Below are 70,693 nucleotides of genomic sequence, written 5' to 3' on the forward strand. Positions count from 1 at the left end.
TGTATACCTGACCCACAGCACTTCTTACTATTCCATTCCTCAGAAACCCACCACCCGGCAACACATCATTCCATTATAGTCTTTGGTTCCCACACAGTTCTGCCTTTGTACCTTAATCCAAACTAGCAGCACTTCTTGCTTTTCCAATTCTGCACTCCCTGGCAGCTGTGCCAACGTACGTCAATCCCACCCCTGTAGTACCGAGTGCAATTCCAGCCCTAGACCTCCACATAGAAGCCCTCAGTCTAACCGTAAAACAGAAATATCTAAGTCAAACATAGGGCACTCCGAATATAAGTTGAGGAACATTATTTACTGAATAATCTGACTAATTAGATACAGCAAGGTTATTTAAATTCAGCCAAAAGAGAGACTTGAACCTGCTCTTTTAGAGATATTTAGGCTTATTACTTAAATTAAAAAAAAAATCACACAAATTCAGAGAATTCACTTTCTGCTTTATTTAGTAAAATGTAATGCTATAGGTCATGTAACCTCAGGCAACAAATCAGCTTCTAGACCCAGAGAGATGTGTAAGGGAACCCCAACATGGTACCAGTGCCAGATGAGGGGGAGAGAACCATGTATTAAGGGGGCAGAGACAGAGTTATCAGGGAAACAGAGCTGCCAATCTCTGCATAAACTTTCTGCAAGGCGTGTTTTTGACACGGCAGTTTCATCATATTGCCTCTTGCTCTCATATATGGCAAGAGGCAGTGGGAACCCAGAAGGACCAATGCAGTACAGTGCCATGGTTCCTGGAGCATTAAGATGAGCGAGGGTGGAATTGGCAATTGAGAAGGAGAGAGAGATACCTAGAGAGGAGAAAGAGCATATATGTATATGGAATGGAGAAGGGTTGATCATAGTTGACTTGGCCTCATATTCCTATTGTCTCAGGGTCTCCAGAGATGTTGGGCACAGTGAACTCTTCTTATACTGAGTGCAGATGGCACTGGGCAGAGCCACAGTGTTTTATCTGGTGATTGAGATGGGAGTCAGAGCTCTGTCTTCTCCTCTGGGCTGGGATCTTCTTTCTAAAATACAGTAGGGGCAGGAAAGCTGGGTTGATACCATCATGGTTTTCCGCACAGAGATTAAGGGGGAAAAATATTTAAATTCCTGCTTCAACAGCCTATGTTGCCTAATTTCCCCATCCCATTTCAGTAGCCCCTGAGTTACTTTCATGGGGCATCACAGGCCATGGGACCTCTGGCACACAAGGGCTCTTAGTACAGCAAGCTAAGCCATTATAAAAGCAATAGAAGCTCAGCACTGAATGAAAATGGAGGTTAACTTTCCCCTCCCTCTGCAAAGGGGTGGTGATTAATCTCAGGTAAATTTGGCCCAACTTTGAGTCCTTTGATCTGAAAGGTTCTTGATGAATTTTCATTCTAAAGCCACGTTCTGTCTCCCTGACCCCCATTATAGCTATATTCAGGGTCCAAACACATTCACCCCTGCTCCTAATCCCTGCATGCAGATGCAGCCCTACTCTTCATCTCCCCAGGCACTGCTCTCAGGAAGGGAAATGGCTTCCTTAAATGAGACTCTCACACCAGTCCTGAAGTCAAGGAATATGACACCTTATTGCTCTAGGCTAAAAAGTAAAAGTTGGGGCAGACAGGGGCTCTCCAAACCCAGTCAGCTGTACTATCGCTGAGATCTGATGCCCAAGCGTGGTGGAAGAAATGACACAGGCGAGGTTGCAGAGAGCTAAGAGCGTCCTGCTCAGAAGCGTGTGAGCAGCAATGCTCTCCCACATACTGTACACTCACCCTTTGCTTTCTCTCTAAGAAGCCATTGCAGAAGTCCTGCACACGCTCCACTGTGACCTCACCCAGGGGCAGCACATCCTGCTCCTCATCTGGCATGTGGAATATAGCCAGAGCTGGCAGCTGGGACTTCTTCAAGTTGAAGAATGATATCACACGTTCATTGCCCTTCACCTTGCTGTCCACCAGGATGAAAAGAATCTGCATTGGAGAGAGAGCAAACTAGAGACCCTGAGGGACAGCAGACACACATGTCAGGATACCATTGTAATTAACTGTAGATACTAGACCTCTACAGCCACACTCCTGCCCCTGCGGGGCTTGAGAGAGCTACTACAACCCTGCCTGTGTCTCAGAGAATGCAGCTTTTCCTCCAGTTGCCACAGAAACAACTATCTTGCCTCTTTATCCAGCCCTGCATGAAGCGGACTGATGGCAGCACTACAACTTCAAGACAAACGTGGAGGTAGCATACAGTCTGTTCTCTACACCAGATTTACAGCACCTAGACCCTTCGCAATGTCTATTATGATGCATGTAATAAACCCTCTTTGTCCTTGGTGTTTTCCCGTTTGTTTTCTACAAATGTTTGAGCATTCAAGCTTTACTAGCCCGGCTGCTCTTGAAAAGTGCGTTTTTAGCTCAAATCGTCACTCAAAAGCTAATTTCAAATTGTGGGCCAAACCCTCAGCTGGTATAAATTAACACAGCTCCATTTAAATCAATACCAGTTTATACCAGCTGTATAGTCAATTAGAAAACTCAAAATTAATGCTCTGCTGTTAGTTACAGTATATAACTCCAGGTTTCAGAGTAGCAGCCGTGTTAGTCTGTATCTGCAAAAAGAAAAGGAGGACTTGTGGCACCTTAGAGACTAACCAATTTATTTGAGCATAAGCTTTCATCTGATGAAGTGAGCTGTAGCTCACGAAAGCTTATGCTCAAATAAATTGGTTAGTCTCTAAGGTGCCACAAGTCCTCCTTTTCTTTTTGAGTATATAACTCATGTATTGTTATGCTTCCATTCCCTGAATACCTCTCAACCTTCAAACCTGCTGAGGTGTGACACAAGCCATCACTATTTAAATGGCCAAAATATGTAATGGCTGTGTTTTGTTGAGTGCTGCAGCATAGGTGACACATCATATTTATTATTAATTATTATTATTATTATCATCATAAAATGTGTTTTAAAGATTGTTTTGTCACTGTGTGAATCAAAGGAAGCAGTTTTGCAATTGCGTATAATGTGTTTCCACACACCAGACATGCCAAACCCACGAAAATAATGCAGAAATTGGGCTTCTTTTTGGCTTAATTGGCTTGTGAGTTGCTTGTTGGCTAGTTTTTGGCTTGTAGCTTGTTGCTTCTTTTTTTTGATCAGCTCCCGGCAAGCAGGGGCAAAGGGAGGAGAGAGTCAGGGGTGCACAGTGGGCCCACCACAGTCCCAGACTGCACGCCAGGGAGATCTAGTCACATAGAGTGTTGGGGCTCTTAGGGATTGGCTTGTTTTGGCCTTGTTTTTAAATGGGATTAGCTTGATTTTTGGTTCATTGTGAAAGTTGGAGTGCTTATTTACTGCATGAAAGTTGACAACTGTCATCCTCTTGTGCAATAACTACAGAAATATGTGTTCAAATGAGACCAAGTTATATTGCACGGAAAGAACTTGTCTTTTACACTTAACTCCTTACACCTCTATCTTCGTGGACTGGCAAAGCTGAGTTTTCACTATTCTAACCATAGTGAAACCGCTTTCAGGGTCAACATTTGAATGGAGGAGGCAAAGTAAAATAATGAGATGTCTTCTGAAATGAGGCAGTCTTTCAGATGCACATAGCTACTTCAGCAATTCCCTCCAGTATTTTGACATACAGGAATGTGGTCCACTCACTGGTCCAGTGAATTTGTCAATAACCTCAAACTGATATGCTGTTAAATCATCCAATAATTGGTCACAGTATTTTCAGAAATTACAAACACCTGGGCATCAAACCAAATCTGGTACCAAGGCCCCTAGATCTGAAACTGCCCTTGCATTTTTCAACAAGTTGATCCTCAGGGAAAAAATTCTTCAGCATCTGCACAAGGCAGCCATTTAAAACATCAGTCTGTGTCCATGAAAATTCATCTCCTCACTCTATTTCAAGTGCTTCTTCACATGATGTCCAACTTTGATTTCACAGCTGGGAAAATATGTTGTTAGGGTCATCCAAAACTGAAAGATCATTCTCCTATAGAGCATTATGCTGTCGAGTAGCAGCATGTTTCAGTTTTCCAGCATACTGCTGAAGCAGTCTCTGGATATCCCCATGCAGTGTCACCAGCTGGGTTGGGTATCTATACTTGGAGGTCTGGTATTAAATGCAGAAGTGGATCCAGTGTATAGTTGAGGAAGATGAAGATTAGTTGGATATGGTCCTGTAAGGGTAGAAATCAGCTCCACTTTTTCTGGTCTTTTCTCTAAGGAAAGAAAATAGGAAAAGAGGGCAGACCTCTTATGCAGTGTGTGACTGATTACTTTGTGGAATTTCAGCTCCCTGATGGGAACATGTTTTATGATTATGAGTGGGATTTCATTGGCAAAGAGGGCAAATTCTTTCAGCTTGTGTTGGCTCTGGTAATTTGGAGCAAAATGACAAGACCAAAATCAGCCATCAGCTCTTCAACAAACAGTGAAAAAGCTTAGCTGCAGCTATCTGCCAAGTGAGGTATCTGCAGCCTGTATTTACAATTTTTTGAGTTGCTTCTTTTAGCCATGAATAACACAGAGTTGTGTTTCCCAGTCATAGAGCCATAGAGTCTGATGAGAAAAATAAAAGGGTTGTAGATGGGTATGCTAAACTTCTGAAGTGCTCCCATTAGATAGTCAGATGTGCCAGTTCATGTTCCTGATGTACAGTGTACCATGTCTAGAAATTAAAGGACATTGCAGCCTTTGTTTTCATACAAGAATCCCACAAGGATAACCAGCAGGGTCTCATGTCCCAGGTCTGTATTCCGATCCACGCACACACCAAAAGAGACATTGTGACCAACAGCCACCACATCATTTTGGTACCAAACTCCAAGCTTATCCCTTGCAGTGGGGATATCTTTTGTTGCTCCATGTGTCATCTTCTTGAAAACATCTGCATCCATGCAGTATTTCTTTATGAACTTCACCAGTCGTTCTCCAGCAGTAAATGGCACATTGTATTCACTTAACATGGAAACAAAACCATTGTGCCTCCAAGACATTTATGTTCACTTCAAGTGATGAAAAATCTGACACTGTCACCCGCTTGGCATTTTGGCAGTGCTTCTCCGAATTGACATGGGGTTGACACCTAATGATCATCAAAGCTCATACAGAAGGTATGTTTCGATCCCTGTCTGCTCTCTGTCACCATTCAAAAGTGCTTTTCCGGGTTTGTGGATAAGTAACACACCTCCTCTCTTTTCTCTAGTGACTTATCACTGGTTGAACATCTGGCTTCCTCTTCTAGCATTTTACAATCTTCAGGTTCCACTCTAAAGCAAAAAGAAATATGTATTGGAACAATAGCCCAGCAGCTGCATCATGTATCCGCCTAAAGCAATTCAAGGTATGGACTCAGACTGTCTCCATTGGGTGGGGGGCACTTCAGGCCCTCTCCACTGTGGGATCCCAGCCAACCCCCCCAAATGGGTTCCCCAGCTGAGGCTTGAATTTCCTCTCAGTTGAAGAAAGGACCTCACATTGGAGATGACAGGAATGTTTCTCACACACTGGCAGTGATGGCTGAGTGGCTTCTTCTCTTCCAGTCAGTGGTGTCCTCTTCAGCCTCTGGTAGGTCCAGTCAGCACCAGGGTCGTCTTCTCTTCCTTCTCCAGTCATTCTGGTTGTTGGCAGGATCTTCTTCCTGGACTGTCTGGGCATCAGCAATGGAATGCAGGCTCTCATTTCTTCCTTAGCTGGCAGGCTCAGTCGGCAGTGGTGGATGACAACAGGTGTTGATGCAGTGCTATAGGGGACTGAAATCTGATACCTTTTACAGCGATGGTTCTCTGACTGAATTACTAATGTGACTAACCACCACAGTGCAAAGTATGAATATTTACAACAAATCCTTTGCCACCAATCACAGAACAATATTTATTCATTGATCATCAATGTTCCCTCTAATTTTTAACAGGCTGTGTGCGCAAAAAATTTCTTCTGTGCCACCGCCGAAGCAAAAAAAAAAAAAAAAAAAAAACGTCGCCGAAGCCGGAGTGCGTGCGGTGTTTCGCCATGTGCGCAGGGTTTAAGATCTGTGTGCGCGCGCTCACACACACAGTACTTTTGAGAATCTGGGCTTTAGCCTTTTTGTGCCTCATCTCCCCATCTGTAAAATGGGGATAACAGCACTGTTGTACCTCACGTGATCTCATGTTTGTACATTACAAACATTTGTACGCTGTCATCATGAATGTGTATTCCTCCCTCCGCCTTTGTTGTCTCTGAGCTGACTTACACATAGTTAACCCTTTTAATCTTTCCTCAATGATAATTTCCTCTGGATCCCTAATTTTTGTTAGTTGTCTCTGAATTCCCTTCAGTGTCTCTCTCCTTCTGGTAATGTGGTGCCCAGAAATAAACATCAAATTCCAAGTGTAGTGGCACCAGTCATATAGGGCCCAGTTCTGCCACCCTTGCAGTCAGAAGAACCTTACTCCACAAAGAGTCCCATTGGCTTCAATTGGCAGAGAGACTATGGCTTCCCTGCTTCATTATATGATGTCTTTGAATGTGCAGCCAAGGTTTCTACTGTCCATTTTGGAAAATCATGTCCAATTTGCTGTCAGCTAGCACCTCTACTTCTCCTTCATCGTTATTGCTTTCCAGAATTCTCCCTCCCGTTGTCCACAAATGCTATGGATTCCTTTTCTCCAGATGCGCTAGGATCAAATCCTTTATTATTTTCTGCCCATGTTTCCTGCCCATCTGTCCTGACTAGTGTTTGCAACTTCTTCCAATTTAGTATCCTTCAGGAACCTCATTATATGCTGTTTATTTCTGCTTTTTGATCATGAATGAAGATGCTAATCTGGCCAGAGTTAACACAGTACACTAGAAATCTCCACTCCCACCAGAGGAGTTGTATATCTTCACACTTCCAAATATTCCATTACCTGTTCTCTATCAAAAGTTATTTTTACTGGGTCTTCTTTCCATATTCATTGTTCAAACTTCTTGCTGTATGATTTTCATTTAAGACAGATTTTCAAAAGAAAGTGCTGTATCTCAGCAATTTCTGAGTCATGATTAACTTCATCCCTCTCTTCAGGAAGTTTGCTCAATTCAGTAAAGCTCTTAAATGCAGGCTGAACTTTAAGCATGTATTTAAGTCACACCAAAGTCAATAGGATTTAAGCAGGTGATTAAAGGTAAACATGTGCTTAAGTGCTTTGCTGAATAGGGATGCTTGGTTGAATTAGGGCCTAATGGGCCTACTTTCTCCCTAGTACTTTTCCCTAATACATTTGTAGAAGCCCCTCCTTCTTGCTCTTAACCCTTCTGGCTAGCATTAACTCCTTTTGATTTTTTGCTGCCCTTTTCCCCCCAGTACCCTTACATGACTGTGTATTCCTTTTTTATTTGCTCCCTCTTTTTCCATTTCCAGCCAAACTAATCTAACCCCAGGCTTTCGAGCAGTCCTTTATGAAGCCACATTGGCCACTCCTTATCTATCATACTCTGACATTGCACAGGCATAAATGACTACACGAGGTGCAAGGTAACGGAGATCATCTGTCCTGCCTCCCAAGCTTTCTCTTTCATCTCTCTTCTTTAATACCATTGACATCAGCAGCAGCCTTCCCATTATCAAGGCTCACAGCCTTGGAGTTATCTTTATTTCCCATCAGCAGTCCAGCTATCATGGTGATGGGACATGCTAGAAAGTGGTAGATAAATGAGATCAGATAGACTGGACTCTCCTCAGAGCTAGGCTCTCATCAAAACCTGCCATGACTTCTTGTACACCCAGGTAAAATTCCTCCCTTCCTCTTTCCCAAACTGATAAGACAATCACCTGTGCCCTAGTTAGTGCACTCATGGATTACCGCAACCTCCTTCTGTCTGACCTCCCATTTCTTCCTGCTTTAATCCATTCAAAATGCTGCCAGCAGAACAAGGTTTTTCAGCCATTTTTATCAAATCTCTCCTCCTTCTTGATACCCTTTCTTGGGTTTATGTTTACTTCCACATCAAAGTTATGCTTTTCCTCTTCCCCTTCAGCCCCTGCCTATACCATTACCACCACCCCTTCTTCCTCCCTCTCTTCCTCCTGAGCTTCATTTAAAATCACTTTAATTCTTTGCTCATTCCCATTTTCTGCCATTTTTTGTCCTACCCCATACGTCTGGAACAGCTTCCCAGCTAACATATCCAAAGCTCCCGCACTCTTGAGGCTTTCAGCTAGAACAGCCAGTCACTGCTCTGCTTAAATTGGGTTGGTCTGTGTTCTGCTGAGGTCTGTTTTGTTTTTCTTGGATTGTTCTATTTATTTTGCTTTGTTCCAGATTGTGTTCTTAGGGGTCCATTGTGAGTTCAGATACCCTTCCAAGTCACAGTTGCTTCCCTACTCCCTGCTTGCTACTCAGGGCTTGTACTTTACTGCTGGCCTGTAGCAACAGTAAATAACTTACCCGCCCCCACCCCCATGCTGGCTCAGCTTCTCGGGCAAACAGGTAAGGGGTGGAACCAAGGCTCCACTCATGCTCCCATCCAATCCACCACCACTTCTTGTTCATCTGCTCTGGGAAGAGAGTAGGCAGGCAAGTAGCCCTGCTTACTCCTTTGTGCCCAGACCTAAAGCCCAGGTAGCCCCCGTAGGGATGTAAGCAGTGGTTCTTACTCCCTCTCAGGCCTTTGTGTGGGCGTGTCAGCCAAGTCACCATCTAGCCCTTTGGGGCAGGGAACTTGGTATTGGTCTGGTACAGTCCTAGTGTTATGCAGAATTATGTTACATACATAAAATAAAATAACAATAACAACAATAAATAATGGGTCAGCTCCTGAAATCTTCCCTCTCTTTTCACTCAGGTAAACTCCCATTGAGTTCTGCCTGAGTCAAAACTAACTAAAAACTGAGCGAGGAGTCAGGACTTGGCTGGCTAATAATTTATAAACTATCTGGATCTCAGAACACCATTTGGAAAAGTGCCTTGTGAAGTCTTGCTTGGAAAGTGAATTCATATTAGCTTGGAGCTGGACATGTCACCGGAATGGAAAACTGGCTGTGGAACCCTATTCAAAGGCGTATGATGGTAAAGAGCAGTGCACTGAATTAGACGAGATGTCTAGGGGTGTGCAGCAGGGATCAGTGTTAGGGCCATGCAGTTTGGAGCTGCGTATAAAGAGACATCATATAATTGAGGAAAGAGGGAACAGTCTCTCGTTACAGGACACTGGTGAGACCACACCTACTGCACAGTAGCATTCAGTGAGTGTCTCACTGCTAAACAAATGTAGACATACAAGAGGGGATTCAATGGAAAACGAGTGGGGGGCAGGAGGTTGTTTGAGATCTATGTAAAGTAACTGCAAGGGATGCCTTTATGACTGGAGCTTAACCCTTAAAACACTAAGAAAAGGAGTACTTGTGGCACCTTAGAGACTAACCGATTTATTTGAGCATAAGCTTTCGTGAGCTACAGCTCACTTCATCGGATGCACCCCATGTCCCAGATGACTGGAAAAAGGCTAATGTAGTGCCAATCTTTAAAAAAGGGAAGAAGGAGGATCCTGGGAACTACAGGCCAGTCAGCCTCACCTCAGTCCCCGGAAAAATCATGGAGCAGGTCCTCAAAGAATCAATCCTGAAGCACTTACATGAGAGGAAAGTGATCAGGAACAGTCAGCATGGATTCACCAAGGGAAGGTCATGCCTGACTAATCTAATCGCCTTCTATGATGAGATTACTGGTTCTGTGGATGAAGGGAAACAGTGGATGTATTGTTTCTTGACTTTAGCAAAGCTTTTGACACGGTCTCCCACAGTATTCTTGTCAGCAAGTTAAAGAAGTATGGGCTGGATGAATGCACTCCAAGGTGGGTAGAAAGTTGGCTAGATTGTCGGGCTCAACAGCTGGTGATCAATGGCTCCATGTCTAGTTGGCAGTCGGTGTCAAGTGGAGTGCCCCCGAGGTCGGTCCTGGGGCCGGTTTTGTTCAATATCTTCATAAAAGATCTGGAGGATGGTGTGGATTGCACTCTCAGCAAATTTGCAGATGATACTAAACTAGGAGGAGTGGTAGATATGCTGGAGGGCAGGGATAGGATACAGAGGGACCTAGACAAATTGGAGGATTGGGCCAAAAGAAATCTGATGAGGTTCAATAAGGATAAGTGCAGGGTCCTGCACTTAGGACGGAAGAACCCAATGCACCACTACAGACTAGGGACCGAATGGCTAGGCAGCAGTTCTGCGGAAAAGGACCTAGGGGTGACAGTGGACGAGAAGCTGGATATGAGTCAACAGTGTGCCCTTGTTGCCAAGAAGGCCAATGGCATTTTGGGATGTATAAGTAGGGGCATAGCGAGCAGATCGAGGGACGTGATCGTCCCCCTCTATTCGACATTGGTGAGGCCTCATCTGGAGTACTGTGTCCATTTTTGGGCCCCACACTACAAGAAGGATGTGGATAAATTGGAGAGAGTCCAGCGATGGGCAACAAAAATGATTAGGGGTCTGGAACACATGACTTATGAGGAGAGGCTGAGGGAACTGGGATTGTTTAGTCTGCAGAAGAGAAGAATGAGGGGGGATTTGATAGCTGCTTTCAACTACCTGAGAGGTGGTTCCAGAGAGGATGGTTCTAGACTATTCTCAGTGGTAGAAGAGGACAGGACAAGGAGTGATGGTCTCAAGTTGCAGTAGGGGAGGTTTAGGTTGGATATTAGGAAAAACTTTTTCACTAAGAGGGTGGTGAAACACTGGAATGCGTTACCTAGGGAGGTGGTAGAATCTCCTTCCTTAGAAGTTTTTAAGGTCAGGCTTGACAAAGCCCTGGCTGGGATGATTTAATTAGGGATTGGTCCTGCCTTGAGCAGGGGGTTGGACTAGATGACCTCCTGAGGTCCCTTCCAACCCTGAGATTCTATGATTCTATGATTGATTCTATGAAATTGGTTAGTCTCTAAGGTGCCACAAGTACTCCTTTTCTTTTTGCGAATACAGACTAACACGGCTCTTACTCTGAAACCATAAAACACTGAGGATTAGTATATTTGCTCTTCAACCCACTCTCTCCCCCACTAATAGGTGCTTCAGCCCTCTGCCAGCAGCTGACCCATCCCTGGGCTCTAACGCAACAGCCCCAATTCTTTCCAGCTTCCATACCCTCCCACAAAAACCCCTTCCAAAAGGGCTTCAGCTCAACCCCCTGCCCCACTGTTGGTTTCTTCCCCCAACTTGTCTGCCATGCCCAGGACTTCCTATTGCTGCCAGATCTGCCTCCTAACTAGTTCCGTCCCCATGCGCTCCTGTCCAGCCCAACTGCAAGCTGAGAACCAAGCCTGGGAAGGTGGGCTGTTTGGGGAGTGCTTGTTTGTAGTCAGGGAGAGCAGGTGGCAGCGGGGAGGCAGGGGAAATCTGTCTGTGGAATCCCCACTGTGGGAAATCTGTTCACACGCCCAGGGGACCCACCTGCAAATCCCTTCAAACAGCAAATTCACAGGTCTTTTTTCCTGGGAACTAATGAGAGCTAAAAAATCGTTGTGGCATTCATGCTATCTGGCCATTTCAATAGCACTTTTCAGCATCCAAAACGGAGCTCCAGCTGTATAGCCAGAGATCACTTGGCACACCAGTGGAATGTAACCATTGCTGGGGTGAAAGGCAGCAGCTGTTTGTCATCTCACAACAAAATACATCAGCTATTTAGGACAAGAAGCAAAGAAGAGCACAATATCCAGCTGAAACCACAGGGCAGATTTTAGAGATGCAGCGTGTATTGGGCACCTTCCCTGTTAGATCATGAACCAAAGAGGGTTGAGCAGATTGGCTCCTTTTCTCTTGGACTATCACCTATCTCCACTTGCTTCTCCTCTTCCCCACTCACCTGGCCTCTGTTCTCCCTGGGCATGTGGGGTGACTTCCTCCCTCCCCCTGGGGGAAGTCACTCTTCTTCCCTCTCAAATAATCCTCTCTTATGGCCTCTCCTCCCCTCCTTTTGGCCTCACCTTTCCTCGGAAGAGTTCCGCTGCCTCCCGGTACCTGCGCACTCGCTCCGTATGGTCCTGGGAGGTTTTGTCTGTGAAGAGGAGGAGGTGGGTCTGGACTGTACTGTTGAACAAACCTATTGCCGTCTGCCAAAGACAAACGTGACACCAACAGACAGACACAGCGATTAGGAATAGTAAATCTGCTGCATTATTGGAGTCCTAAATCCCAATGGCACAGATGAATTCGCTCTCTATGAATCACAGCCCAGGCCATGTTCTCAGATTGAAGTCAAACTCTGGAGGAACTGAAGCTGTGTCCCTGAAGACTCCTAAAGTCATGGTTTGGGGGACACCTGAGCCAAGGGTCTGGAGGCCCTGGGGCTAAGGCTTGGAGGAAAGACAGACTGTTCAAGGAGAGGGCAGGAAGACAGAGTCTGGGGACAGCAAGCTGAAGCCCAGAGGGGCAAGAATCTGGAATTCGGAGCTCTTGAGGTGCCTGGATAACAGGGACCACAGGGAACTAGGGGTTGCAAGGGACTCGGGACTGGGATCTGGAGGGGATGGGAGTAAGCAACTTGGGGAGTTCATGGAGTTAACCAGGAAGGCTTCTCCAGCACCTCGTTTTCTTTCTTTAACATTAGCTGTGAGTGGTGGGGATGCGTCTTAAAATAGAAACTGTTGACTAAGCAACGTGTGAGCTGGGTAGGTGGGAGCGCAGAGGGTTAAGTCTCCATCTGCAGCTCTTCAGGAAGAAATGGGTTGGATGCCCCCCCACCCCCCAGGGATGGGGGAAAGCAGGCAGCACACACTGGCCCTCTGTGAAGACACTCTGGGTTGGTACCACCAATGGTGTTTTTTGCACAGTCTCCAGTTGGTGGGTAAATTGTCATCTGACTTTTCCCCCCACCCACTTCCTGAAGTGCCGCAGCCGCTCCCTCAAACCAAACAGAAGTCTGGCCAGGCTGCCTCTGACCCTGTGCCTCTCCATGTGCCAGTCCAGACCACAGAGGCAGCCTGTGTAAATGCCTGCCAGCATTTCTATGAAGGAGAGGAAAGAGTGAGCCGACTAATAGGGATGGGGTCAGGGAGTGCATTTCTGTAACAGCCTTCCATCAGGGAGCACCAGGTCTCAGGTAGTGTGGGAGGGCCTAAGTACCAGAGTTTCACCTTAGCCTAATTGCTAGTGGACTTTCATCCACCCCCATAACACCTCTGCATAATGTTGCCTGAGGGTGGGAGAGGTCAGGACTGGAATAGCAGGGGGCTGCAAGTCAAGCGTGAGGAGAGCTGGAAGACCCTGTGGGAATGGACAGGCCTGGAGAAGCAGGCGGTGAGGTGAGTTGAGTCAGGATTGAGGTGCATTGGAAGTGCTGCTTGAGAGGGCACAGGCATGGGAAAGCAGGAGGTGTTGCAGCAAGCCAGGGTTCAGGGGTCCGGGGGAAGCTGTGAGGGCCCAAAGAATGGAAGGTAGGGAGTTCTGCTGGGCTTGCTTTGACCCATGTGGCCTTATATTGTTTGGGGCCTATAATATACTTAAAAGAAACTAGTTTATTTATACATTTGTGAGCCTAGAATAAATATTAAACTAAAGAAAGGCAGGTATATTAGCAGAGCAGGCTGCGCTCCGGGACTGGACCAGCAGGAGGCCCGCCAGGTAAGAACTGTAGAGCTGTGCTGTGGCCTAACGAATGAAACAACATGGGCGCTCCAAGTCAGACTTGAGATGGGTGGGCTAAGTAGTTTGAGAGGGGGGAGGCAGGAAGAGGGGCTGGGGATTGAATTGAAGGAATAATGCTGCAGGTCAGGACTGAAAGGCTTTTGCAGAGCTGTGAGATGAAGGGCAGGACTCGAATAATAGATAATTAGCTGGCAGAACTCACCACCACAGGATACCTTTGAAGCCAAGAGTTTAGTAGGATTCAAAAAAGGGCTCGACATTTATATGGATAATGAGACTATCCACAGCTACATTAGACTGTATGTGGATGTTTGACGAGGGATAGAAGTCTTCATGCTTCAGGGCTTAAGCCAACCACTAATAGATCAGAGTTAGGAAGAAATTTCCCCTGTGGGAAATCCTCTGCAGGATTTCCTGAGCCTTCTCTGAAGCAGCTGCTACTGTCCACTTTTGGAGACAGCATACTGGTTTAGATGGACCACAGGTCTGATTCAATATGGTGATCCCTTTGCTCCTGTGAATACAAGGGGGCATTGCCCATCAGGAATGAGAGGCAGTGGTAGAGGTGTCTGCACAGACACCTGCATGGCTCCTGCACTGTGCTCTTTGCCCACCAACAGTCGCTGCCAGTCAGGATCCTATCATCCCCCCAGAATGAAAAAACAGCCAACTAGACAGAGCCTAAGAGAAGGTGGGTGTGTGGGAGGGGGTTTTGGGGATCCTTAGTTACCACAGGGTTGTACTCTGTCACCAGTCGCAGCTCATTGATCCGAATGAAACGGCTCATCTTGGTGGCATCCATTTTTTTGCCATCGGTGAGTTCCAAATCTTGACGTTTGTCGTCCACCTACAACGATGCAAGGAAGCCTTAAATCACTGCTGTTCTCCATTCAGTACCCCTTCACTGCCCTCTGTCCAGTGGCACGGGCAGACATACACAAATGCTCCTGTGCACATAGACACCTGTGGATGCCTTCATACACACACCTTTCACCACCGGAAACTCTCTTGGGGACCACTGGGCCTATAAATCTGCCATCTTGCTCTTTCGCCCAGTCTCTTCCTCAAGCTTCCCATGACAGGACAAACTCATGGAATAGGAGGAAACACTAAGGGTGCCAGACATCCCTGTATCGTCAACTCAAACTCCACTGGAGCCAGGGGGGATTAGCTGACAATCTCTCCTGGGCCTTCTGGGGAGACAGCATTAAACAAACCCAACTCCCTCCATCGCTCTCGCCCTCTCCTTTAAAAAAGTTCTGCTTATTTCATTCTTTCTAAAAGTAATAAACATTGGCACAGGCCTGTGTGGATTTCCTGGAAACATTGTGCAAGCAGGAAATCTCTCCAATAAAGAGAGGAATTTTTCCAGTACAGCCAAGAGAAAATCAGGCCTCGCAAAGATCATCTTTAGGGAACAATCCCATCCCATCTCCCCCCTCCAACCCTTCATCACTATCTGGAACTGTTTTATTGAGAGTCTCTTCCGCTCTCTTCCCCATAAACAGGGAGAAAGGGAAAACATCAAACAACAGCTAACCCCCGAAGTATAACAGCTACACATGCAGTTACATTTCAGGAGACGGCTAAATCAAGGGATTGGGCTGTGGAGCTACAAACAGTAGAGTACAGCTGAGCCCTTTGGAATTTAATTGCCTTTTCCAAACATGCTGTGCTAGGCTCATGGAACTTGTGTCCACATAGATGTCCCATATTTTATTCGCTATGTCTGCTCACCCTCTACATGTACGTTAGCTGTGCCAGAGGTGTGCAGGCATGCAACCCTTTTTTCCATCCCATGGTCACTGTCACTGTGTCTTTGATCCAATATGTTCCTATGCTCCTTTAAGCCACTGAACTAGTTGCTCCTGAAATCACAGGGGATGATTCTTCTCTCACTTACACTGATGTAAATCAGGGGTAATGCCACTGAAATCAGTGGAGTCCCACTAGTGCAATCCAAAACCAGCACAAGTAAAATCAAACAGGCCCTTGGGGCTGATCCAAAGTCTATCAACACCAAAGGCAAAGGCTCCCATTTACTTCAGTGGGCTTTGGACTGCAACTATTGATTCCCATTCCTGAGAAATTATATTCAGATATACTCTTGGATTATGCAAAGGATGCATCTCTAAAAAAAAGTGTTGCATTTAACAGTTTAGCTCAGATCCAAATGGCTCTGTCACACCCTACCCTCATAACATATAATTACCTCAATTAATTATGTCCTTTTTCCGTTGATCAAGCCAGATCCTCAGCTGGCAAAGATCAGCATACCTCTACTGACTTCAACAAAGCAACACCAATTTATATCAGCTGAGGATCTGGCCCAGGAGTATAGTCATTGTGGTTTAAGTTTGGTACCCTTTATGGTGTTTCCATGCTATGCAAAAATAAAGGAACATTGTTTTATGTCTTTGATTAATTGCTGTCCTTTTGATTTGTCTGCCTGTCTTCCCAGTGCTTCCTCTGATGAATATTTTATTCCAAGTTCCTGTTCCAATTTCTTTTTTCGAAAAGATCTGATCCTACTCCTACACACTTATTCAGGAAAAAAAAAATCTAATATAAACTAACTTTTGTCAGTGGAAATTTTACAAACAAATTGCCAGTCAAAATTTATTCTGGCTTGGGGATTCGATCTGTTGTTTTTTTCCATTAAATGATGTTTCAGTTGCAAAAGTGGAAGAAGCATGCATTGGGAAGATTGTATTTAATGTGAATTGTTTCAAATGTCATGCAATTGCCTCTATCAGTTTCCTCTATCCTCCCGCCTTAATTATCCTTAATCTCTCCCACATTGCAAAAAACAAAAGATCCTTAAATGTCCTTGGAAGAAAATTATTATGACTAAGAGCCCATCGTAGAGATAAGTGTTTTTGCAGTTTGTAGCACCTGCTGACAGTAAATCCGGTGTCAACTACTAGATCTCATGTGATATTCACTCATTCTCTTTTACACAGAAGGGGGAGAGATCTAGCTACATTATATGAACTAGACTATCCATAAAGCACCTGAACTCAGCTCAGGAAGTGATTAGAGCAGGCAGAAAAGACAAAGGTGGCTTACACCATCTTTGCACCTGAGGCCAGCTGGGGACAGGAATAGTCCCTGGGGCATCTCTAATTTATGTTCTTCTGAAAGAGCCCTCTATGGGCCATTAAAGCAGCCCAGAACAGCCAGAGCAAACCGTACTCTGGCCACTCTCCTGCCTGTCCCAAATATGCCTTGCTCTTTCCCACAGCCACTTTGCTGTCATGCCCCTACATCAGGGACTTCAAGGGGATGGGCACCACAGGGAACTCCCATATGCCACAGGCATTTCTGAGTGAGAAAATCTGCCAGCCCTGAGGGCCCTATACACTGGCAGAGCTGGTGTACAGGGGCAGCAGGGAACCCCAGAATCAGGGCCTTTCTAAAGATGCCTCAGATCAGGACATTCTTTACTAGTGAACATGAACAGTGTTTATACAATAACACTATCCATCTTAGATATTTATAGGACACCCAGGCAACATCTAGGCACAACACTAAAAAACTTATACTTTCAAAACACTGTACAAACATTCACTAATTTATCATCACAGCATCCCTGGCCTTGTCTCCACTAGCCTTTTCTCCTAATTTTTTCCACCACTGCTAACCCCGTTGGAGCTCCACCAATGGAAGAAACAGCTGAAGCTGTAGGGAACAGAAGGCACCAGTGGCTGCCACTGTTGCATTTTTACTACCATGTCATCAACTACATTTGTTCCAACCAGGGCTAGACAATACAATAGTAAAAATGCTGGTGCCATATCCTTACTGGATCTCCTGCTATTGCTACCTCCAATGAATCTGCACCGGAATTAGTAATGGTGGGAAATAGTCAAGTGTAAACACAGTCCATTGTGAGGTAGGTAGCTAGATAATTCTTATTATCTCCACTTTATAGCTCGGGAAACAGCAGTGTAGAGATGTGTGATTTGCCCAGTACCACACAGTGAGTTAGGGAAGGAGCTGGGATTCAAACCCAAATCTCCCGGCTGTGTCTACAGTCAAACTGTTCCCGAACTAAAGTGGCTCAACACTACCCAATCACTTTTGAAAGTTTTTCCACCGCTGTTTTAATTCACCCCTTGAACAGTTAGGATCCTACTCAAAATGCAAAAGTGAATTGTTCTCCAGAAGCCCCCATCCTTCCTCCTTTGGTCTGGCCTTCTCCATGCTAGCAGAAACCTTCATCCATATCACCCTGAACATGTTCTCTGATACCCAGGCAGCGGTGAAGGGGAAACAGTTCTGGATCTCACCATTACAGAACGGTTTTCAGTGCCCCGAGCAACGGGGGCAGACGGGGCAGAGGCATGAGACAGACATACCATGCGAAAGATGGAGATGGTATTGCTCGTGATGTTATAATGAGACAGGACCTCGGGGTTGGTGCTGAGTCCAAATGGCACCTCCTGGATTTTTCCTACAACAGTGTGGAAGTTCGAAACTTCTGGCCTCTCTAATTCCTGAAGGAGTGGGAAAGAGAGTAGAAAAGGAGAAGGAAGATGGAGACATGGAGGGAAGGAGAGATGGACAAGAAGAGAGAGAAAGGGCATAGTAAAAGGAGAGAGAAAGAGAAAAAGAAGGGGCGGGAAGGAGAGGTAAAGAAAGAGAAAATAATATTAGAACCAGCTGAAGTTACTCACCCAGGTTTTCTTCTCCCTCTTGACATTGGCCAGACAGCTGCTTTGGCAGCAGCTGAGATTTGCAGGGACTAACGGTGACATCTTGTGGCCGCTCAGACTAGAGCGGGTGTAAACACTCTGCCACTCTACCCTCCAAGTCTCAGGAGAAGAGGGGCTTCGTTTCCAAGCACAGCTCAAGTCTCCCCACCAGAACATGTGTTCCCAATCCACCTCCCCACACCCCACCCACATCCTGCCCGCTTATTTCTAGCTGTGTGCACATCATTGTGGGGAGGGCGAAAGCTTGGGGGTTAAGAAGGGACTGAGTGTCAGCAGCAGGGAATTGGGGAGGAGTCAGGGAACCTGTACTGAAGGTCAGGTAGGGGCAGGTGAACTGATGGGGTTCAGGGAGAGGGAAGTGGGGGTCATGGAGACTATTGGGTATCAGAAGGAGGTGAAGGGACTGCGGAGGGCTTGAACATGTGTTGTATCTGAATCTAAAATCTGACTGTCTGAGGAGTGGGTACTGGAAGAAAGTTGGGGGGCTGGTTCCTTTAGCGTCATCCATTTCCTCCTCCTTAGTAATCAGCATAATCATTGTCCTTCATGTTTATTCTTTGTTCACCCCCACACACACACACCATCCCCTGCACAGCAATGTGACTGTGTGTGTATGAGTGTAAAAACAGGTCCTGCAAGCTAATCTCTTTTACCCCATACTCTTCCTCCTCATCAGCTTCTTCCTTCCCTTGTTTCCAGGACACTGAAGGGAAAGTCTCCCTCTTTCCCTACCTCAAGCTTCCCGGGCAACAACTCAAAAGATGTACGATCGGGACACCATTTGTCCCGATATTCAAGTGAGGAGGCGGGCGGGAGGTGGGTGGGCAAGAGGGGTGAGGAAGCGAACGGGGAGGCGAGCGGCAGGCAGACGCACGGTGAGGAGGAGAGCGGCAGTCAGGTGAACAGGAGGACGCTGGACGGACAGCGAGGAGACTAGTGGGGAGGCGAGCAGTGGGCAGCAGGCGGGCAGATGGAGAGGAGAGCGGTGGCTGCACGTGGCAGGTGGATAGCGAGGAGACTAGTGGGGAGGCGAGCAGTGGGCAGCAGGCGGGCGGATGGAGAGGAGAGCGGTGGCTGCACGTGCCAGGTGGATAGCGAGGAGACTAGAGGGGAAGCTGATTTGTCCTGGGCCCCGCACCGCTCTAGGGATGGCCCTGGATATAGTATCGAAATGGCTAGCTGAAACAAGGCATGGAACAATCCTCCCTGAGAGTGAGTTTGGGAGGCTTCCAGTGAAAAATTGGGTTTGATTTGGGCCTGTGGCCATCGCATTTCTCACACTTCCAGGGCATGTGCAGTGATAGTACTCTTTTCCCCAGGACAGCATAATGTTCTGAGCCAAGGCAGGGTGTGTGCTGCGTCTGTGTTACGCTAGTTCAGGTCCATGCTCCAAACCAGAGGGAAGGTTTGTAGAGAAGAAATATGCCTTACTGTGTGCAGTGAAGCCCAGCCCCATGCAGGGTGAAATTAACCTCTGTGCAGATGGTCAACGCAAGGCCTAGGCCCCACTTAAGACCGAGTCTGAGAGCTGAGCCAGGACATAAGTGATGATCAGGCCTCCACCTGGCCCTCTGCACAGGAATCACTTTCACCCTGTGTGCCCCCCTTGTACTAGGCGTGCCGAAAGAGAAGACCCAGAGAAAATTCTGTGACTCTATAATCCGAGAAGGTAGCGCTTGTGTGGTAGACACTCAAACAGCAGAAATCATCAGTTCTGTTTAAAACACCCAGCCCTAACTCTGCCCCTTATGAATCACCTTTTGTTACATGGGCATGTATTATTTCTGAAATTAGAGAGTCTTTCCAATGAACCAGTCATGGGGAGTCCTTTATAGCCCCCCCACCTCCTCCAACCAAAGGAACATGTGGGCTAAGGGGCTAGAAGCTCCTGGGAAGCAGCCTGTTTGGAGAGTACAAAGTTTCCCTCCCTGACAAAAGCCATGAGCCAAGGAAGCAACAGCAAATCAGTGGGGCTGGCAGGAGGCACCTTTGGAACCTTAGACACCAGTGATGTCCTTTGGGCGCTACTTCCTTCTGTTCTTACTCTGGGAGTTTTGTTATCCTTCCTGCTGATTGGGTGCCTGCATAAGTCTCCTCCCTCACTGTCACAGAATCGTAGATATGTAGGGCTGCAGGGGACCCCGAGAAGTCATCAAGTCCAGCCCCCTGCACTGTGACAGGACCAAGTAAACCTAGACCATGTTTTTGTCAAACTTGTTTTTAAACACTCCAGTGATGGGGACTCCATGACCTCCCTTGGAAGCCTATTTCAGAGCTTAACTACCCTTATAGTTAGAAAGTTTTTCCTAATATCTAACCTAAATCTCCCTTGCTGCAGATTAAGCCCATTACTTCTTCTCCTACCACCTGTGGGCATGGAGAACAATTGATCACCATCCTCTTTATAACAGCTCTTAACATTTGAAGGCTGTTATCAGGTTGCCACTCAGTCTTCTTTTCTCAAAACTATACGAGCCCAGTTTTTTCACCCTTTCCTCATAGGTCAGGTTTTCTAAACCTTTGATAATTTTTGTTGCTCTCCTCGGGACTCTTTCCTATTTTTCCACATCCTTCCGAAATTGTGGTGCCCAGTACTGGACACAGAACTCCAGCTGGGACCTCACCAGTGGAAAGTACAGCGGGACAATTACCTCCTGTGTCTTACATACAACACTCCTGTTAATACATCCCAGAATCATATTAGCCTTTTTTGCAGCTGCATCACATTGATGACTCATATTCACTTTGTGGTCCACTATAACCCCCAGCTTCTTCTCAGTGGTACTACTGCCTAGACAGTTAGTCCCCATTTTGTAGTCATGCATTTGACTTTTTCTTCTTAAGTGAAGTACATTTCACTTGTCTTTATTGAATTTCATCAGTGCAGTGAGGGTCCTGCAGAGGGTCCCTCCACTGCAGTCTTGATCCCCCTGCCTTCCATTCTCCATTAAGGTCCTTTCTGGCCTTAAATTCTGTGACCTATGCTCCCCTGCATCCTTCCCTCCATTCCACCTCAATATTTCCCTTCTTCCATTTCCTATTCCTGTGCTCCTTAACTCACCCCTCTATGCCCCCCCATTACCCCATCCCCAACTATGGAGTTCACAGAATGTTTACCCCTTCGCCCTGATCACTCTGCTTGTTTGTTATTATCCCCTCCCCTTCTGCCCACGTCTGTCTTTTCTATTTAGATTGTAAGCAGTTTGAGTTGGGGACTGTCTTTACTCTGTGTTTGTACAGCACCCAGCCCAAGGGGGTCCAACCCCGGTGGAATACAAGTAATCAATAGCAATGTAACCAGGGAACTGAGAGATTATCTAAACAGACCTGGAAGAATCCAATGACGGCCACCTCAGCAGCACTGATGAAGACTGTTGTGGCTGCAATATCTCTCAAAAGCACAGGTTTCTTTGTGTCTCCAGTGACGTCTGGAGGGAGCACGAGGACGAAATGTCAGAATCATATCAGGCATGGAGAGCAGCCCAGAGCTAAGAACCCACACACACACACACACACACACACACCCCACTACCACACACGCGCGCACTCTGTGATGCTGATCTCGGCAGATCTCTCCCCCCTCTGGATACTGACAAACCTCTGTGAGGGGACTCACATCTCACATCCCTTCATCCACTGTACACGCTGACCCCAGTGGCTCTCTCACCCACCCCATTCGTTTTCTGGCCTGACCACAGGGTCACTTTCTTACCACGGGGCGCAGGGCTCTCCTCAGCACATCCTGATGGGCAGCCCCAAGTGAGGAGGGAAAAAAAGAGACACCACAAGGCAGAGGTCGCCATTATCCTGATGTCTCCTCTCCTTGCCATGGGCTCTGCTTTGGACTCTGCCTGGAAAGGTGACACGTCAGTGGTTTCTTGGTCAGGCGTCGTTCTCCCAACAGTGTGGGAACTAAGCACCTGGCACTGGTGAAACCTTCAACTTCGGAGATAAAAGTCTGGCAGAAAGATAGGGTCCCAGTGCCTCACTGTTCTGCACAGGTTACGGGGCTGATGCCGAACAATCTGACCCTGACACCTCTGCACTGAGACCAACTGGAGAGCAGTGACCTCTGCTGCTCCCACAGAGACATTTCCATGCTATGCACTCTGGAGGGGCAAGGCTGGTGAGAGTACCCCATGCTGGCACCAGGGAGCAGCTCCAGATGCCCCTTTCCTTTCTTCTGAGCCCTGGGCACTCTTCCCCAGTCCTCTGCACCCCAACCCAATGAGACTACCCCCTGCTTGTACCAGGGAAGCTATTTCCCTTCTCTGTGCACTAAGTCCCAGAGGGTCTCGTCCTCCCACTGCACCATGGCCAATCAGACAGTCTGGCCTCAGCATGGACCACTCCCGGGACAGCTGATTGTATGGGTAGCACGAGAGACCATGTCTCTGCTATGGGAGATAAGGAGCAGATGCCTAAAAATGCCATGGAGGCCACATTATACCAGACTAGACACACAACATAGGAACACACAAATGCTAGACTGGATCAGACCAGTGGGCCACCTAGTCTGGTATCTTCTCTAATAGCGGCCCACACAAGAGGCTTTGAAGGAAACTGTATAAGGGAGCTATGAAACAATTTGCCCACAGGAAAAATGTCTCCCTAAACCCCATTAGGGTGAGGCTGGTTTATGCGCTGAAGTATGAGGGTTATAGTCCTTATTAGACACTTGGGATTTTTTCAGTCCTTTCTCTAACCCTGGATACTGTTTAGCCACATACGATCTTGCAATACTCTGCATGTGTGAAAGGCGGAGTGAGGAGACATGTTCCACAAAAGACTGAGAGCCTCACTCAGAAGGGAAGAAAGAAACTGACTTTATTCTTGGGACACTGGTGTCTTTACAAGTCATGGCAGCTAATTGAGTCTCCTTGACTGCTTTTGCCTTCAAAGGCAGGACTATGATTTGGGCACCACACCAGGATAAGAAGACCATAATGGGAACAGCCATTTACAGTGAGCACAAGGCAGAAATAACACCGTGGAGGACCATTTAGGGGGGCAATTCGCCCTGCCATGAGAGTTGTAGAGCTGGCAAGATGATTGTGTTCCCTCAAAAAGGCACTTCAGAGACCTGATTTGGAGCAAAAGAGGGACCAGAAGGGAGAGGGATTCTTCCCAATTTAGCCCCTCATATGTCACGACAGCTCTAGGTGGGTTATTTTCAATATAGCAGCGGGAAATGCAGAGGCTGTCCGTGGGCCTGTGCAAAGACCTGCTTTTAACAGAATCTCCTGTGGCAGGAAGGAACAAGGGTTAGGAGGGTTCTGGAACCCTTTTGTGGGGGGCAGCATGGTGTGCGGGTCCAGGGCGTGGCACTCCTGGTGACTAGTGCAGCAGGCAGGGGAAGGAGAGAGAAGGCAGCTTGAGTGAGCTCACTCTGTCCACTCCTTCTTAATGGACAGATTCCACTCCCAGGTGAGATGGTCATGCTTGTCATCATCAGTGAAGAAGGACTTGTTATGATAGGTGCCCCGAGCCAGCACGCCCTTGGGTGTTTCCTCAATAGGTGTCAGGAATTCGTACTCCTCCGGCCGTGGCCCATAGCTGCCAACCATGAACGTAGCTTTATCCACTAGGAGTAAACAATCCACAAGGGAAAAGCCCATGAGGAGGGAAGTAAACAAGGAGAGGAAAAGCTGGGTTCCCGAGTACGGATCACACAGGAACTGAGGCAGGCATGAGCGGGAGAGGGCAGAGGCAGGGGGCAGACAGACTCACTGAATGAAATGATGCGAGATTTTTTTGCAGAGTCTATATATAGAATCTATGTGTGGAATGAGGATCTCCCTCGGGATAGCCTGAGAAGGGCTGTGTGTGTACGAAAGGAAGAGGGCTCTTTATACGGTTAGAAGCTCTGTGGGGTAGCACAGAACAGGCTGTTTTTGCCTGTGTCTGTTTGAAGGCTCTGTATGGAATGGGAAATTCTGAGAGGGTGGCTTGGGCAGGATCTGTATATAATGGAAACCTGTGTGATGAGTGGTGTACACATGGCTGCCTGTGTCAGGGGAAGGCTCAGTGTAGGATGAGAGCCTTTGGAAGGGGCTCTTTGATCTGAGGGATATCTCTATAGGCTGGGAGAATTTGTGTGCAGGGTTGGGAGAGCATGGGGGGTTGGTGTGTTTAGGAGGAGAGGGGGTTCTCTCTTACTCACCCTTCACCCCCGTCCGGTAGGTGTGCTGCACATATTTCAGTCCGGACACAATGTCCCTATTTACCTGCAAGAGGAAGTGATCAGAGATGAGTCTAATGAGGAGGGTCTCAGTGCAATCTCTCCTGCTCTCCTCCCCTCAACCACACAGACATTCCTGTACCAGCTCCCCCCGCCACTACTCTCCTCCTTCCCTGTGCTGGACAGGGCGGGACAGGCCTCAGGGCCCAACATGGAGCAGACATTGCTGAGGGAAGCCCTGGCAGTTCTCAGTAGCCAGAGATGAGTTTTCACACAACCTGGATACTTCTGTTTCTCTAATGTGCATCAGAGTTCTTCCTCTCCTTGCCCAAGCCCCCAAGGTGGGGCGAGTTAACCAGTCTCTCAGGAGGCTCTGCAGAGACGATTGGGGGAAGGCTGAATGCAGGAGAAGCACAAGGTTCACAGCTGAGCATTCCCATGTTAAACCCCAGAACCAGCTGACTGGAGTCATGCATTCTGCACAAAGAGATGGGGAAAGTCTAGGGTAAGACTAACTGAGCTCACTCCCTCACCTCAAGGGCTGCAGGGGACTGGGATCACTGAAGGGGTGGGAAGCTCATTCCCAGGATATGGAGAGAGATGGTTCAACTAGTTAGTTAGCTAGTGTAGACACAGCCCCAGTAATCTCAATATTCTCCAGGAGAGTCACAGCCTGGCTGCATCCCCTGCTTCTCCCAGTCTGGACACAGTGCCTCACTGAAGCATTATTAAATCCGAAAACAACAGAACATGCTCCTTCACATCCCAGGGTTCAGTTTGCTGTGCCTACAGTGATCCCAATCCTGGCCAGCCCTGGGAGCCAGGGAGAGAGTTAAGATAACTAGTCTGGCCATAGCCTTATCCCATCAGCAAGGGTGGGAAATTTAAGGAAACATTTCCTAGCAAAAAGAAGACTGGGGTGTAACTCTTGGGGTGTCATTATCTCTAGGCCTGTGTGCAGTAGAGCTGCATGGAAATGGTGGAAAATTTGTCCACATTAACATTTTCAGTTTCTCAGTTCAGGAGGTTGAACATCTCTCAAATTTTGCTTTTCTGCAAAATGCAGCTACTTTTTTAACAAAAACTTGTAAAGATGAACGTGTCTGCTTTGCATGCCACCTTGCTCTTTGAACGCACCCCATTTTCAAAAGGAAGCACGTGGAAATGGCATGAAACTCTGTTGAAATTTTTGGCAATGTGAAGCCATTTGGGAGGGCATAACACAATGCAGAAAATCTCAGATTCTGTGTATTTTGTCTTGTGCTGCAACTATTTTACCCACTTCTAGGTGTTTGGGAAGCCCAGCAACTCTCAGCAGATCAGCTTCACAGGGCTTCATTGGAAGCTTTTTTTTCCAGCTTTGGTTTGTGTGGAATCAAATTTTGCTTTGGGTCCCAAAAACTGAAAGCAAAACTCAGTCACGGCTACTGAGTTTCACATAATGACATGTATGAACCATTTCCAAGCATGAATTTTGACTGGTTTCCATGCAACCTCCAGTTCACCACCTTAGTTTCATCAGGTTCACACAACAGGCTTACAAAGGTTAGCAAACCTTTAGGTGCATGTGGTCCAAGGTGATTTGTAACAATACCCCAAATCACTGGAGTTTTACATGGTTCAGAGCATCATTTCCAACATTTTGCTCAGCTCTGGTTATCTGTGATGACTGGCTGGTGACTGGAGCGTGCACTGAGCAACCTATGGGAAGGGACCAGAGAGAAAGTGACTCACCTTGAAGTGGATCTTAACTCTATATTCAACTCCTTCCTTTAGTACAAATGTCTCTTTCTTCAGTGCCGCAACGTCCCCTGTAGAGAGAGAATCAGACAGATAGATAGTACTGCCACAAAGAGAAGAAACCAGACTCTTCCAGGGAATGGATGTGCCCTTTCATCGGTTTTTCCTATAGCGCACCTGGGAAATGTGCATGCAGGTGTGTGTATATGCAAGCTTCTTTATGAATGTGCATACATACAGGTGCGTGCATATGCAAGTGTGTACGCAGGTATATGCATGCATAGACATATGTGCTCCTCTTCATACACAAAAATAGAGCATGCTTGTGTATATATATTCATGTGCACACTTGTGTGTGTGTGTGTGTGCACATGCATTCACAAGAGGCATGTGTGTGTGTGCGCAGATACACAAATGAGAGGCACACACGTGTGTGCAGATGTGTTTTGTCCTCCTGTTACTCCAGTGAACCAGGTACGTAGCATGGCCCTCTATGCACCACATGTTAGCTGTTTCGCTCATGTGGAGTCCCTGGTTCTAGTGAGAGGGAGTGGAGGCGGGGAGTGTCTCGGCTGGAAACTCAGATGGGCTGCACAGTGTGTGAAGATAAATGGCTTTGCAATGCTGTGCATGCATGCATGCTGGGGATTTCAGTTGAACAGGAAGTATCAATGCCTTGCCAGTCCTGACTTCCTCTCTCTGATAAGAAGCCCATATAAGGTGAAGCATGACTCTCTCACCATGTCCCCTGAAGCCGGAAGTGCAAGGTTGCTTGATACTCCAGTTTCAAAATGGCCTGTTACTCTAACATGTACCTATATCTTGTGCTGTTAGAAGCTAGCTGGGCAGAAACCAGAGCACACGCCTTTCCCTTTATACAAAGAACTATAAGACCTGCAATTCTTAGAGATTTCCAAGATCTTCTGCAGAGGAGTTGAAGATGGAGACCACAGACATATGTCTTTATTACTTCTAACCTTCTTTTTACTGTAATTGTACTTTAAATAAGAAACTAGGCCTGAGATCTCCATAGGGAATATTCCCCTAGGGTTTACCTCACTTTCCACAGCACCAACTTCAAATGGGAAACAGGGCTCTGGAATTATCCTTAGACTTAAAATTTGGGCTGGACCTCTGATCATTCCCATATGTGACAAAGAAAGAAGTCTTCACCTACCCATAAGGTCCATGGTGATTGGTCCTGGAGCAGTATCACATACCAGGGTGAGCCGTGTGACTACCACGTTGGGAGCTGTTGGGTCTGTAGGATTGGAAAGAGGAGGCCAATTGGCTTGCAAAATCAAAGTGGAGGGAGGGAGAGGAATTAAGGAATCCAGGGTCCCTTCCTCACCTCCCTGTCTAAAGAACGCTCTGTTATCTAATGTGGAATAATGACTGGGTCCTCTTAGGAAGACAGAACAATGCACCTTGCCCAATGGGAACCATTCCATAAGCCACATCCCACTACCCCTCTAGAAGAGACTGTCAGGAACATACCTTCCACCACATGACGCTGCCCCAGAAAGAACTAACCCGGGCATAGCTGCCACCTTGGGTCCATCCAGGCAGGATTCCCCCTTAGGCACATACCTGAGACCACAAAGCTCTTTCTCAGTAGGAACTCTCTCAGGCATGCATTCATGCCTCCACAAGCCTTCGCCCCATCCCAGACATCCCTAGCCACAGACCTGACACTATAGACCCTATCTCCATTTGAGTCCACCCACCCCAGTCAGGCACATATCTGGTAGCTTGCTCCCATACCCCAGCAAGAGCAATGCATATATGTACTGTACCCTCCCCATTGGGGACAACCTCAATCCTTCCCCACAATGCATTCCACCATTGTGTCCTCCCACAACCAGGATTGGACATACACTGTATTTCTCTGTGAGCCTTTTCCATCAGAGATCCATACCTGCCACCACAGGCCCATCCCCCAGCAGGGATTTCTTGTACTTAGCGAGGCTTTCATCATCCTTGTCCAGCTCCTGCAGCTCCTGAAGCGATTTCTGGGGTGGGGGCTTGTAGTTGATTTTGCCATCCACATCATCCTCCTCTTCCTCTACATGTAGGTCTGGGGTTTTCTCAGTCATGGTCTCTTGGCCTGAGGAGGGCAATACAGCCAGTCAGTGGCAGAACAAAGCAGGTGGGTACAGCCGGGGGGGGGTGAGGGGGTATTTGTTCTCTGGAGAAAGCAACTCAGTCTCCAGGGTTGTCAGTCAGACACCTGGCACCATAGGTACTGGAACTAGGGGTGCTCACGGTGCTGCAGCACCCAGTGGCTTGAAGTGGTGTCTATCATATACAGGGTTCACAGTTTGGTTCAGTGGCTCTCAGGACCTCCACTATACAAATTGTCCGAGCACTGCTGCCTTGCATCAGCACCACATTCAATGTCGTAACCTAATGCCAAAGCAAAATGCTCAGAAATCTGATGCTTGAGGGTTGAATTAGTCTGTTGTTGCTGTTTTTGTATTTTCAGTTAGACATGCTTCCCCCCTTGTCTTTCTTTCTTGTTCCGCCCCCCGCCCCCCTGCTCTTTGTGAGGCCTCCAGGAGTGACAAAAACAACTTAGACTGAAACAATGACAATTTGCAACAAGCCACCTTGTGCAACCCTAGCACAGGACTACAATAACTTGGGCAAGCAGCCTCAGCACTGATCAATGAGTTCACATTAAAAGTGACTGTCACATATAGAAGCATGGAGGGAAATAAAAGTCATTAAGGAAAAGGTTTAATTTTCCTGCTTCTAATGGGCTATAAATAACACTTAGAAACGCAGAATTTACAAGGAGGTAAAATACCTGATAATGACTCTCTTAACTGAACAGATTAAATAAACCCTCTTTGCTCAAGAAAATGAATCCTATTAAATACAGCTGCACATGCCCCAGACTTTCTCTGCTGCACACCCTTGAAAATAGCTCACTTCATGCAATGACAGGGTCCACTTCCTGTGTAGGAAGGAAATGTGTGGTCTGTTCCTATGACAATACTTGCCCCAGCTGCAGACCTGCTCTGAGCAGTAGCATTTCAACCATAAGACATCTCCGAAGTGAGAGGAAGTGAGAACTAAAGTCAATGAGCAGTTGTCTCAGCGCGAGCTTAGACAGGAGCTGCTCAGTGGACTTCCTCTTCCATGAAGACAACGGCAGGTTCTTTCCCCACGGAATCCTGGGATTATCCCAGACTTCCAGAGACACTTCTGCAGTTAGTATAAATCAGTGCAGCTGCACTGAGGTCACCAGTTGGAAGAATGAACCTGCTCTGGTGGCTGCACAGAAAGAAGTAAAGAGAGACAGAAAAAAACGGAGGGAGGATGAGGAGATAGGTGGATGGATGGAGAATGGATGGCCAAAAGGAGAGAATGAAGTAGAGTAGGGGATAAATGGCCAGAATAAGGAAGGAAAGGTTGAGCGGTTGAGTAGATAGGACTGTAGGTTCTGCCTTAATGAATCAGATGACTGGTCCATCTAGTCTGGTATATGGTAGTGGCCAATTTTTGATGCTTCTGAGAAAGGTTTAAAAAACCCCAGCCACAATGCCATAGCCAATGGTGGATACTGCACATCAACCAAATCATTCTTTGCTGTGTGACAGTTTTGTTTGATTTGTTCTATATATAGTGGACATTCATTTTAGTGACTGACCGTTCATTCTTGTGTCATGGGACAGTATGAAAAGGGGGAATTGATACACTTCCACTTTACCCTTAGTTATTTTAAATTTCTCAATCAATTTCCCTCTAATTCTTCTCTCTAGGTAGGTAACCCTAATGTTTGCCCACTCACACAACGGATATGTTGATGATAATGACATATTTCACTTGGTCATCAAAAAAACTTAAATTAAATTAAAATGACTCTCCCGGGATGAGTTTGTGAATAGAACTGTGCAAGGCTGAGTCACACCCAGCTTGGCAGCTTCAGACACTATCCCAGTCCTGGTGAGACTGATGGAAAAACTCCAGGAGGAGCATGTTAGCAGATGCCTTTGGTGGCGTAAAGGTGATAGATACATAGACTGACTAACGAGCCAAGGAACAGACAGATTTGGTCATGCCTTCCAAAGGATAATACATATTCTATGAAACTGCATTACAATTAAATCCTTCAGTGAGTCTGGCACTAATGTGGAGAAGTCAGTGGTGAGAAAAGGAAATCTGAGACAGCCCTACGGATGAGGAGAAAGCTCAGATCTTCCAATTGGTGATTCATTGCAACTGCACTGATTTACACCAACTGAAAAATTGGTTCAGGGAGTCTGCATTCCATGGCAAAAGAACCTGAGATTGTCCTCATGAAAGAGGAAATCCAGGTCTGTCCCAGGACCCTATGGGAAAAAATCTGATTGATCCCCCAGCTTCAGAATGAATAATGCAGGATGAAGTCCTGAAACTGTCAATCATTCCCTGCACCATCTTGTCCGCCTGCCCTCCCCACTCCTCACTCCCTCCATGAGGATCTTTATGATTTATGATAGAGGGAGACACAGAGGGAGAAGGAGAAAAAGTCATTGATAGAGGGAAAGGGAGGGAGGTGGAGAATAGAGATTTTGTCCTAGAATTTCTGATTACTCCCCTTCCCTAAGATCTTCCTCCTGCTTTGCCCGGGGCTGAGGAACTTTTCCATCAGAACTAGTGCAGAGGACTCCCCTTCTCAGGAATTCCTTTGGGTGCCCTAAACCTCCCAGAGATCTTAGCAACCCACCTGGGCAAACTGGAATGGAAGACTACCTGATTACCTGAGTGAGCCAAAGGGATAGGGCTCTGGCTAGTCCCTCCTGGCTCATTCGTATGCCTACGCTGCTGATCCCTACTACATGGAGTAGGTCAGACCCACGCCTGAGTTTTACTTCTAGGGTTCAAGAACCCAATCCTGCTTTGTACAAAACTCCCATTAACTTCAGTGGAAAAGGATGGGCCTTCTGTGCATATGTGTCCTCACTCACTACTGTCATCTACAAAATGGAACACATCAGAGCTTCTCCTGGACACCTCAGTTTCCTCCACCTTGTTTGTTAGTGCACACGGGTGTGGTTTGCCTCACTGGCCCAACAGGAAGGGCGATGCCCCTGGGGCTCTTCTGATATATTGTCTACATACTAAATGGCCACTTTTACAATGAAAAAATAAAATTAACCCTTAAAACACTTTTGGAAAGAAATTAACGATTTGTTTCCTATCACGAATGCTTTCTCTTTCCCTACCCACTCCCACAGATTCTTCGGCCCTCCCTGTGCCCCTGCCCTGCCCCTCGAGACCTCCCTCTCTTCACGCACTAGATTTCAAATTGTGTCTGTGAGGCCCGGGGGCTCGTCTCTGGCCATGGGGGAGAAACAATGGGCCAGAATTAGGGAGCCCCTGCCAGAAAGTGACAGCTTCAAAAGGCAAAGAGCAAAAACACCATAATCATTGGTGCCAGCCACCCACTCTGGCAGAGTCCCAGGGCTGAACGGGCAGGGGAGGTTGAAGCTTCAGACGTGCTCGCTGTAGGTCAGAGGGAGGCATGCTGACAGGAGGCAGCAGGCAGAGAAAGACCTTACTGCCACTCCCTGTGCTGTATGGTATCTGCCCTGGGCATAAATAGGGGGCACCAGCCATTTTACCAGTGCTTCTTAAGAGCATCAAACTCACGTACAACGTAACCCCCAAATATAGGGCTTATCTACGCAACCATGAGGATTTGGCAGAGGGAATGCAATGGAATTTTCCATGATGCAGGGTAAACTACTTCCTCTCCCAGCCCCACCCTTCAGGGATGAAAGGTAAAATACCCCCCTGCCTGAGCAGGCCTCTTGAGAAAGCAAAGCATAGCGTTATTTACCAAGGGAGCCTGGGCAGGAGACAACTCCCAGCCCCCTCGAACCCTTCACGAGCATTTCCCAGGCTCACTGACAGCGCAGTGCAGAGCTGAACTCCGGCTGCCCAGTCATCTCCCCTTTCCCCTCACTGCTGTCTAACTTCCCTTTTCTGGGGCAGCCAGGACCGTCCTCTTTGCATTTCAGACCCTTCCCTATTGTCGAGCTGTGCAAATCAATCCTCCCTCCGCCACAGGGAACAGGCTCAAACTGTGGTAGCAGAGTGAAAAGGCTCTTTTCCAGCTCCCCCTCCCCCGAGTTATCTGCATTTATACTCACTGGCTGGCGTCTGCGTCCGGGGACCCTCTCTGCTATCTGCGCTCAGTTTTGAGCTTTGGCCGTTAGAGCAGGAAGGAAGTTGAAGGGGGGGAAGCGCCCACACTTGAAGAGGAAGCCCTGAGCTAGCTGCAGAGTCACTGCTCATGCTGCAGTGCTCACTTTATCTGGATCCTCCTACATCTTGATCAACGGGGTCTGAGTAGCATCCTTTCCCACAAACAGCCTGTGTGTGTGTGTGTGTGTGTGTATGTCACTGTGTGCTTGCATGGGTTTGGCTGTGGGTGTTTTGTATATTACTGTGTACCGTACCTCTTTGTCCGTGCCTGAAAGTCTGTGTGGATATGGGAATATATTGTTGCATGCATTTGTGCTCAGACGTGGGTGCGTGTACTGCAGTCCTGATTCTTCTCTCGCATTCGTTTTCCGCTGGTGTAGCTCCACTGATTTCAACAGGGTTATTCCTGGTGTGTGGGGGGGAAGAGGGTGTAGATATAGGTGTGCATTACAGAGGCACCCCCATCTTCCCCAAATTTAAGGTGTGTTTAGTTTTCCACTTAAAGCAGGGTGTGAATCCCTAAATTAAGCATGGTAACTCACAGGAATCAATTATCCTCAAACACCAACAACCTCGAGAAGGAGAAATTTTGATTTTCTATGTGCTTTTCATGCTCTTTAGAGCCTGCTTTTCAGACATGTAGCAGTTTTAAAACCATTTCCTCTTTGAAATGTCAGTAGAGATTCTTTCTCTTCCAACACAGAACATCCTCACCAAATGCACATCTAATGCCTCACAATCACACAGAACATCCTCACCAAGTGTTAGTCTGTATTTGCAAAAAGAAAAGGAGGACTTGTGGCACCTTAGAGACTAACCAATTTATTTGAGCATAAGTGAGCTGTAGCTCACGAAAGCTCATGCTCAAATAAATTGGTTAGTCTCTAAGGTGCCACAAGTCCTCCTTTTCTCCTCACCAAGTGCACATCTAATGCCTCACAGTCACACTCAGATGCCAGGTTTCAGAGTAACAGCCGTGTTAGTCTGTATTCGCAAAAAGAAAAGGAGGACTTGTGGCACCTTAGAGACTAACCAATTTATTTGAGCATGAGCTTTCGTGAGCCACAGCTCACTTCATCAGATGCCAAACTTTCCTCCGACCTCATACTTTTCCAGATACAAATACAGTAACACATTAAAGACCTAACCCCTCCAGGTATGTTCACAGGCACACACCTTAGAATGCTCAAGAATCGATGGGGGAGGGGTGGGTGTGTAGGCACCACTAGGTAGGTTTTATAGTCCATCCAGCTGAGATTAGAAAGAGTTATTGTTTCTGTTTCAGTGTGATTGTTTGAGTGTGATTGTGAAGAATTGGATGTGTGTTGGGTGATTCTGTGTGTTGGAACTGAAAGCATGTTTGTTGTAGAACCACAATCTGAGGGCCAAATTCTTCTCTCAGTTACACTGGTGCAAATCTGGAGTAAATCCGCTGATTTTGATTTACTCCAGATTGACATGGGAGTAGCAGAACAGAATTAGGACCTGTGAGTAAACAGATCATGCAAAAGCATGTGAGTTGAGGCTGTTGTGAAATGGGGGAGGGATAGCTTAGTGGTTTGACCATTGGCTTGCTAAACCCAGAGTTGTAAATTCAATCCTTGAGGGGGCCACTTAGGGATCTGGGGAAAAAATTGGGGATTGGTCCTGCTTTGAGCAGGGGGTTGGACTAGATGACCTCCTGAGGTCCCTTCCAACTCTATGATTCTATGAAAGTAAATGTCACAGGTGGAGATTTTTAATGATTGTGTGGAAAGGAGATGTACCTGAGCAACTTTAAGTGAATGGAGTTTTGTTGTTGCTTTTTTGGGGGTTGGGGTGGGAGGGAAACATACAAATCTGTGTGTATATGCATGTTTGTGTATTTAAGTGTGCAAGTGTGTGTAGATACCAAGATGTACGTATGAGTGTATATAGCTATAGGAGTGTGCACAGGTGCATGTAGGAAGGGGTGCATGTAGCTGTGTGTTTTATAGGTATGCGTGTATAATGTACATATGATATTGTATGTGCAAGAATGTGTTTGTGTATAGCCATGGATGTAGGAGTATGTATGATGTGGCCTATTGGATAGAATGCTGGAATGGGATTCAGCCAGCCTGTAGCGGCACAGGGAGGTGAAGTGACCTGTGACTTCGGGCCAGTCATGTCACCGCTCCGTGCCTCAGTTTCCCCAACTGTAAAATGGGAGATGATAAATCTTAGCTCCTTTGTAGATCCTTTGGGATGCAGGAGTCATGTACAGCTCAGACAATGGAACCTACCTAGCAGTGCCCACGCACCCACCCCTCCCCCATCTGTTCTTGAACATTCTAGAGTGTGTCACACCCTGATCAGCTTAGTTCTGAGAGAAACTGTGATAAGGAGGGTCATGCCTAGTGGTCAGAGTTGGAATCAAGAGTCCAGGGTAGAGTTAGAGTGAAAGCATGGATGGAGAAAGAACAGGCTAAGGCTTGGGGAGTCTTGTCACTGTCAGTCAAAAATGAGTTCCAAGCCCTACAGAGACACTGAGCAGACTGAGAGGCTCTTTCTTTTTGAGAGGCTTATATACCTGGTCTGGAAGTCACATGGCCAGTTCCTAGCTTGTGGATTGGCTGGAGCCTAGCGCAGGAGTGACTCATCACCTTACAAGTTCCTTCCAACCACCAGCTGCAACAGACCAGGAGCAAATCTGGAAAGAAGATCCTGAACATAAGAATGGCTATACTGTGTCAGACCCAGGGTCCATCCAGCCCAGTATCCTGTCTACCGACAGTGGCCAATGCCAGGTGTCCCAGAGGGAGTGAATCTGACAGGTAATGATCAAGTGATCTCTCTCCTGCCATTCATCTCCACGCTCTGACAAACAGAGGCTAGGGACACCATTCCTTACACATCCTGGCTAATAGCCATTAATGGACTTAACCCCCATGAATTTATTCAGTTCTCTTTTAAACCCTGTTATAGTCCTAGCCTTCACAACCTCTTCAGGCAAGGAGTTCCACAGGTTGACTGTGTGCTGAGTGAAGAAGAACTTCCTTTTATTTGTTTTAAACCCGCTGCCCATTAATTTTATTTGGTGGCCCCTAGTTCTTATATTATGGGAATAAGTAAATAACTTTTCCTTATTCACTTTCTCCACACCACTCATGATTTTATATACCTCTATCATATCCCCCCTTAGTCTCCTCTTTTCCAAGCTGAAAAGTCCTAGCCTCTTTAATCTCTCCTCATATGGGACCCATTCCAAACCCCTAACCATTTTAGATGCCCTTTTCTGAACCTTTTCTAAGGCCAGTATATCTTTTTTTGAGATGAGGGGACCACATCTGTACGCAGTATTCAAGATGTGGGCGTACCATGGATTTATTATATAAGGGCAATAAGATATTCTCTGTCTTATTCTCTATCCCTTTTTTAATTATTCCTAACATCCCATTTGCTTTTTTGACTGTCGCTGCACACTGGGTGGACGTCTTCAGAGAACTATCTACGATGACTCCAAGATCTTTCTCCTGATTAGTTGTAGCTAAATTAGCCCCCATCATATTGTATGCTCTTTAGACAGAGCCTCTAGTTGTTGGTTTAGTCAGTTTAGGTATTGTTTTAGGTTTGATGCTTAACTTAAAAAGTTAAAGGTTTTAATGCTAGTTATCTTTGGCCAAGGGCCAAGAGACCAGGTTTGACATGAGGCATATCATGTCTGATGGTATTCCCGGCATTGAAGGCACACACTCAGTGCCTCACTTGTCTTGACTATAAAGAAGCCCTGAAATACTAAACACATCAACAGGAGGGGGTGGTCAAACTTCAAAATGTCAGAGTCTGAGTTTGGATCAGAGAAGTATCCAGAAGTTTGACCGTTTCTTACTAGTTTAGCCAAATCTTTAAAGGCACCTTCCTAAACCACACGACCTTTGCCCCCTAAGGCCAAGTGTTCTAAAATCTAAAATCAGTCAAGTAGCAAAAATCATGAGATTGGGCTAAAAATCATAAGAGTTTTTAAAAATAAAAAATAAATGTGGGGTTCTTTCTAATTGCCATCTGGTCCTGGAGCCTTTAGGGTTCATGTTTTCAAGCTAGAAACTTAGTAATTAAGAAAAATGCTGAGGTTCTCATATCATCACAGGAATCCAGGAGCTTTAAGGAATAAAACCCTAATATTGTGATAAAAGCAGGAGAGTCAGCAACACTCCCCTTCCAAACCTCCTACAGTCCTGGGCTTCCGTCTATTTGAGGGTTTTTTTCCCAGCGGGTCAGGGTGAACTTCTGCGCATCTCACAGACTTTTAACATCTTCAGGAGGCTCTCATGATGTTTGGAAGAGCTGAGAAGTAAACCCATGCACTCCTTCTAACACCATCCTGCTTTATCTTTTTGGAGGAGGCAGCCTTCCTATCCACCCCTTTAGTTAGCTGCAGAATTGGAAACACTCATTTGAATCTCACTAAAGCTGCACATTAGCCTTTCAGTGCATGCAAATCTGTCTCATCCCCAAAGTACAAACACCATGCAACAATCCCTGTTCTCTAAAATTGTAGAGGAGGGCAGGAGGCGTAAAAGATCAATCAAACTCTCCCCAGTACACCACTCATCATTTTGAGAGACCCTAGAACATAATTAAGTATTGACTAGCCCTCTTGGGAAGAAGAGATTTCTGTGACTGTAATGGAAGGGGTAGAGGATCATGTGATGGTTAGATCTCCCAGTGACCATTGGGTTATCTCTCCCACTGAAACCAGGAAGGCCAAACCCTTATCAATACATTTCAGAATCTCACCAAAAATAAAAGAGAGAGAGAAAGAGAGGATCCAAGTGGTGTGGTGGTTTATATTCAGGGTTTGTCTCTGGAGTTCTTAATTTTTGGAATCAGTGTATTCACTTCTAATCAACAGGCAATAGACAACATATTGTAGGTAACTACATTTTGCTGTCCTGAGTTCAGTTGGATATAGTGTCCTCTTCATTTTGTGTCTGAAATTTTGCAGAATGTTGCTGTATGCTGTTTAATGCCTTTGGTATATTCCACCCCAGAGGTAGCTGCATTTCAGCAAGGGATGAAGTGATCTTTGTATTCTGCCAGTTGCAACTGGTGACCACCAGATTTAGTTAACACTGCAGACCAATTTCTGTCATAACCTTTTGTTTTCACATGCTTGTAAGTTTCCAAAACATTCATCTTTGAGGCGAAATTTTCTAGTTATGGGCTCTGACACAAGGTGATTGAAGTTGGAGCAGAGATTCCAGCATTTTTTAATGATGAGAAGTTATAAAGCCTATGTTTTTCCTAGTGCAAACAATGTTTAATGTAGAGATGTTTGAGTGAGGGGTATAAATGTGCACTTGTATAGAACTTTACAAGTATTATTATTTAATTAGACTTCACTCTACTCTGTATAATTTCCTCTGGTCCTGCACCTACATCATTAACTGTGCCAGCCGTACAAGTGACTGATCTTTTCTGGGAGGAATTCACAGTTGTGTTGCAGCAACCTTATGCCAGTAGAGCTGATGCAAAGTAGTTGTAAGTCTCACCCCGAGGCTTCCCCAGAAAGATAAAACAGTTGTCATTTATTCATAAAAAGCTACAAAATCTTAACTTCAATGGTGTCACCCTCGGCAGTATGGCGGGGGGACTCACTGCCCTCCTCCCCAGGCTCCCAGTTCCAGGTCCTCTGGTTGGTGGAAATGTTGATAATACTGCACAATGTTGTCAAAAATGCGCATCATTCAAAGGCCCTTTCTCCCACGAACGCAATGGTACCAAATATGACAAACCTAGAACACTTATATAGATAACTATTCAAGAAAATGTTGAAAAATCAACTTTTTAAAATTATACTTTAACACAGGCATGACAAACATGCATCCCTCACCAAGTTACATTGTAGCCCTTGATTGACAGTACTGTGTTACCGGCTAATGCTCAGAACATGATACCTGGTTACATAGGCACCAACTCCGTGGGTGCTCATGTCCTGGTCATGTCCAGATCTTAGTATGATGTTGATCTACATGAGACTTTGGGAAAGTCCGAGTTCTCCAAGGTATCATGATTGATGTTCGAATGCTATGGAACAATGCATGTGTGCCAGGTGAAAAGCAAACTAATGCACATCTTGTATGGTCCTCCTAAGCCAGGACCTACTGACAATGTAACCGGCACATTATGTCGGCAGGGGCCTTTCAGCAGAGCAATCATAGATGGTATGACTCAGGTACAAGTTCTTGGCAAACCAGAACCTGTTAACACCTGCTGAGATTGGGCTGAATACTTCAGTATGAGGTCACGGAGAAAATACTGGACCTATGATGAAATCCACCTAGTGTCTGACATGTATGCAGAAAAATCAATTAAAAATATTACCAGAAAGAAGAGCCTCCATGCTATTGCACCTGTGTAATACAAATTCACTGACTCCATGAACATCTCCAGTGCCACAATGAAATGCTGCTATCTCATATTCACACGAAGGATGAGTTAAATGCATATCTTGCAGGAAAAACACTCCAGCATGTGAAGAATTGCTTGAAGAATTTGGTTGTCACATGGTATAATCAAGCTGCTGCCTCTCACTATTCAGTGGAGTTTCTTTGTAGTTCCCATGAGGAGGCTGACACTAATATAATCTTGCATGCTATCAATGCCACAAATGCTACTAAACTTTGGATATTTGCACAAGACACAGATGTTTTAGTGCTCACTGTGAGATGCTACCCAAGACTTCAGCAAGATTTTGTTTTTGTGCCTCCTGCTGGGGAACAGAATTGCTCTATATCCATCAGAGATGTGTTCCTATAATTTGAACCATTAAAAGATGCCATCCTGAAAGATTTCCATGCCATTTCCGAATGTGACACTACTGGACAATTGGCTGGAAACATCAAATTATCTTACTGGAAGGCATTTGATTCAGCCACCAAAGACTCCTTCCTCGCTCTGAAGATGCTTGGAACAGCTGGAGGCATTCATATGCCAAGTTTAGTATTTGAAGACCATCATTGTGACATTTGCTGAGCTACATAAGTGGATGTTTTCCAAGAAGCAGACAAACAGAGAAAAAATGCCACTGACAAAGGATGCATTTACATCTGTTATCAGGAAGGCAAATTACCAGGCAATGGAATGGCCTCAGGATGATTAAGTGCATCTGTCATAAATATAAAGGGAAGGGTAAACACCTTTAAAATCCCTCCTGGCCAGAGGAAAAACCCTTTCACCTGTAAAGGGTTAAGAAGCTAAGACAACCTCGCTGGCACCTGACCAAAATGACCAATGAGGAGACAAGATACTTTCAAAAGCTGGGGGGAAGGAGAAACAAAGCCTCTCTCTCTCTTTCTTTCTTTCTCTCTCTCTCTCTTTCTCTCTCGTCTGTGTGATGCTTTTGCGGGGGACAGAACAGGAATGGAGTCTTAGAATTTAGTAAGTAATCTAGCTAGATACGCGTTAGATTCTGATTCCTTTAAATGGCTGAGAAAATAAGCTGTGCTGAATGGAATGTAGATTCCTGTTTTTGTGTCTTTTTGTAACTTAAGGTTTTGCCTAGAGGGATTCTCTATGCTTTGAATCTAATTACCCTGTAAGGTATTTACCATCCTGATTTTACAGAGGTGATTCTTTTGACTTTTTCTTCTATTGAAATTCTTTTTAGGAATCTGAATGCTTTTTTCATTGTTCTTAAGATCCAAGGGTTTGGGTCTGTGTTCACCTATGCAAATTGGTGAGGATTTTTATCAAACCTTCCCCAGGAAAGGGGGTGTAAGATTTGGGAGGATTTTGGGGGTAAAGACGTTTCCAAACGGGCTCTTTCCCAATTATATCCCTGTTAGATGTTTAGTGGTGACAGCAAAAGTCCAAGGGCAGAAGGTAAAATAGTTTATACCTTGGGGAAGTTTTAACCTAAGCTGGTAAAAATAAGCTTAGGAGGTTTTCATGCAAGACCCCACATCTGTACCCTAAAGTTCAGAGTGGGGAAGGAACCTTGACAACATCCAAAACTACTCTCCTTTATCGGGCTTAGATGGATCTTGGAGAATGGACTGATCACACCAGTTATGTTTGAAATACCACACGCTCTGGAATCAATCCTTCCGCTAATCGATGGTCATGTGCAAAGACCAGATGCTCACCACCCTGCAAATGTTTGGCCATCAGCCTATCACTTATGGAGATGTATGAGTGTGGAACGGATGAGGATTAGTGTGACAATGCATCTAGCAGTGGTGCCCTAGACAGAGACAACACTGATGATGACTCCGATGAATGAACGCTTTAAGTCTTTTTTTATGTAAGCAATGCATCCTGGTGTTAAAGTGTAATTACCACAACTTTGCCTTTTAAACATTTTCTCCAATATATATCTACATAATTGTTCTAGGTTTGCCTTGTTTGGTAACTGAGTTTGGGTGGGGTGGGGAAAGGGCTTTCGAATGATACCCAACTCGCCCTATTTCCGATGCATTATATTATCAAAATTTCTACCAAGCGGAGGCGCAGGAGCTGGGAGCCGAGGATAGTGAGTCCCTCCTGTGACGCTACCAAGGGTGACACCACTGAAATGATGAGTCTGTGGATTTTTATGAATCAGATGACACCTCCCTGACCCTTCCATCACTGACCTGCCCACGCAATGAAATTTGACTATATTAGGCTCCTAGGCTAGAGTAGGAAGCCTCCCTTCTAAATGCAGAAATCCCCCCTGCCCCAATGAAATTTACAGTATCTCTTGGAAACTGTCTCTATGGTAAGCTAGTGACGTACTTTGGAATTCTATGGGAAGAAAGTTGCAAAATAAATGTAGAGCAACTTCAGTGGGATTGACAGGAGAATTTGGCCCAGTAACTGAAATTGTATAAATGCATGTATGCTATACAAGTCCCCAGCCTGCCTGAGGAATCATTTAAAAGCATAAATCCTGTTGAAGTTATTGCTACTCACAGGAACTTACAACATATTTTCCCCATTGTTACACTACTTCACTCTACTAGTACACTAGTTTATGTGGCAAGTGAAAGTGACAGAGATGTGAATACATACCTTGGTATGGGTGCAGATGTGCACAGTGTGAGAGCCTCTGTATAGATAGGAATGGGTGTGTGTTTAACATGCCTCAGCACTACATGTGGTAGGCTGAAGGTCACAGAGCATGTGTTTAGCAAAGATGGGAGGGGACACACATGGAATGGTCCAGACACACAGCAGGGGCCTTCATGGGTTTCCGTAATTCCTGACCCATATTACTGTAGAAGGTTTCCTGTGGAAGTAGGTTCCTGAAATTCATTCAGAGGGATGAGACTGCAGGTGTTTTCCAGGTTGGGTGGCACGGAATCGGTCAGGTGGGAACCTGAGCCCAGGGGAACGTGATGGAGTGCTCTGCCTGAGGCGGGAGGGGGGGGGCGGGGGAGAGATTGGAGACTTAACGCCCAATTAAGCAGCTTTTAAGCCAGCTAAAGTGCTAATCGCATAACTCCAGTCCGCAGTTCAAAGGTGAGGAAGGAAGACACAGGAACCCTGGGCAACTGCTGCTGCCTCTCCCACTTGCTTCGGCAGCACATATACTAAAATCGGACTGATACAAAGAAGATTAGCATGGCCCCTGCGCAAGGATACACGCAAATTCATGAAGCATTCCACCTATCAAACACACAAAGGGGGCAAGGCTGGGGGAGAGGGTGTTGGTGAAATGAGAGGGTGGTTCAGGCAGGGAGAAAGAGACTGAAAGGTAGAAAGTGGCGGGAGGGGGCAGCTGGAAGAAAAGGGAAAATAGGGACCTGGGTGGGGACACAGAGAAGGGGCAGAGTGGAGTGAGCCAGAAGGATTGAAAAACAGTCTGGTAAAGGAAAGAGGGGTCAAAGACTGCAAGTATGTCTACACTGCAAAATGGGTGTGCTCTTAATGCAGGTTAGCTAAATCAGGTTCAAATGGCAGCAAAGACACAGCAAGCCCCCCAGCCCACAGAGGTAGACTCGTGCTAGTGGTGCTCAAGCTAGCACGCGAGAAACAGCAGTGTGGATGTTCCAGTTCAGGCGGAAGCTCAGGCTTTCAAACCAACACAACCCCCTGTGCTTCCAGCCCGAGCCTGGACATCTACACTGCTGCTGTTAGCATGCAGACACAAGCCCCACTAACACACATCTGTCTACCTGGGCTGGGGGGCTCACTCCCAGCTGCAGTGTAGAGATACTTTAGGGGAGCCTGGGCTTGTCTTGAGCTGCTAACCTGAGTTAGGTCGACTTGGCATGTCATCCCTGCTATTTTAACCTGAGTTTGCTAACATGGGTTAGCTGACCAGAGTTAAGAACACACCTCTTCTTGCAATGTAGACATACCTTGAAAGAGAGACCCAGGAAGGGAGAGGGCACTCTAACTAGGAGAGTAGGGTTGCCACCCATCCGGTTTTCACCTGGACAGTCTGGGTTTCGGCTTGTGTGTCTGGATGCCATTTGACAAGCTCTGATGTCAGGGTTTTTTTTCAATCTGGGGGGAAGAGTCAGAGCAGGCGCAGGGCCTGTGGAAGAAGTGGAGAACAGGGAAGGGCCTCAAGCATGGGAGGCAAATTCTGTGGGCCCGTGGAGCCTGGGCACCAGGAATATTCGTGGCCCGGGGCCCAGCTCCAGCACTGTTTGAGGATGGGTCTCTCCCTTGGCCCCACCTTCCACCCCAGGACATTCCCCCTGCACCCCCGGGTGATTTAAAATGGCCCGGGGCCCCACCCATCACCAGCAGCGCAGGGGAGCTGAGCAGCTTCCTGCCTGCTTGCTCCAGGTAGCTGCTGGCCCCTCCCTGCTGTCCCTGGGCGGGGTGGGTCTATGTCCCACCCCAAGCGCCCCTGTGGCCAATAGGAAGCTGTGGGGGCAGTGCCTGGGGGTAGCAGCACACAGAGGCCCCCCGGCCCGCCCTGCCTAGGAGCCCCAGGTAAACGCCACACACCCCCACCAACCCTCCATCCCCCACCCCTTTCCCACACACACCCTCCCGCCCCCAAACTCCCTCCCAGAGCCTGCACCCCCACCCCAGCCCAAAGCCTGCACCCTCACCCCCTCCTGCACCCCCATCCTAGCCCAGAGCCTGCACCCAGCACTCAAACTCCCTCCCAGAGCCTGCACCCTGACCCCCTTCCCACACACCTCATCCTGCCCCAAACTTCCTCCCAGATCCTGCACCCCCTCCCTCCGCACCCCCTCCTGTTCCCAAACTCCCTCCCAGAGCCTGCATCCTCACCCCCAGCCCAGAGCCTGCACCCAAACTCCATCTTAGAGCCTGCACCCCTCAACTCCTCTGGCACACCCACCCCCTGCCCCAGCCCAGAGCCTCCACCCAGCACCCAAACTCCGTCCCAGAGCCTGCACCCCCACCCACTTCCCACACAGCCCCTCCTGCCCCCAAACTCCCTCCCAGAGCCTACACCCTTCACCCCCTCTTGCACCTCCACCCCTTGCCCCAGCCCAGAGCCTACATGTTCTGGGCACCACCAAAATTTCTACAAACCTGCCATCCCTGGCCTCAAGGGAAGAGGTGAAACAGGGGTAGGGCCTTGTGGGTCCAGTTACCAGCCATTAGAAAGGTGTCAACCCTAAGGAAGAGGGTGAATACAGGAAAGGAGACAGGTTTCTGGATAGGGAGAGAAGGATTCTACAGGTCCCCCTAGGTGCAAATTAGAGAACAGCAAGTGAATGTCTCAGGCCTGGTCTACACTACAGAGTTAGGTCAACGTAAGGCAGCTTAAATCGACCTAAGTCTGTAAGCATCTACACTAAAATGTTGCTCCTGCTGATGTAACTCGCCTGCTATTCTGGCTTAATAACTCCACCTCCATGAGAGGCATAGCACTTAGCTCAATGTAGTTAGGTCAATGCAGCGTCAGTGTAGACACTGCGTTGCTTACGTCGACTTTAGTGGCCTGCAGGAGGTGTCCCCCAATACCCCACCGTGACTGCTTTGGTCACCGTTTTGAACTCTACTGCCTGGTGGCCAGGTACACAGGTACACGCCTCTCCCCTCAAAAGTCCCATGAATTTTTGAAATTCCATTTCCTGTTTGCTCAGTGTGGAAAGCTCACCCAACGACTGTCTAGCTGACCATGCCAGCTCCACGCTGCAGACAGACTCCTGCCAGGACCACATAGGAGGTGGTGGATCTCCTACGTTTCTGGGGAGAAGAGGCTGTGCAAGCACAACTCTGACCCAGCCATAGAAATGTCGCTATCTACGAGCAGCTCAGTCAGGGGAGAAGGGCTACAAAAGGGACCCGCAGCAGTGCCATGTGAAAGTTGTACCAGAAGGCAAGGGAGGCTAACAGTTACTCTGGTGCAGAGTCGCAGACATGCTGCTTTGACAAAGAGCTGCATGCCATTGTCGGCAGAGACCCCTTCCCCCCCGTCCTCAAGAGTCCCCCGATACTTGGGAGGAGCTGGAGTCATAGACCCCCAAAGTGAACAGTGAGGAGGAGGTGTTGGGCAAGGAAGAGGAGGAGGAGGAGGAGTATGGGAGGAGTGTTGTATGTAAAACATAGGAGGTAACTGTCCCACTCTACTGGGCACTGGTGAGGCCTCAGCTGGAGCACTGTGTCCAATGCCGGGTGTCACACTTTCGGAAAGATGTGGACAAACTGGAGAGAGTCCTGAGCAACAAAAATGATAAAAGGTTTAGAAAACCTGACCTTTGAGGAAAGGTTGACACAACTGGGCATCTTTAGTCTTGAGAAAAGAAGATTGTGAGGAGGCCTGACAAAGTCTTCAAATCTGTTAAGGACTGTTACAAAGAGGACAGTGATCGATTGTTGTCCATGTCCCCTGAAGGGAGGACGAGAAGAAATGGCTGCTGCAAGGGACATTCAGGTTAGATATTAGAAAAAACTTTCTAACTCTAAGGGTGGTTAAGCACTGGAATAGGTTACCAAGGGAGATTGTGGAATCCCCATCACTGGAGGTTGTAAAGAACAGATTAGACAAACATCGGTCAGGGATGGTCTAGGTTTACTTTGACCTGATGACTTTTTAAGGCGTCCCTTCCAGCCCTGCAGTTCTATGACTCTAGAATATAAGTGAGATCGCAATCAGGGTGTAAGTATTTTTATTGTTTGTTGGAAATTCATTTCTGGCCTAGGTGGGATTTAGAAGGACAGAGAGTTTTGTGAAAAGGACAGTGACAAGTTAGTCCAAATAACAAATATTGTACATGTTTTATATCAGCTGTTTTAGATCCTCAGCTGGTGTAAATTAATGAGTATAGATCCACTGATGCCAGTAGAACCACCAATCAAGGATCTGGCCCACTATATTTCAGTCTCAGGTCAGATATCTTTTCATAGCAAGACAAACTCATCCATGGAACTGTGAGTGTATTTTAAATTGTGTGTTTCCTGTATCATTAAAGTTTGCCAAATTTGTTGTTATTTCCAGTATAGTTATGATTACCATAGTTACCATAGGGTTTGAGATCTTGGGGGAGGGGTTGCAAAAGATTTCTTAGAATGGAAGTAGGGGAAAAGGTCATAGAATATCAGGGTTGGAAGGGACTTCAGGAGGTCATCTAGTCCAACCCCCTGCTCAAAGCAAGACTAATCCCCAATTTTTGCCCCAAATGGCCCCCTCAAGGATTGAATTCACAACCCTGGGTTTACCAGGCCAATGCTCAAACTACTGAGCTATCCCTACAGCAGCATTGAGAGTGGTGGTTCTCCCTTCCGGGGCCATAGAGACAGGATTACTGTTATTGTTTGACCCCAGTTTCTGGCCCTGTTCAGGTCTAAGCTGTGTTACATGGGAGTTGAAAAAAAGCATGAAACTCAATTTCTCACTGTGTTAGTCAATCACAAGAAGGGATGGAAGCCAGAGTATGAAGCAGCAATGTGGGAGGCCATAGCCATAGACACACAGAGGGAACTGATCTGGTACTTGACTCCTGGTCAAGCCATCATGCCCAGCAAATCCCATCATCCAGCTGGGATGCTCCTTAAAATTACAACAGTCACTCCTGCATGTCTGTTAGTGCCATGCAAAGGGAGCATCTAAGTGCACGCTTGCCTGCATGTTCACACACACACACACACACACACACACACCCTGCAAAGCAGAGTCCAGCACCTTCAGGAGAGAAAGAGAAGCGAAAGGGGAGGGTGAGAGAATAGATGGAATGAGAGCAGTAGAAAAAGGGAAGGCAACAGTGGGAAAGAGTGAGAAAGGGATGAAAAAGAGAGACAAGAGAAGAACATAAATGGAGCTGGTTGAGTATTTTCTGTCAAAATGTCTTTTTCACTGGAAAATGACTTTTTCAACAAAATGGAAAATTTCATTAAAAATGACAATTTTCGTCAAACATTTTCAGGTTTTTCTCAGAAAAAAATTGATTTGTTTTAAACTGCAAAATTGGGAATTTTGATTGCTGAAAACCTACATAATTTAGTTTTACTTTTAGAACAAAAGCTTGAAAAAAGTTTCAAAGAAAAATTTCGACAAAATAAAAAAAAGTTTCATTTTCATCAACATTTTTCACAGGGGAAAACAAAACAGTTGTTTCCCAGCATGCTCTCAGTATAAGAGAGAGGGACAAGGAGAGAAAACAGACATCTGGGCCAGTTGGAGGCAGACAGAGAACTGGGAATGAGCAGTGGGTGTGGGAGGAGAGTCTGGTGCCAACATACTGCAGCTGTTTATATCCCCAAGGCTGCTCCATCCTGCAGGAAGCTGCTGACCATGTTTAACCTCAGAGTATTTGTGTGCCATAGCCAGTCCCTGCAGGGAGGAGGAGATGACAACCCAAATATTAAAAAATCGTTAGTCCAGCCTCAAAAAATTATGAGATTGTCTTAAAAATCATGAGAATATTAGAAAAATATATTTCAGCTTCTTTTTCTTTGTCTTCTGGTTTCAGACCCTTTAGGTTACACCCAGGTCACATTTTCAAGCTTTTCTCCACAACCGTGAAAGTAGGGACTTACTGACATTTTTTAAAGAAAGCTGAGATTCTCACACAGGGTACGTCTACACTGCAATTAGACACCTGCAGCTGGCCCGTGCCAGCTGACACAGGTTCACAGGGCTCAGGCCAAGGGGATGTTTAATTGCAGTGTAAACATTCCAGCTTGGGCTGCAGCTTGAGCTCTTGGACCCACCCAACTTGCAGGGTCCTAGAGCCCAGGCTGCAGCCCGATCCCGGACATCTACCCTGCAGTTAAGCAGCCCCTTAGCCCGAGCCCCACAAGCCCAAGTCAGCTGTTGCAGTTTTTTAATGGCAGTGTAGACATGCTTGTAATGGCCAACCTGCAAGATGTGACGCTTCAAAGAAAACACCAAGGCACAGATCTTCAGAGTATTTAAGTCAATATCTTTGTAAATCTGGACTTAGTTATGGTGAGACCTGTGACACTTGCTAGAGTTGGCAATACTGCCAGTATTTGATGCACCTCTGACATTGCATTCAGGCCAGGCAGAAGGTGGGCTCAGCCCAGCACTCCACTCCTTTCATGATATTTGACATAATGCAGTATGACTGAGCAATGCAATCGTACATGAGGTGGCCACAGGCCTGAACTAAGTGGGTAGTTGCCTCGGATGCCACACTTAATAGGGCACTGGAATCGCACTGCGATGCTATGGTAACTCATCAACAGTCCAGTCTTGAACTGTTCTTCTGCACCAGGAGTTTCTGCTCAGTTGCTTTACCCTCTCAGAGAGTTCCCTGTTCTTGTTCAGCCGGCCATTTGGGTCCCAGATGTGCCCCAGAATCCTTTCTATCAATAGGTGCAGTATCACCTTTTAAACACCACTGTAGCTACTTCAAAGATTACTGGGTAAGTCTGGAAGGTAGAGATACCTGCTTCAGAAATACAACACTCTCTCTCCCACTCTTCTCTCTCTAATGTTATGTTTGTGTCCTTCTCCTCTTGCAATTTCTGTATCTCTTTTCATTCCACTCCCTGTTCTCAGAACAGTATACCCCTTCCTCTGTGCCTTGACCTCACTCCCTGGGCCAGATCCTTAGGTGGTGTAAATAAGCATATTCCCACTGAAGTCAATGGAGTTACATCAGCTGAAGATCTGGCCTTCTTCAAAATCATCTTCAGACTCTCTGCTTTCATCTAGATCTCTGTCACTGCTCTCCTCTGAGGCCCGTGCACCTGATCATTAAAAGACATCCCAAATAAAAAACAAAGGTCTTTAAAAAAAGTATGTTACAATCAGTGGAGTTATTCCAGAGTTTAATTTGGACCAATGTATGATCTGCTTCCCTTGTAAAATGTCCTCACAAAATGTTGTATTCCCCTTGTCTTCTCTATCACACCCCTACCTGCCTCTTCTGTCACTCCATTCATCCACAGGCCTAACCTCTCTACTCCAGTGCAGGGGCACACAGAAGACCTAGCTGTTACCTTAGCCCATGGGCTATAATAGTGGCAGTGGGCTACTCAACTACTTTGCCCCAAGCTACTAGATTGTTGGAGATGAGGGAGGATTCCTTTTCCCCACATTCCCTTCCCAACTCAGAAAACCGACTTGGGCCTTCCGTTAGGAGCATGTCATGGTTATAACATTTCTTTAAATCTTCCCCTAGATGCAGCCTCAATAAAGCCAGGATCAAAGGGCTTGGAGACGTGGTTGCCATCCTCCAAGGACGAATGCCTCATGATTGGTGCCTTGAGTCTGTGACGTCACCTGCGGGCAGACTATTTCTGGAGAATGAGTTGCGTCTTTGAGAGATTTTTCTAATCAGGCCGGAGGAAGGTAATTTAATGATTTCCGAGAGAAGCTCTCAGCACTGTAAGTTTTCCCTACAACCTCTGTGTATCCCAGACTGATGGTGGGGAGGGAGGGTGGGAGGAAAGAGAGAAACTGAGCTGAGAAAAGTCTAATGAAACCACCGGGGAATTGTGTGGAGTTTTGTGTCTGGAAGAGACAGTTTTTCATTTCTTAGGTAATGTTTTTCTCTGTCTCTTACCTTAGTATAAGGTAGGGTGACCAGCTGAAACTGACAAAATATCGGGACACTTGGGGGAAGCTAAAAAAAAGAAAGTGGCCAGAGTGGTGTTGCCAAAGCAAAAAAAGCAACAAAACAACAACAACAACAGCAACAAAAAAGGCGGCTGGAGTAAATGGAAATCTTGCACGAATAGTCAGCCTACCTATAAGAGGCTGGTTAGTTTGGAAGCAGCTTCTTCCTTAGTGTTTTTCTTGGTGACTGTTTGGTTTGGACTGTTGCTTGGCTGTTGTGGAATTCATCTGAGTCTTTGTATGGCTGGCACTGGCAGGGCATTGCTGTAAAATGTGTATAGTCTGGTAAAGACACTACTGGAGTCCAGGACTCAGCTGCTGTTTACAAGGTACTGCTGAAACCCCAGGAGGTATTTGAAGGGTTCTGCTCACACAGCTAGATACCCCTTTCCCCAGTCTGGTAATAAACCCTTTCTCTCTGTAACAGTCTGTCTTCCAAGCTCACCATTTCACCTTAGCAGGATGGGATGGGATTTCCTAGGATTCCCATCAAGGAGGGGGCTGCAGGACTTCAGTTCTACTTAGAACTAGCTTAAAAGCTGACTCTCTTTTTAAGTGTATCCTTTTTTGTTTCTGTTTGGTCTTGAAACCACTGCTAGAGAAAAGAGTCTGAGAGCTCAGAGCAGTAGGATACAGGCATCAGCAGTGGCCGAGGCTGAAAATATTCATTACATCCCCAATTCAAACAACTGGCACTGGAGCTGTGGGTCTTCTCTCCATTCAGCCACAGTTATGTCTGATACTGGATACAAAGTTCTCTAGCTAGAGCACTGCTGCAAGGAAGATCACTGCTGCAGCACACATGGGGCCCATAGCTGAGATGGTGAGGGCATCACCACCTGGAATAAAACAGCGAGAGCATTTCTACCTGGAGACGGTGTGTGTTTCCAGGGCATCATTGCGAGGAAGATCACAACCCACCTGGGACATTTTGGGGGCTGCACTGCAGATCCCAGCACACATGCAGTAGTGCGTGTCTGACCTTCCCAGGGCACGGACCCGAGGAAGGTCACAGCCCACATGGGGAATCTGTTTGATGTTGCTATAAAGAAGATCATGTCAGATGTCTATTTCGCCTGTCAGGGAAATTTTCCATAGAGGATCAGAGATTAAAGCTGTGAAGGGGGTGGATTAAAGAGCAGCTATTTGTCACTAGTACTCAAGCCTCCTTAAGTGCATTGGAAGCACAAGGTAGGATGTCATCTGCCAGCACTGGGATAAGAACATCACTGTGGACAGATTGTATTAGGTAAAATTAGTGTTCAGACGCAAGCAAGGCTATTACGCAAATGGATTAAATCCTGGGCCAAGTAGTGATCCTGTCAGAGCCAATTAGATAACACTGTGTGAGGGAGGGCAGAGGATGTGAAGGAACATTCAGTTGTCCAGCAACCTTCACTGGGAAAGGACAGGAATCCACAGCTACTGGCTCTGTCATTTCTCTCGCCCTGGGACTATCTTTCACTGTCCGGCAGTGACATTAGTGGCAGGGGAGCTGTGGCAAAGCCTCTGGAACGTATTGAGAGGTAAGGCGCCAGAGAACTCAAAGAGGTGCCATAGAAAAAGATCAAATCTAGTAGGAGTTTGGCAGGCACCTAAGTATTGGGGTGACGGGGACCATCTGAGTACATAGATAAATGGATAGAGAGGGTTTCAAAACATAAGCGGAAGGCTGTGCTGTGTGTTTCCCCTACTTCTGTGAGTTTTGGGCTGCAGCCCCACTCAGTGGTCCTGCATGGTTCCGGAGGAGTTGGTCACAGAGGACAAGAATTGGTGCAGCTCTTGTGTCCATGAGAATTGGTCTCCAGTGCAAGAACAGAGACATCTTTGCCTGTATGTGGATGGAAATTAACTCTCACTGGCCTGTCAGTGTAATGGCAGCACACTGATGTTGTGCTGTCTGGTGCCGAGCTTGAGATGAAGGAAGTATGAACTCTCCCAACACTGAGGCTACTTCCTACCCAAAAGCTCTGTGCTCTTTCCCAAGGCACCATCAAGATGTGGAGATGGGTAGGGAGAACAGGAGTAATGAAGGTGCTGAGGGGAAGAGAGAACTGTAATTCCTTAACCCTCTTGAATCCCATGTCTCCCCCTCTCTCTTACATCTCCTAAGGTCCCTTCCAACCCTGTGATTCTGTGACTCTGTGACATCGGTGCAGACGAGAATTAGGATGTAGTATGGTTTTGTCTTGAGCTTTCTCCCACCATATACCAGGTGGAGGTGGCTGAAACATCACTTAGGAGTAGGGTGGAGGAAAGGCTCTGGATCCCACAGACGGAGCCCTCCTATTATCTGCTTCTCTTCCTGAGCTCAGGGCCAAGAGGTCTTTGAGGGACTGGAGGCAGCTGCCTCTCAAAGGCGTTATGATCTGGATGGAGTGTGGTGCTAGCACCAGCCTGGTGTCTGCTGAAACAGGGAGTGATCTCACTGACAGATGTTAGCCCAGCTGCCTCTCCGGTTTCCTGATGTCAGTATCCAGGCTTAAAAATCTCAGTCAGCCATTTTTATCATCATGTCACATTTCGTGGCCAGGATAGGAGGCAGCCAGCACAGTATCTGGGTCTGTCAAAGTGGATCAAAGCTGGTTAGAGATGTTCTCTGGATATTGATTACACATTTCTGTTGCCCTGTGCCTCTAGTACTCCAGGAGGGTGTCTACATCATTGGAACTGTGTACTATCCCTTGATTATTATTGTTCTTGAGAATAGTGCACAATGCTTTAACCACAAGTGTAGGCAGGTATAACCCATGCACGATGCTTAATTTTTATGCTTAAAGCTCTACATTTCTTAGAGCAAAGCAGCAGGGTTTAAAAAATTTTTTGTCAATTCTTTAAATAACACATTCTCAGAAAGGAAAGATGGTCTTGTGGCTAAGAAAATAGGGACCAAACTCCCTGCTAGTGTAAATTAGCACAATTCCATTTACTTAATCAGTGAATTTGGCCCTAAACTGAGATTCAGGAGATCTAGGTATAATTCTTGGCTCTGACACAAACTTACTCTGTGACCTTGGACAAATCACTTAATCTCTGTATCTCAGCTTCTCTTCTATAAAATGTAGTTTCCCCACTCTGCAGGGTTGTTGTGAGGATAAATCCATAAATTCCTGGGAGATGCTCAGATACTATGGTGACAGGATTCATATAGGTAACAAGACAGATACATAACTAGATTTACTGTGACTAGATTTGTGATCAAATTGAGTGTATAGCAAGTGTGCCTTGGAAGATTATGGATATACTGTAGGCAGCAAGGCTAGTGCATATACATTTCAAACTATTCCTGGCTGTCACTGCAAACTCTACTGTCTGTTATTTCACTTGGGATGGCTTTCACCGTTCAGTCTCTCGTGTATTAGTGTATGGAAAGATGTAGCTATTGAGGTATTCATAGAGTGTTCAGCACTTAGGTATCTGAGCACCTTGTATGGAACACTCTTATTTCAAAGTATGTGGTGTATCAACACACATGCACACGTTAAAATGGAATTGCTAAGAATATATTTTTTGCTCCTCAGGCTGTCCCCCCTGACCTTTCCAGATTTTGTTTAAAGGAAAGAATTACAGCAAGTGCAGGCACTGATGAGGGGCAAGAAGCCCTCTCATTCCATGGTTGTCAATGATCTAAAAATATTCTCAGCTCTTTGGTGGCTTTTATAGGCTGGTGATTAGAAAGATCTCATCTCTGCAGACTGTAGCGTCATCACAGAGGGTGGGGGAGGGAAAGAGGATATTTGGAGGATTATACTAAAGTTACTGTGGCGACATAAAGGGATTTGACGTCAGTACTGAGACCATGAAGCTAATTCCAACACTTGTTAGCATGAACTTTCAGTAAGTGAACCAACAGAAATGCTTTAGGACAGGAGTTACATGATGAACGCAAAGAAGGGAAGTATGTGACTTCAGGAAGGGAGAAAGATGGACAATGGCCTTTTCCATAGGTGCACATAGGAGTGGAGCTGAGAGTAAAATGAGTAAACAGAGTTTACTCCCTTCTTCTTTGGAGAATATGGAATGTATTGTAGGCTAGTTTATCCACTTTTTTTTTTTTAACCAGTATACCACTGGGTGCTCTTGAACAATGTGCAATGAGCTGCATCAGACTTAATGAAGGGATGGTGACACCATGGGACACAGGTGTCAGGGATCCATGTCCTATAGGGTGTAGAATCACAGGACCCTCAGATACCAAAGCAGCAAAAGAGAATGTATGTCCTCTACGTGCCAGCAACTGAATTCATATCCTTTCCAGTCCACCATCCACTAGGGGATGACAGTGACCAAATGATTCCTTGGCACTTTTACAATCTGCTGAACAGATGTACAGATTTGAGAACCACACAGTGTTAATTACTTAGCCTTGTTCCTGGATTTCCTTTTTACGATATGGAATTGTGGCCTGATCCATATGCAGCAATGGAGTATGCAAAACCGTTGTTCATGACACTTAAAATCATCAAAATTGGAGATGGACAATGTCTATTGGGCCATCTCACCCATTCACACTCTCCCACATCCTAGTCAATGAAGGATTGTTTCCTAAAATATATTCTCCACTGGTCCAGTTTAAAACATCTTGGGAAAAACTATTTCCCTAGGAGGCTAATAGTCCATATTGCCTAGATATTCTGTAATGATTATAAACATTTTCTTATGGTGATGTGGCACCCAGTAGGTAAATACTAAATCTGCAAATAAAAATATAGGACTTACCAGAGTAGGACAAACCAATTGTCTAGCTCCATTAGTACTAGTCTTCCTGCTCCACCAGAACAGATTACTGGGCTTTCTGCTCTAGCAACCTGTCTCCAACATTAACCAGTAATGCATGTTTCAGAAGCAGGTGTAACCATCTGTCTGCAGGTCACTGTGCAATATCCTGCTATGGGTATAAATGTCTCTCTGCCCCCAGCTGGTGTCCCCATGGCTTGGAGACTGAGAACTTGCCATTTTTATCCAAGCAAGTGTGACTGCAGATGCTGTTCTGATTCTTATACTGTACATAAGAACGGCCATACTGGGTCAGTCTAAAGGTCCATCTAGCCCAGTATCCTGTCTTCTGACAGTGGCCAATGCCAGGTGCCCCAGAGGGAATGAACAGAACAGGTACTCATCAAGTGATCCCTGTCACCCATCCCAGCTTCTAGCAAACAGAGGCTCGGGACACCAAACCTGCCCATCCTGGCTGTTGAATCTCCATCCAGGCTCTGGTCAAAGTTATAGTCCTTTCTTCCTCCTCTGGTTGATGGTATCTAGAAGTCATAAGTTGAGCACTCTCCTTCCATTTCATTATCTGCATTTGTCTTACAGACAGAAAGATTTGAAAGAGTACCTCGTGCATACAGCAACCCAAGAATGAGCGACGCCAATACCCTCAACACCACAGAAGTGGCAACTGGTCCCACCACACCACGCAAGGGACCTCCCAAGTTCAAGCAAAGGCAGACAAGACAGTTCAAAAGCAAGCCCCCAAAGAAAGGAGTAAAAGGGTAAGAGCACTAATGAGAGCTCCAGGGAGTGGTATGTCCCTTCCCATATATTAGGTGAAGCAGTGAGGAGATCTGATACACCTTCTCATATCTGGGAGCTTTCAGATGATCTCTGCATAAATAGAACATGAGAAAGCAAGATACAGTCTCATAGGGAGGAAATCATGCCAGAAGTGACACTTCCCCCATATGAGTCCGACAAGAGAGTTGCACCAAATTCTCCATGGAACCCATTAGGCCAAACCAGGAAACACTTGTATTATACTCTTGTGTCACTCCCTTTTAGTGTTGCCAATCCAGTAATTAAAGATTAATCTTTAATTAAAGATTATGTCATGTGATTATGTCCAGGAATTCATCCAATCAAAATTGGCAACCCTACGTCCCCTTGGCAGTGAGGAACTTCTTGTGAGCTGTTCACTCCTCTGCTGCTAATCTTTTGTCCTTTGTCCCTGTACTTTAGCAAAATCCTCGTTGAACTATTCCCTTTTCTCAGGTGCTGATCCAATCTCCCTTCAGTTAGGAAAGACCCTGTGTGAGGTAATACTTCTCTTTTGGTTCTGTTCCAGTCTCACCTCTCCTCTGTTGTCCTTTCTCGCAGGTTTGGAGATGACATTCCAGGTATGGAGGGACTTGGAACAGGTAAGTCATATTTAATATTGCTCTTCAGATGCCTTTAAAGTATTTCTGTTACAAAAACATAGAATCATGGGGCTAGAAGGGACAGCAAGAGTGATCTAGTCTAACCTCCTGACAAGATGCAGGATTTGTTGTGTCTAAACCATACAAGACAGATGGACAATCAGCCTTCATGCTTCAGGGCTTAAGATGATTGCTTACTATGGTCAGGTATAAATTTCATTTTTGTCCTTCCATAATGTAGCACTGCACAAGTGGCCAAGGTGCCTTGTGAGTGTTCCAGCCTCCCTTCCTTGTAATCTTCTATCAGCTGTGGAATTAGGCAAATACTATGAAAAATTTATGTCTGTTTGAATTTTTAAATGGATTCACTTGGCTGTGAATGGGCTCACTTGTGTTTTGCTTTCTGCAAATATTCTAGCAAATTACTTCACTGGCAGGAAAGTTTACAGAAACAGTTACTTTAATGCCAGTAATGCAAGAAAATCACAGAAAGTGAATTTCAAATTGCTAATTGTTAGCATTCTCACCAGATTCCTTATTCTAAGAGTTACGCTCGTCCACCCAGTGACAAGAAATGTGTCATGTGGTCTGTCCAATCAAAACCGCTCAGATTTCAAACATCAGACACACCCCAATAATCTACACACCAAGAACAGTGTGCCAAGATTATTCAGCAAATAGTGTCAGATAACAAAAGTATTCAAGAAAATCACAATCTGGTTATAAAAACAAACAAACGGGGAAGCAAAATTAATCAGAAGTTTTTAAGTGAGCTGTTCAAATAGCTCTAGTTAGCAGTTGCTGGAGATGAGATACAAGACTGCATGGACTATGGTTTTTTTTCTGGTGCGGCAAGAGGTGAGATGCCACATGAGAACCATTGATCTAGTTCAGTGTAGCGGGAGGCAGGAGTCTGCCCACTCTTACCCTGATGGGGTGGGGAAATATTGTCCCTCACCTCTCTGCCTAGTCTTTGAATAGAGGCCCATTTTCCTTTCTCCTTCACCTAGCACTATTTCTTTAATAAAGCAGCCTGCCCATCCCTATAGGGCAGAAGAATCAATCAGGTATACGGAGCTTGTACTGAGCTTGTCAAGTTTCACTCCCTGTCTTGCAGATATCACAGTGATCTGTCCATGGGAGGCTTTCAGCCATCTGGAACTGCATGAGCTGGCGCAGTTTGGTATCATCTAAGTCACCAGAATGGTGTCTTCCAAGGTTCCAGAATGGTCTTCTTCACCATTGACACTTATTTTCGGCCCTTCCATCCACCTGCCGAGATTCTGTTGAGCACATGCAGGGTGGCTTCATGAAATTCACCTAGTCCTAAACAATTCCTTCTCAGATTAACTTGGCAAGAAGTTATCAGGGACCCTGAATATTCACCAGGCCTCATCTGATGAAACTACTGGAAATGTTTAAACATCTCTGTAAAATATCCTCTCTTCCCCCTGGAGTATTCATGTGTGTGAAGTCTCACCTGTATCCCCTGACTCCTGGGATGCTGTATGTATGAATTTTCACCCTATATCCCCTGCTCTGAGTTACCTGAGATACTGTCTGTATGTGCCTATTTGAAGTCTTATCCTGTATTCCCACCCTTGACCCTATGAGATCTAACTCTGAATTAAACCTATCCGCCACTCTCAGGACACTCTCAGGCTTTCCATGTGTATGTGAAGTCCAACAGATGTGGATGATATTCCCATGATATCTGAGCCAGCAATCAATTGCTCTGTGTATATTCATAGGGAACAGAGTCCTCAGAGTCACCTATCCACCTTTCATTAGGAAGGAGAACCTGGAGTCTCTCATGTGAGCTCTGCATAGGGAATCTGCCACTAAAATTCACCTCACAGCCATAGAACAGAAGGGCTTGGGAATACTACATCTTCCCTATATTATCCACAGGTTAGTGGAGTAGTCATTAGATTTCTGTTGCTCCAATAAGGACAGCTGACAGCCTGAATGTTCAAGATCACTAGCTAAATCTATCACAGCACTCACCCCTCTGCTATCCTGCGAGGTTGCCATTCTGATCAAGTGACTCTCAGAGTGATATAAACGTTCATATCCTATAAGTAGAAATCCCTTCCTGTTCCTGGTACAAGCTGGTCCTCATGTAAATATGGTATCTGCCAGTTGTTGGTTAAGAAAATGGAGAAGCATTGCAATCATCACTTGACAGTGACATATAGCACATTAAGGGTATGTCTACTCTGTAATGTAGGCCTATGCATGAACCTTGGCTCAAGCCTAACCCCCCAGTGTACACTGCAATTGCGCTAATCCAGGGCTCGGACCCAGGGTCCCAAACCCTGCAGGGCTGGAGGAGTTAAGCTGTAACCCAGGGTGCGACCCTATTGCTTTGCAATGTTGACAGAGCCCCGCTTGTCTCGGGTCCTGGAGTCAGCTGGAAGTATCCCACAATTCCATGGGACAACTTCCTTGGTCCTCTCTATCCCAACAATCTGCAGTCCACTCTCGTGAAAATGGCAAACAGCAGCAGCTCAGGTCAGTGTTAACCCGTTCTCTTCTGATCACTGATCTGCAAGCACACTGTCAGAGGGCCTCCTGGGCTTGCAATGGAAAACAAACCGAACAAGCCTTTTGCAAAGTGACCTGCTTCCTGGTAACATGCAGGGTAGGCAGTAAAGTTTTCCCACAGTGCACCATGGTCCTAGGGCTAGAAAAGCCACATTTCAGAGGGTGGAGGTGCTAGGGACTCTGGGATATGGTTACTAAGACCTGGGTCTGCGCACTGCAGTGTGGACGCCAGAGCACTACGCTTGAGCCTGGGTTAGAAAAGTCTTAATATAAGGTAAAAATATAATGTAGCCGCTCAAGCCTAGAGTTCCCTCGCACAGGCAGCGGACTCAAGGTAGACATATCCTAAGGCATGGGCTGTGTACCAGCCAGATTTAGGTCAGTCCTTCTAGTACAGGGCAGGTTTAGCACAAGCTGGAGTCCTACTTACCTCCTTCTCCCTCACATTCAGCATACAGTAGCCCTCCCCCCGCCCCCATCCCCTGTCCCCGCCCACATCACTCCATCCCTATCAACCATGGAATGTGAAGCATTTTCTTTCCATGCCCTTCTCCAGTTCAAGCTTTGCAGATTGCATGTGTTGAAGTTGAACACCAGATCTCAGAAGTTGGTGCAGCAAGTTGGGGTGCAGGTGGAAGAGAACAACTGGGAGTAGGCAGAAGGAGAGTAGTTCCACTTAACCTTATGGATCTATCTCTTGGTCTCTGGCAGCCTTTGTCCTTGTTGGGCTGGTGAATGGTGTTGCATTTAGCCACACTCAGAATTGTGCAGAGAATGGGCAAGAATATTCCCTTCCCCTCTTGCATTAAGAAAGGATTTTAATTTTGTTCAGAGTCAAGGGACAAGTGGTTTTTATTGTCTGATACTCATAAAAGAGGATGTCATCTTTCTAATCATTGTGGTGAGCTTCATTCAAATTTACCTTTTCGTGGTTTACACTGCATGTGTCAAACTAATGATTTCTATATATCTCCATTCTTACTTGAAAATGTTTAGCAAATATGTTTAAAGTTTAAAATCAATTTACGCAAAGATTTGTTACAAATACATGGCTGCATCATCATCACCAGCTTTTGTGAGGACCTTTAATCCAAAAAAACAAGACTCATCACTTTAAAGATAAAGGAATATGCTCATTAGCTGTCAGTTGTACTGCTTTTATTTTCAATAGGCCAGTCACTAGAAGGCAGTACATAGTACACAAACAGGAAACACATTACAGCAATGTAACCATTACAAGTACAAGTTGCGTGTCAAATGGCGAACTACATCTCAAGACTACTTCATACTGGCTTCCGGGAAGTCGGCGGACACAAGCCCGCCCACTGGTAAAGCACCCTCCTGCAGCCCATGGGGAGGATCCACTGGGCCCGGGACTCAAATAATTGCATGGGACAACGGAAAAATAACAGGGATAAGTGTGAGGGTCAAAGGGTCAAAGGTAGGAAACCTGTGGGGGACACAGAGCAGAGAACCCTGGACAGCACCACTGCTCCTCAAAGGTGTCAAGGGAGCCAGTGGACGCCGCCCAGAGGAACTCTGCCCAGATGTGTGAACAGAGGGAGGATTGAAAGTAGGCCCCACAGTTGCAGAAAACCCCCTCAACCAATCACAGGACTACTTGTTAGGCAGATACCATCTATAACCTTTGTTTTTCATGCACTGTTGCTCCTCGTTTCTTGCACCCTTCCCTCCTTTTACAGCTCTTCCTCTTTCTCAAAATCTTCTCTGTGCAGGTCTGATTTGTATTTAGCTTTTAAATATGAGTGACTTATTTCATTTATCTTCAGTCATACTTAATAGCCTTTGGTTTTTTGATTAAATAAGGATGTCAGTTTTCTTGTGCTTTCTCTCAGCTTAAATTGCTCTATTTATATGACCCTTATCTCTCCCTCTCAGATTCTGACCCTCTCTTATAATTTGTCTGGAAAAAGGCCTATTGGTTCCACTTTCTGGATCACACAAAGAAGTGTGATCATTGCTTCTCTCATCAGTGTGCTTAATTAGGAACATAACAAAAGGACTGAGCATTAGAGTAGCCCTTGAGCTCCCATTTTTGTCCCAGGTTGAGACATGACCTTGTGACATTGGGACTGTTCTCTGCCAGCAAACACTGGGGCATTCTCAAAGTTCCCTCTTTCTAAAGGCGTCCATAGATTGGGACATTCTAGTGAACATCAAGGTATTGATATAGTTTCTCCTCTGAACCCTGTGTTGGTACATTCCCTTCTGCCATAAGAGTATTGCTAGGTTTCCTCTTCAAAGGAGTCCAAAATCAATACAGTCCCGCTATCTCCCATACCTGGCTGAAGTCCTGTTTTGCAGGGGCTTGGGGGCAGCTGCTGTTGGTATTAGGTTGTTTGTTTGTTTGTTTGTTTGTTTTTTGGGGGGGGGGGTTAAGATGATAATTGTTCCTTTCATTTTAAGGAGTTTTAAGATTTATGAAAGGAATTTTAAAACATGTTCTCTTTTGGTCTTTAAAAAAAGAGAGAACAGGAGAGCCCCTGCAATCTTAATTTTCAGAAGAAGCTGTGAGAGTTGTCAATGTTGCAAGGAAAAAAATATATGTAAAAAAACCTTATGAAATACTACTGCAGCATGTACACATTGTAACAGGTTATTCTTTGTTCTTTTACTATTAAAATTGTTTTTAAAATCCTGAAGAGATGGTCTGAAATTACTTTTAACAATAGACACATCATGTTTTCACTAGAAGCATTTCATGCTATTTCCTTCACCTCTGGCCAGATCGGACTGGGACAGAAGGAGCCTTTTAGAACCACTCCATCACTGCCCCCAACCCCCATCCCCCCTTGAAAGAAGGCAAGTTATTTTCTGAGCTATTGTTGCCATGTAGCCAATAAGCGACAGAGTTCAGTTATGACATCATTTGAGAAGCAAATCTACATTCTCCTCTGTTTGTGCTGCTACTGGGGAGATAATACTTAGTCACCGATTCCTGTGACAGGCCACTGTCAGTGGAATCGATAACAAGCAGGAGTGGGATTTAGCCCATATTTTCTGGAACATCATAGCCTACGTTTTCTGTAACTTATGGGCCAGCACCTCAGGTGGAGTAGCTCCAGCATAGCTCCATGGATATAGCCTTGAAGCTGTTCGCAAACTCTTTATATGTTTCCCAACTCACTAATCCAAAACATATTTCAATAGCCCTTTTACTTCTAAATTCAAGAACTCTCGAAGCTCAACACTAAGCAGCCCCATGATGACAAATCAATGTGTGAACAACCTAGTGCATAAGAGTCACTCTACAGTAACAACCCAGTCTGGATAGGCCATCTCTCATGAATCACCCTATAAAATACCCTAGGGTACATACACGTGACGGGGGAGATGTGACAGTTGAATAAATGAGCAGATTTCCATATTACCAACACAAGTATTCATAAATCATGAGCCAGACCCCCACAAAATTATGAGATGGGCTTAAAAATCCAAATATTTTTTAAAATAATAAATATTGGGTTCTGTTTCTGAGCTTTAGGGTGCCTTTGCTATACACGTTACACTTTTTCTCCCCAACCCTTCAAGGCTGGAAACTTACACATACACACACAAACAAAAAATTAAATGAAACTGAGATTCTCTAGTAATCACCTGACTCCAGCAGCTGGGGCTTTAAGAAAATCACCAAATGTCACAGAAGTCGGCAACACTGACAAACTTTCAATCATTCATCCTATGTAACAGTAAAAAAAAAAAAAAAAAAGGTTTAGAAAATTTGAAATGTAATGCCCTCTTTCTGAAGACTGCCTCCTTTCCCAGCTTCATACCTGTAACTAGGTTCCTGACACACTGATCACATTCACCACCCTCTCAGAACATGCTCTCCTCTCCCCACTCTACCCCTGCTCTAAGCAATAATAAAAGCTTTCCTTTCTAATGGGTCTGATCACAGAGTTGAGGTATTTATTGCCAACCAAGTCCAAGCGTCCCCCCTCAGAGTAAATTAGGTGTTTGGTTCTTTGTGTAGGTTACATGATAAGGCCTACAGTAAATCCCAAGTAAACCAAAATAAATCAATTCAGTTATATCTCAAAGGGTCATACACATCTCACAATAATCTCTCTCAATAGCAAAGATGCGTTCAGAGTAAACAATCGGAAGAAATACAGAAAATGAAGTGAGAGGATTTAGTGATACATCTTAAGCATTCCTCCCTTGGTTAAAAATGCCCAATTGTATAGCTTTTTTAGTATTATTTTATTATGGTAGCAGCTGTGCTGTCGTGGGGCCGGATCACACCTGAACAGCATTCCAGCACTTTTACTGAATGGAGGGATGCCATTTTGAGAAATGGCATCCTCTGCATAGCATGGCCTCGCATGCACTGTACTTGTGTGAGGTCACACCACATGGAGGATACTATTTTATACAGAAACAAAATGGTGTCCTCCATGCAGCTGCATGGAGGTGTCCATTGTAAAGAACAAAACAGCATCTCCGCACAGCGTGAGCTTGCACACCCTGTATATGCATGGCCATGCTGGCAGAGCAGAGTACCTATACTTTAAATAGCAGGACTGCACCACAGAGTAGCAGCTAGCGGTCCCAACTGAGATGTGGATCTATTGAACTGCTAGGTGCTGTACAAACACATAGTGCGACAGACAAAAAGTAGGAGGGGAAACAGAAGCACAGAGAGATGAAACTACTTGCCTGAGGTCACATAGAAAATCAGTGGCAGAGGCAAGCTTAGAATCCAGGTCTCCTAATTCTCAATCCAGTGTGAGGCACATCTGGCTTTGCTGATGTCCTCTTCAAAGTACCCAGGGTAGAATCTTAGCAAAGGTTTTAACATCCTGCTCTTGAAGAATTTGCTTTTAACTAATTAAATACTACATTCAAATGTACCTCCAACTAGAGGCCAGATCCTCAGCTGGTGCAAACGGGCATAGCTCCCTCAAAGTCAGCTAACCTGTGCTGATTTACACCAGCCAGGGATTTGGCCCCTGTTCTTTAAGAATACATTCAATAACTTGGAAATAAACCCTCATTCCATAACCAATTCTCCCCTTGTTGTGTGAAAGGATCTCTTCTTTCAGAGAGAATGGGAAACATTACTAAAGATAGGTGGGCACCATAGAGTAAGAGGAGGTAGAGATTGAGAGATGTAAAGACAAAGAAGTTTTCAGACAAGATTTAAAAGGAAGTGGAAAGTGAACAAAGCCAAAAGATACCTGAAGGCTGCTTCATTGGCAGAGGCAGCAGAGGAGAAGGCTCCTGGATTACCTGTGGGAGGAATGTTATGAGAAGGGACACAGAAAAGGCTGCTGATAGGCACCCACACAAGTGAAAAGTTCAGCACACCACCACTTTACTTTTATAGCCTCTTTCTTTCAAAGTGTACCTCAAAATGCTTCACAGAGTCAGGCAATACAGCGACCATGTTATAGAAAGGAAGGAATAATAGCAGAAATGAAAGAGCCTAAAGTCAAAGAGATGGAAATAACAGGAAGACAGCTCTGCATGGGCAATATGCCACAGGAGAAGGCCCTCATACCAACAGCTACTAGATTGCGTGAAGGACGGAGAGGAGGCCTCTGCTAGATATGCAGAGTGAGTTGCGGGACGGGGGGTGAGGAACAGAGAGAGGATATGTCTACGCGAATACTTCATTCGTGGCAAGCTGGGGTACTCCAGTGCCTCACTAATTATCTGTGTGGACCCCACTGTTGAGCACTAAAAGTTCCCTAGTGTACGTTGATGTACCATGGTTTGAAACAGAGATACAAGGATTCTGAGGCGAGAGGAGGAGATTTTCAGTGGACATTCACTGTCCTCATTTAATTGGCCTCACTTTTTTCTCTCCAGTATTTTTCTCACTTCTCCTTTCTCCTCCACATTCCTGAGGCTGTAAATAAGCATGAGTGTCACCACCATATACATCACAGATACCAGCTATCCAGACTGCTAGACAAGCTGGAGGTGGGGCGTGTGTATATGAAGCTCATCCTCCCATAGAAGATAGCAATCACTGTCAGATGGGAGAAGCAGGTGGAGAAGGCCTTTACTTTCCCGTGGCACCCAAAGTGCTTTCTCAGGATGATGGGGAGGATGTAAACATAGGAGATGCAAGTCAGGATGAAAGAACTCACCAGAGTCACCCCGCTCTGACGGCAAAGATCAGGACATCATTCAGGAAGGTGTCAGCACAAGCCAGCTCCAAGAGCGGCTAGATGTCACAGTGAAAATGGTGAATGACAATGGAGCCCTAGAAAGGCAACCTGGACATCAGGAGAATGTGTAACAAGGATGTTGTGAAGCCATCTGTCCATGAGCTGGCCATGAAGGCAATGCACACTGCTCTGCTCATGACCGTGTAATGCAGGGGTGGCAGATTGCCACCTAGCAGTCATATCCCATGGCTGCCAGCAGCAAGAGCTCAGTGTCCGCCATGGTGATGAAAAAAAAAACCTATCTGCACAATGCAGCCACTGAAGGAGATGCACTTCTTCTCCAACAAGAGGTTTACCAGCAGGTTGGGGGTGGTGATGAAGGAAAAACAACTGTCCAAGAAGGAAAGGTGGCTGAACAAGAAGTACATGGGGTGTGGAGGTGATGGTCCAGCCAGATCACCATCATTATGGTCCATTCCCCAAAGGGGTGACAACCAAGAAGATAACTAGGCATATCCCAAACAGTAACGTCTGCAGCTCACAGAGGCCAGAAAAGCCCAACAAGTGGAATTCAGCGACCTGACTTTGGTTTCCATTCCACAAAGACATTGAAAATAGCAAAGGATCAAGCTGAACATCCCCATGTATGTTAATACAAGAGCAAACACATGCAGTTATTACAAGCATTCATACAAAACTGTTATTTATAGAGCACCATAGAGATGCTTAATGGCTTACAGACAGCGAAGAGACACAGGGCCACTACAGCTGCTTTGCAGACCTCCTGCATAATATGTTACCAAACATTGTATTATTCAAAACTGATTCAAATTGCTTTGATAGTTTCACAGTTTGGGAATTGTAAACAAAGGAGAATGATTCACATCAAGGTATCAGGATGGGACAAGGTGTCTAATGCGGTCCCCCAAGGATCAGTATCAGGTCGGGGCTTCTTTAACAGGTATCATCGGAGGCCCCAGGCAGGACTGAGGCCCTATTGCGCTAAGCACTGTGTCATTAGAAAGGTAAACAGCAGTGGCCTGATTTTCAGAAGTGCCCATCACCCGCCAACTCCCATTTTTCTCACTGGGAGCTGTTGAGCTAGGAACACTTATGAAAATCAGGCCATTTGTTAATTAAATTTCTGGGTGATATTAAACTAGGAAGTTTTGTGAAAACCACTGAAAACAAAGATGTCACACCCTTGGGTCTGGAGATGTCAGATAGATGGAGAGGATATACTGATATTCAGCATGGAAAAAAATGCAAGCTAAAGCATCTGGAGGCAATCATTCAAAACACAAGCCTTATGTAAGAAGAAATTTGGTAGGAACTGGTCCCAGGAGAGACCCCCGGGTGACAGTGTGCAGGAAATTAGCTCTGAGATTGCAATGAGATACGTCAGCAAAAAAAAGCCAATGTGATTTTGGGCTGCATATACTGAGGCATCATTCACCACACAGAATCCTAATTCGGTATGAGGAGACTAAAAGGAGCCTAACGCTGTTGTTACCACCCCCAAGAAATCTGCCCTCAGTTCTACGTGCTTCAGAAACCACAACTTTGATAAAATATAAGAAATTCAAAGACTATCAACAATAATGCACAACGATGGGAGAGGAAATTTAGAGGAAAAGCGGAAAGGAGCCAATGAAACTCCATTGACTTCAATGAATTTATCCCAAGCAGAGTTTTGATTCCCACCTGTCAAAAGGGTATACACAAGAAAGGATGACAGAGGTGGTGACCTCATGAGAGTCTATTTGATGACAACAAGCACATAAAAATTTAAACTGGCTACATCAGGGAACTTTCCTAATGGTGACATCCATTATAATGTACTCTTCTCTCAAAGGAAGTGGTGAAGCTTCATTGCTTGGGTCATTTGAAACTAAACTGCATAAAATACCCAAGAATACCCTCCTGGTAACAATCTTGAATGGGTCAGAGGAGAGGAAACTAGATGACTGACCATGTTAAGTCTTTTCCATCTCTGCTTTCTATGTATCTATGAAATAATAAAAACATAAAATGAAAAGCTTGTAAAATTCAGAATCACTCATTACAACAGCAAATTTAAACACAGAAATCAATTCAGTTCTTTGGGCATCTGCAAACTTTTGGATTCAATAGCAAGACAGAAAAGGTGGTAAAAAAAATGAAGACGTTTTAAGCAATAGAAACAGCAGCCTGTGAAATGGTAACTCTTCACTTGCCATCCTTTTCATGTGACTGAAGCAAAACCTTTTAAGTCAAGATTCCATTCATCTCCCTACTTGTTATCTGCCAGGATCAGTTATCTCTCAAGATTTCCAAAAAAGCAAGCATAGAGAATGAGTGTGGACACAGCTGATGAGGAATTGTTCTTTGTGGACTTCTAATATCACATGGATAGTGGCTAAACACCTTTAATTCCTAGATCTAGAGCATTGCCTGGTGCCTTAAGGAAGGTGTTGGATAAGGGTTAGCTAATAGGAAGGTACCAGCAACTAGGAAGCAGATTAGTTCCCATGGAGTTTTTTGGAGGTGAGGGGCAAGTTAGGCAGCTGCTTCAGGTTACCACACTCTTTTCATCCATAGTATTTTAAGAGGTTTATTCTGTATCAATTGAAAGTTACTTTAAAAAAATGGAGAATCTTTTTTTTAATAGTATTCTCCCTTATATAAAATGTTAACAAGTCTGATTTGGGCAACTGCTGGTGAAATAGAACAAGGGGGAAGCCACTATGACCTAATCACACATTACTGCCTTCCCCCATTTTGCCTCATTTCCCCATTGACCTCAGCCCTGACCATGTCTTCTAGGCTCCTCCTGCATCACTTTACACTTTCTTATCCAGCTTGCTAGCTTTGTTCCCTCCCTCGCTCCCTCCATTCTCACCCCCACTCTCTTTCTCCCTTTTGCCCTCCTTTCCCTGCCTTTCTCCCCCTTCCATCATCTGTTCTGTACATAAGAACGGCCATACTGGGTGTAACCAGGCCTCCATGGGTCACAACTGAGAATACCAAATTCAGGACAAACTGCTGAGAAATAGAGCAGATACATCCCAAAAATGGAGGTTATTCTCCCATGAGATATAGCAAACCAGCAACAAAACTAAACTTCTATTTCACCACACTGGCTAACAAGAAGTCGGAACAGCAGTTTCCTGAGGCTTTCCAGTCCTTGTATTACCAACAAAAACACTAGATTTAGAGATGAGTGGTTCTTAGCTCAATAATATGATATGGCAGCCAAGGTCTACAGTTCAGTTATAAGGGACATGATTCAACATCAGTTGAAGTTCATGGGAGCTCTTCCTTTGACTCCGGGGGGCTTTGGATCAGGTTCATGCTGCATAAGAACTACTTCCTTTTATCCACTTTAAATGATCTGTCTTTCAAATTCAAGTTACCCTTGTCCTCAGATTACTAACAGGCACAACCAAAAGGCCTTCTCAATGCCATCCCTTCTTTTATATACCTTGATCTTATTTCCTCTTGCTCCTTTCTGCTCTGAAGTTCTGAACTGCCTGAAGAATGAGGTGCTTTGATGTTATACCCTTCTGACATAGACTTTGTCTGCTGTTCCTATATATTCAAAAACATTTATAGCTATTTCATGCAGTGTTTAGCTTGAATAACTCTGGCTGCACTAAACCCCAACATTGTCTAACTTACTTTGCAACAAGCAATGATTTCCTTGTGATATTATGCAGCCCATTGACTAAGGTGGTGGTCCAACATGAGTGTTTAAGTTAAGTTCTTCCAGCAGCTGGTCCCTGAGGAACCTTATCTCACAGTCACTGATTAAAAATAAAACTTCAAACATTGTACACCGGGACATAATGGAGCCGAAGTGTAATTTATAATGCTGGCAATTTTGTTTGTGTTGTTGCCAGACACAGAAGTTTATTTTCATAATATTTTCCCTTCGTTCAAAGAAGTGTGAGTGAACTGAGCACTGGTGAAACGTTTCAGACAGTCACTAGAGAATGAAATCTTCTATTTTTCAACCAAACTGCTACAGCAACTAGTGATTACAGTGGAAACATCACCATACTGCCCCTCATTGATATGTCTTAACCTTGACCTCATCTAGAGAGGAGAAAGGGAGGTCAATCTCCATTGCCCATTCAGTCCTTTACCTCTCTGATGAGACTGCCAGATGTGTTTTTGTGATGTGTTTAGCTGTTCACTACTGTCCAGGACCCCAGACCAGATATTAGTATGACCATTACTGGAATTATGTGTTTAGTTCTGGTGTCCACTCTTTAACAAAAGATGTTGACAAATTGGAAAGCGTTCAGAAGAGAGCTACAAAAATGATTCGAGGTCTGGACAGAGACTCAGTGAACTCAGTCTATTTATCTTATCAAACAAAAGGTTAAGCGATTTGATCATGGACTAAAGTACCTGCATGGGGAAAGATTTCTAATAGTAGAGTGGTCTTTAATCTAGCAAACAAAGGTGAAACAAGGTCCAATGGTTGGAAGCTAAAGCTAGACAAATTCAGGTTTTTAATGGTGAGGGATAATTAACCACTGGAACAACTTACCTAGGATTGTGGAGGATTCTCTGCCATCTGAAATCAAGACTGGAACATCTGCATAGGTGGTGGTTATAATAGTCCAGGGAAGGCTAAGCCGCCATTGAGGAAACAATGTCTCTTATTTCTGCCAGAGGTGCAATTAGATATATTCAGAAGACAGCTTCATGGACAAATGGGTAAAATCACAGCTTTTGAAACCTGAAGGCATCCTTTACCACTGGTCATGTATCTGGTCCCATGAAGGCACACTCCATGGCACCATTTGTATGAGGCCCCACTTGTTTATGCTGTGCAGACTCCAAGTGTTACTTATCCTTGCTGATAGCCTGGGCTGGAGGGGGCCTTTTGGAGGCTCCATTACAACATTAATTCTCTTAACGTATTGACTCTGAGATCTCTGTAATTATAAACAAACAACAGGATGATGCACGGGGTACGTTTTGGTCCTGTTCAGGTCAGTGACGTCTCAGTAATGGGTTTGTTTACAGCCCACACACAGCACAGAGATACAAATAGCTTCTTTTTCTTTATTTTGCTTTATAATCTATATAAAAACCTATCCAAGGCTCTCGGTGCCTTTGCCAAAAGTTAAAAATACAGCCAAATCAAAAATAGAGCCAGGAGCTGCTCCCAACCTCAAATCAAAAAATAACCAACCACAAAAAAAAAAAAAAACCCAACCAGTATGTCCCCCACCCGCACCAAATAAGAACCCTTGTGCTAACTCTTATGCTTCTCTTCACCCCACACCAACCTCCTGAAAAAGAATGTCTCAAATACCAAAGAATATTTCCATGCCATAGCTTCCTAGTGTTATTCATTACATTTGTTCAGTAACATGTTCTTCCATGCACGCTCTCTCAATATCCTGACCTCCAAAATGTTTCTTGTAAGCTTTGCCTTGTATAACGTGCAATTGTTTAACTGGATGTACAGTCAATCCACACTGACACTCCCACTGAATTATACTCAGTGTCACTGTAGCTGGCAGATGCCAGGAAAAAAACAGCTGTTAAGTTAATAGGTTGGAGATGGGCCATGGAAATCTTGTACCATGGGTGCTCGACACCCCCCCCCACCCCGGCCCCTGACCCACCTCTTCCCGCCCCTGCATCGCCTTTGTCCCACCCCCATTCCACCCCTTCCCCAAAGTCCTGCCCCACCCCACCTTTTCCCACTCCAGCCCCGCCCCCTTCCCACCCTCATTCCACCCCCTTCCCCCAAGTCGCGGTCCCTGACCTGCCTCTTCTCCACCTCTTCCCCTGAGCATGCCACGTCCCTGCTCCTTCCCTTCCCTCCCCTCCCGCAAAGTCCTAAGCACCACCAAACAGCTATTAGATGTTGTGGGGGTGGTAAGCGCTGGGAGGGAGGAGGAGAAGCAGGGACGCAGTCCATTTGGAGTGGGGTAAAAGGAGGCAAGGACGAATGAGCTTTGCTGCTGGTGGGTCCAGAGCACCCGCTAATTTTTTCCCATGGGTGCTTCAGCCCCAGAGAGCCCATGGAGTCAGTGCCTATGTCCTGTACCTATGGAAAGAGCAGCAGTCTGCTTCAAACACCTCATAGAATCATAGAACTGGAAGGGACCTTGAGAGGTTGTCTAGTCCAGTCCCCTGCACTCAAAGCAGGACTAAGTATTATCTAGACCAGGGCTCGGCACCCTTTCAGACGTGGTGTGCCAAGTCTTCATTTATTCACTCTAATTTAAGGTTTCGCATGCCAGTAATACATTTTAATGTTTTTAGAAGGTCTCTTTCTATAAGTCTTTAATATATAACTAAACGATTGTTGTATGTAAAGTAAATAAGGTTTTTAAAATGTCTAAGAAGCTTCATTTACAATTAAATGAAAATGCAGAGCCCTCCCGGACCGGTGGCCAGGACCCGGGCAGCGTGAGTGCCACTGAAAATC

At 45.7% G+C, this 70,693-nt stretch overlaps 3 protein-coding genes and 1 non-coding gene across 5 annotated transcripts; 2 read left to right on the forward strand and 2 right to left on the reverse strand.

Moving 5' to 3' along the window:
- Window positions 1-218: 218 nt before the first annotated feature.
- ERP27 (endoplasmic reticulum protein 27) lies at window positions 219-23,121 on the reverse strand. The gene is made up of 7 exons (XM_077836033.1): window positions 23,076-23,121; window positions 21,673-21,773; window positions 17,989-18,126; window positions 14,358-14,474; window positions 11,968-12,093; window positions 1,779-1,976; window positions 219-245 (listed from the first exon to the last, which is right to left on the reverse strand). The coding sequence occupies exons 1-7, from the start codon at window positions 23,119-23,121 to the stop codon at window positions 219-221; spliced, it is 753 nt and encodes a 250-aa protein (XP_077692159.1).
- A 26-nt stretch (window positions 23,122-23,147) lies between these two features.
- Window positions 23,148-32,482, reverse strand: ARHGDIB (Rho GDP dissociation inhibitor beta). Its single transcript, XM_077831533.1, has 6 exons — window positions 32,410-32,482; window positions 28,185-28,373; window positions 27,444-27,527; window positions 26,261-26,337; window positions 24,509-24,572; window positions 23,148-23,929 (listed from the first exon to the last, which is right to left on the reverse strand). The coding sequence occupies exons 2-6, from the start codon at window positions 28,360-28,362 to the stop codon at window positions 23,730-23,732; spliced, it is 603 nt and encodes a 200-aa protein (XP_077687659.1). The 5' UTR covers window positions 28,363-28,373; window positions 32,410-32,482; the 3' UTR covers window positions 23,148-23,729.
- Window positions 32,483-41,980: 9,498 nt separating this feature from the next.
- On the forward strand, window positions 41,981-42,082 carry LOC144259775 (U6 spliceosomal RNA). Its single transcript, XR_013344910.1, has one exon. It is a non-coding gene; the product is annotated as a U6 spliceosomal RNA (small nuclear RNA).
- A 7,029-nt stretch (window positions 42,083-49,111) lies between these two features.
- PDE6H (phosphodiesterase 6H) lies at window positions 49,112-56,761 on the forward strand. 2 transcript variants are annotated; one of them, XM_077807653.1, is made up of 4 exons: window positions 49,112-49,163; window positions 54,747-54,925; window positions 55,527-55,567; window positions 56,685-56,761. In XM_077807653.1, the coding sequence occupies exons 2-4, from the start codon at window positions 54,792-54,794 to the stop codon at window positions 56,759-56,761; spliced, it is 252 nt and encodes an 83-aa protein (XP_077663779.1). In that variant the 5' UTR covers window positions 49,112-49,163; window positions 54,747-54,791. The 2 variants fall into 2 exon arrangements, with proteins under 2 accessions (XP_077663779.1, XP_077663778.1); XM_077807652.1 differs by lacking the exon at window positions 49,112-49,163 and adding an exon at window positions 49,178-49,199.
- The last annotated feature ends 13,932 nt before the right edge of the window (window positions 56,762-70,693 follow it).

Source organism: Eretmochelys imbricata, chromosome 1 (assembly GCF_965152235.1).
Source record: "Eretmochelys imbricata isolate rEreImb1 chromosome 1, rEreImb1.hap1, whole genome shotgun sequence".
Classification (NCBI taxonomy): Eukaryota; Metazoa; Chordata; order Testudines; family Cheloniidae; genus Eretmochelys; species Eretmochelys imbricata.

What these genes read in the sequence shown, in the direction of transcription:
- ERP27 (XM_077836033.1), bottom strand. Translation starts at nt 23,121, where the DNA reads ATGTCTCCTCACTCCGCCTTTCACACATGCAGAGTATTGCAAGATC. An exon ending in CCGTCATTGGATTCTTCCAG is followed by an intron (nt 18,127 to 21,672) that starts GTCTGTTTAGAT and finishes CCACTCCTTCAG; the next exon opens with GAATTAGAGAGGCCAGAAGT. An exon ending in CCATCTCCATCTTTCGCATG is followed by an intron (nt 14,475 to 17,988) that starts GTATGTCTGTCT and finishes GCATCGTTGTAG; the next exon opens with GTGGACGACAAACGTCAAGA.
- ARHGDIB (XM_077831533.1), bottom strand. Translation starts at nt 28,362, where the DNA reads ATGACTGAGAAAACCCCAGACCTACATGTAGAGGAAGAGGAGGATGAT. An exon ending in AATCACCATGGACCTTATGG is followed by an intron (nt 26,338 to 27,443) that starts GTAGGTGAAGAC and finishes CTCTCTCTACAG; the next exon opens with GGGACGTTGCGGCACTGAAG. An exon ending in CTACCGGACGGGGGTGAAGG is followed by an intron (nt 23,930 to 24,508) that starts GTGAGTAAGAGA and finishes GTTTACTCCTAG; the next exon opens with TGGATAAAGCTACGTTCATG.
- PDE6H (XM_077807653.1), top strand. Translation starts at nt 54,792, where the DNA reads ATGAGCGACGCCAATACCCTCAACACCACAGAAGTGGCAACTGGTCCC. An exon ending in CCAAAGAAAGGAGTAAAAGG is followed by an intron (nt 54,926 to 55,526) that starts GTAAGAGCACTA and finishes CCTTTCTCGCAG; the next exon opens with GTTTGGAGATGACATTCCAG. An exon ending in TATGGAGGGACTTGGAACAG is followed by an intron (nt 55,568 to 56,684) that starts GTAAGTCATATT and finishes CCTGTCTTGCAG; the next exon opens with ATATCACAGTGATCTGTCCA.